Consider the following 72,089-nt stretch of genomic DNA (forward strand, 5'->3'; position numbering starts at 1 on the left):
CATCTGCTCACATTGAATGTTATTTATCACAGGCTCCTGATTTAAATAAAAAAAGCAGGTCACATCTTTACACACCAAACAGCTAAGATAAAAAGTTTAGCACTAAGTAATGTTAAATTTTCTGAACAATAAATAGTTCTTACATTTAATACTTGAATTTTTATGAGGAATAGAAATGTTCAGTCTCTTCCCTGCAAGCATCACTGAAGGATAAACTTCTAAGACATATCAGGACACTACACCTATCCTGCTCAAAACAGAAACAGAAGGAATCCTCTGTCATTCTCAGACTGACTTGCATTTTATAATCAGTCTTCAATCATTATTCCACTAGTTTTTGAGATCTTATCAGTAGGGGCACTAGAATATATTGTTTGCAGGCTTTCATTCACAACGGACTTTAATCTCATTTTGACAGGTTCTGCATGCAGTGTTGGTTAAAATGCCATTGCTTGATTAACACACTTTTGGGTTTTGTAAATGCCAAATGTACTGGGTCTGGCCAGGATGGAGTTCTTAACTATTACTGAACAGTGCTCACACAGTCTCAAGGCTGTTTCTCATTATGCCCCCATAGCAAGTAGGCTGATGGTGGGGAAGAGATTGGGTGAGGACAGAGCTGGGAGGGCTGAGCTGAACTGACCAAAGATATCTCAAAGATCTCACCCAGCAAGAAAACAGAGGGAATGAGGGAGTCGTTTATGGATATTTAGATGTTGACTGGATTGAAACTCGCCATAAAAAGCCTTAATCTTTGCACCATATTACATAGTTCTTCATTTCAGCAGAGATGTTTACTAGAAAGATCTTATCCTTGGGTTACATTATACCCTACCCGAAACTGTGAAATTCTCGATTATGTAGTGGTAGACATATAATTTTTGTGCCTTAGGAACAGAAAAGAAAAGGAAATATACAGGAAGGTGAAATATGCATGGATTAGATACCTAATACTGCCAAAGCGAAATCCTACTATCCTTCAAGTTAATGACAACTTTCAAATGGATCTGAATGAAGCCAATATATCAGCTATGAAATTTCCCATCATTCTTATAATTCTATTCAAATATTATTAGAAGCAGACAAATGGGGGGGGGGGGGGGAAGTCATGTGTACGGATGCTAATTCCTCTATGCTGGAAGAGTAAGAGAAAGTAAATGTCTCAGTTTTCAAGACACATATTAGCCTTGGCAACATTAAGATTTAGGAATATGGTATTGTCCGATGTATGAGAGGACACAGAAAAGTACTGGATCAAGGTATCGGTGGGCAAAGGAGAGCTAACATCAAAAGAAGGACATTTTCATGTTGCATTTAAGTAGCATTTCGTAAGTAGTGTGTAAGGAGGTCCTGGTGGCAGTGGAGAATGCTGTGAAGTATTTTCTTCAGTCAGGGAGGAAGGGCTTAATTCAGCCTGATCATTTTTCCCCATGATTTTTCTGGTTTTACAACTGGAGGTGCACAAATTAATGCGCTCCAAAGGCAGAGAGGGTTACAGGGCAAGACTTCTTTAGTTTATTATTTATAGTTTGCACTGTGGGCCAGGAGAGAGAAGGAAAAAGAGAACTTGCATACTAAAATCAATACAAATAATAATAGCCTCTTACAAGAAAAGCCTCAGGGGCTGAATATCTCTGGGTCCCTTTTTTGACATAAATGATCTCAGTGGATTATTGTTTCAATGTTTTGTGCTGTCAGTCACAGTCAGCTACCAGTTCACTCTTTGTCCCATGGAAATCTTCTCACTTTTCTGTACCAAAATAAAACAAAATTACATAGCAGTAGGTAGCCCATGATAGCTTTCCTGAATGTCTTCAGGAGAACAGTATTACAATAGAAGAAGTAATCCATGCTTTTCATAGGCTTTGTCAGGCACATCCTGTCAGTCAATGCTGAAGTAGCCAAACATGCCCCTACATTATATCAGAACTTTCTCAATCCAGAGAAACTTGGGGCTCTGACTCAGTTATTTGTCTTATTTTCACTTATTTTTAGAAAGTAAAACAGTGAAAACAAAGCAAAACAATAATTTGGGGCACAAGAGCCCTCATATTTAATGACATTACTGCTAATTTAATAGGAAACTGCAATAGGATTCTGCAGGATTCTAAATACCTCGATATTAGGTAAACCAAAGACATCTAGATATATCTGCATTTTTAATGTGCACATAAAATCAGTAGTTAGTGCCTATATTTTTTCATAGTTGCCTTTTTTCCCCCCCTGAGCAACCCACTTCTGTTGTACTACTTACTATTGCACTATGTACAGAAAAGAAATAACAATTTGTCTTTTGGAATCATCATAATAGGTTTTTTCTTATTAGTCATCGTTATCTACATGAATATTCAATGAAAATACAGTCAATTTATTTTCAAATGTTTATATTTTTATAATTGTATAATTATATTCACAGGGTACAAAATCCTGCATAAAATAAATTACATCTCTATTTTAAAAATAAAGTGTCATCATACTGTTTACTGAATTATTCAGTGCTTCTAAAGAACAAATTACAGACTCTGCATTTTTGCATTTTTGTTTTACTATTTTACTAAAACAATAGCATTCTTTTGCAACCAGAGGCATATTTTGATTGAATTCCTTTTGATTTTTATTTTTTTTTTGTTCCCTTTCATACTCAGATAATTCAGAAACACAGGAGGGAAATTAATTAAGACGTTTGCATTTTCTGGTCTTAGAAAGAAGTTGAGCAGTTGGCGTTTTGATTCATTTTTGACAACTGAAAGTGTGTTTTCTCCCCAGGGATCTTTTCATGCTAAATATTCAACTTATTGCAGAAGTTGTGGGTCATATGTTACAGTGGCAGGCTTACAAACCTCAAAAGAAAATGGACAGAAATAATAGAGGTTTCAACCAAAAGCAGAAATGTTGACAGCAAAAAAAACCCAAACCAGTCTTACTGTATCACCCCACCTCTGCATACTCACACAGTGTTGTTTGTTTAAGATTATACTTCCTGGAGAAATGGAGGAATTTACTGTCAGAAGCTACATGGTGAAACGAAAAAGTAGGAATAGACTAATATATCAGAAACATCTGGGTACTTTTGCCTAGTTCCTCAAACCCTTAATGCCTAACTTCTATTGCAAGCAGTACCTTAAAAACAAAACCAAACATCTTAAGACAACAGAGGCCCTTAACATGTTTCATGCACAAAAGGTAGGGAAATGAGAGTTGTAGTGTTAAAAGATCAGTAGGTTGCTTTCTTCCTTACTTAGTTCTAGGAAAAGAAAAAATAAAAAAGAGCTTCTTATTGTTCTGTGACAGACTGTGCTGATTGGTGTTTACCTTAAGTGTCTGCTTCAGCAGAAGTGTACATGACTTTTGAAATACATGATGCTTTTTCTGTCTATAATTATTGTCATAATTACACAGCTATTTTCCCTTGATATTTCATGTCTCTTCCATTCACTGAAATCTTTCTCTTGTGCAGTCTATTCCATGCTATGTTTATAAGTCATGTCAGATTTTCCATATTGTTTATACTAATCACAATTACTATTGCTGACACAAACCTTTTATCTGGAGCAGAGTTTGTACTTCATGGTTATATACTATGCAGAATTATTGATAGCTATATATTTCTTTCCACTGATAAGAAATCGAGTTTATCATGCTCTGTACAATAGTATGTAAGTTGCATGTATGAAGGGGGGGGGGGGAACAAAACCAAAACCAAAACCAAGCCAACCTTGAGCTGCAAGGATAGGATGGTATAGATCATATGAAAACACAGAGTCTTCATCCACTGCAAGGGCAAGTCTCAGCACCTGTATCCCGTGTAACTCTAGCTTTAATTTTACTCATTTCACATGATGAGTCTTTTCATAAAGAGAAATCTTCTCATGAAATCGTCTCATGAAATCCTCTCATAAAAGGCATATCAGCTGACTTTAGTTTATCTTGTATTACTAGTTTTCAAGTATGCTCTTTTCTTGATAAAATTCTGTTTCAAGAAGTATTTAATCTTTGCTTTAAGGATTTAACACAACAAAGAAAACATTCAAACATGCAACAAGCTCCAAAGTAAAAGACAGCAGCTGCCTGTTCAGGATAACAATGTTTCAAATTTTAGAAGGAAAATAAACAAAAAGTACTCAAATGACAAACAACAACATTTTTGTGTAGAGAACACTAATGAGCATAATGCAAAAATATTACACAAGTCAAATACAGCCTAAAAAAAGAAAAAAGGTGATATTTCAAATGTAATATTAATTAGTATTTTATGGTTAGAACCATCCTATTCTTATTAAATGTTTCAAGTACTGTTACGGTAAGAGGCCATGTTGCTTTCAGATGGATAATCAAGCAGAAGCCATCTTTAAAATTTCTTTTGTTCTGATAGCATGCAAGAATAGTAATTCAGAAATGTTAGTTTCTCACTGAAATTTCTTTTCTTGAACCATTGTTTTCTTCCATTTTCCCCTCTTGTTTCCTTGTATTCTATAAGCATCAATTTGTATTTCCTTCAATCAGTTTCTAGTTTGCAGAACAAAAGCTATTGCCAACACCGGACTCTTCCATGCATTGCCCCATTTCTGTCTACTACTTGGATAAGCAAAACAAAGATAAACGGTCCCCATCTCAACACATCTTGAGATATTTGGAAATTAGCTTCTGATCATTTATAAACAACATTCTGTAAACATTCTAAAAATTATAAATGTGGTCAATAAAACTTTACAGGTATTTCAAGAGAAGAGGTGACCCATATGAGCATAAAACTTTAGGAGAAAAGTTGTTGGCAAAGGTAGCACAGAAGCCAAGGAGGACAAAGTGATTTAGTTTGGAGTGATGATAAAAGATTATTTTCTACAGTATTTTTACTAAAAAGTTACTGCATTAAAAGTTTATGGCAACAAAGATTGCTTAGCATATGAGGATATTGTACACCCTTAATACATTCATGGAGGCTACTTGAAGGGCACTCAGTGCATGGACCTGTATACATAATACAGCTTTTTATTGTTGACAGAGTCTAGAGCCCTGTGAGTATTTTTGCAGTACATTATTTTTTAGAACCAATAAATTACTCATTGGAACTATCCAAGTATAAACATGATGACTTTTTGTCAGGCTTGACTATCATACTATTACAATGAATTATGGATTTTAGTGGTTATCTGCTTTTGATGTGGTGCAATAAATCATGATCATTTATGATTGGTTCTGAACTCTGTATCGGTTTTTCATCCAGTCTGCCCTGCATTTGTAAGCTTCCTCAGAGTTATACTTTTAAAGATAATCAGACAATTGCAAGATAGCATTAGACTAATTTAAAATTCTTTGAAAAGCATAAGTAAGATGAATAAAAAGAAGTGTAAACAGATGCAGACCTCATTTGTGTTCTATATACAATTCTAAAATCAACACAAATAAACAGTGAAATCAAAATTCATAAATTTATGTTAAAGAACAGGAAAACAAATTGATTGAAAATAAATAAATATATAGATAAATGGCAGATATGCTTCAGTTACATGGTGTAGCTATTGGCAGATGATTCATCTTTAGGCCATATGTGAGTGCAGCTACACTCCGTATCACAAATATACCCCAGAGGAAAAAAAAAGAATAAGAAAAAAGCTTCTCTTAATCTCACCTTCTTTAAGTCCAGTCTGTCATCTTTTCCTGCATCCTCTGTATTATCCAGAAATGGCATCACTGGATTACAGTAAAGACAGTTCCCCAGCATAACCAAGATTTTACCCTAATTCTCTTTTATCCTGATTAATTATTCTCCTGTACTATTACCTACCTCTGAATTCCCTTTTTTTTTCCTCTCCTGATCTTTTATATTGCTTCTGTTTGGCAGCATGTATCTTTCTCTCTTTTCATTTTGTCTTCCTTATTTGTCTGGCTTCTCCTATACTATATTGCATTGTTTTAAAATTACTGTAATAGTTAAGTATTCATCATACAAAGTGTCAACTGATTTTTAATTTATTTTTTTTCCCAGAACCAAATTAAAAGGATTCTAGCCCTCCCACACCTCTATTGAGAAAGTTCATGTGTGTGTCTGAAGTTATGGAGGATATTTAGGAGTCACTTTTTTTTAGGAAGATATAAGGAGTCTTTTTTTTTTCCTCAGGAAACATTAGTGCAGGGGAAAAAAAGAAGATAGTTACCTCTTTTTCTGTCATCTCAAAATTTGCAAGAAAATTCACCTTTTTAAAGTAGTTTTGATGCCCTTTATTTCAGAGAGTATGAGGTGACTGTCACCATGACAGTCTTGTTGCACGCATCTGTGTACAGCACAGGTAAGTGCCTTGAATGCAGATTAGCAGTTTCTCAATTACAGTTTACCTCTGCTTTAATTCCACTATATATTAGCATAAACTGTCCATGGAAACATGCTACCTACAAGTTCTGCAAAGCAGAATTCATTAAGGAACAAAAATGGTGGGCCTTTTCTAGGCTTCCTTCATTCCTAACTTAGTGAATAAGCCTCTTTCTGATTTCCTTTAGATCATTGCCCAAATAACCATAGATTCAGAGTCTGGAGAATGTCTCCATTGTAGATACGTCTGGATCCTATATCAAAGAGAGAGGAGGGGGGGAACATTTTCCTAAAAATTTCTAAAACACTGCTACTAAGTTTGGTTACACAATTATACACTGGTATCCTTTTAAAATTTAAATCACATTGCAATTTAAAGTTGCATTTCATGCACTTTGTTTCACAGCAATTACAGACCCACATTTTTCACCTCTCTTTAGTCCTTCTGTCTTTCAGTCATTCATTAACCCTTACAAAAGAAGAGTTTCTTTTATTAAAGACCCTCTTTCAACAAGGCATTATATTAAAGTTCACTCCAAGGATTCAACTAGGTCAGAAATAGAATCATAGAATCAATAAGGTTGGAAAAGACCTCAGAGATCAAGGCTAACCTATCACCCAGCGTCTCATGACTAACTAAACCATGGCTTCAAATGCCATGTCCAATCCTTTTTTGAGCACCTCCAGGGACAGTGAATCCACCACCTCCCTGGGCAGCCCATTCCAATGGCAAATTACTCTTTCTGTGAAGAACTCGCTCTTCATCTCAAGCTTAAACTTCCCCTGGTGCAGCTCAAGACTCTGTCCTCTTCTTCTATTGCTGGTTGCCTGGGAGAAAAGACCAACCTCCACCTGTCTACAGCCCCCTGTCAGGTAGTTATAGACAGAAATAAGGTCTCTCTTGAGCGTCCTCTTCTCCAGGCTAAACAACCCAACTCCCTCAGCCTCTCCTCATAGGGCTTGTGCTCCAGACCTCTCACCAGCCTTATGCCCTTCTCTGGACACATTCAAGTGTCTCAACATCTTTCTTAAATTGAGGGGCCCAGAACTGGACAGAGGACTCAAGGTGTGGCCTAACCAGTGTTGAGTACAGGGACACAATGACTTTCCTGCTCGTGCTGGCCACACTATTTCTGATACAGGCCAGGATGCCATTGGCCTTCTTGGCCAACTGGGCACACTGCCGGCTCACGTTCAGCCAGCTGTCAACTAGCACCTCCAACTCCCTTTCTGCCTGGCTGCTCTCCAGCCACTCCGACCCCAGCTTGTAGCACTGCATGGGGTTGTCATGACCACAGAGCAGAACCTGCCACTTGGACTTGTTAAATGCCATCATGTTGTACTCCACCCATGTGTCCAGCCTGTCAAGATCCCTCTGGAGAGCCCTTCTGCCCTCTAACAAACCAACACCTGCTCCCAACTTGGCATCATCTACAAACTTACTAATGGTGGACTCAATCCCCTCATCCTGATCATCAGTAAAGATGAATAGGATTGGGGCCTGGCACTGATCCCTGGGGGACACCACTAGTGACTGGCTGCCAGCTGGATGTGGCACCATTCACCACCACTCTCTGGGCACATCCCTCCAGTCAGTTCCTAACCCAGCACAGAGTGCGGCTGTCCAAGCCACGGGGTTAAAGCCTGGCCAGGAGTTTGATGTAGGGGACAGTGTCAAAGGCCTTGCTGAAGTCCAGGTAGACTACATCCACAGCCTTCCCCACATCTACCAGGCAGTCACCTGATCATACAAGCAGATCAGGTTGGTCAGGCAGGACCTGCCCTTCCTAAATCCATGCTGGCTGGGCCTGATCCCTTGGCCATCCTGCAGGTACGCTGTGATTACACTCAAGATGATCTGCTCCATAATCTTGCCTGGCACTAAGGTCAGGCTGACAGGCCTGTAGTTTGCATGTTCCTTCATCCGGCCCTTTTTGTGGATGGGCAACACATTGGCCAGTTTCCAGTCATCTGGGACCTCTCTGGTGAGACATGGACTTGTGAGTATCCAAGTGGCTCAGCGAGTTGGTGACTCTCCTGAGGGGAACAGAGGGACCTATATGTTGTCCTAACCCATCCCACAGGGAAATCTGCTGCCTACCTGGGGCCAGGGTAAGGGACATCACCAGGAGACTCCCAAAGTTAATCCAGCCTTCTGACAATTACCCATTGCTGGTAATCCAAGCTGGAAGTGATGAGATTGATAAGAAGAGCACCAGGACAATCAAAAAGGAATTCAAGGCCCTCAGACGATTGATTGATGGGGCAGGAGTGCAAGTGGTGTTCTGCTCAGTTCCCTCAGTGGCAGGGGTGTACACTGAAAGGAACAGGAGAACCCATGCCATCAAGAAATGGTTCAAGGGATGGTGCCAGCAGCGGAATTTTGGGTTCTTTGATCAAGGGGCAACTTTTACTGCACCTGATCTGCTAGACCTAGATGGGGTGAATCTGTCTAGAAAGGGCAAGAAGGCTCTAGCACTAGAGTTGGCAGGGCTCATTGGGAGGGCTTTAAACTAAGTTTGAAGGGGGTGGGTGATGAAACCAGCCTATCTGGAGAGGAGAGAGAGGGACATAAACTAGAGTTAGTTGAGAAATCAGCAGCCCAGCTGAAGTGCATGTACACCAATGCACACAGTATGGGGAACAAACAAGAGGAACTGGAAGTCTTAGGGAGCTGGGGTTGCTTAGCCTGGAGAAGAGGAGACTCAGGGGTGACCTTATTACTCTCTACAACTACCTGAAGGGAGGTTGTAGACAGACGGATGTTGGTCTCTTCTCCCAGGCAAGCAGTACCAGAACAAGAGGACACAGTCTCAGGCTGCACCAGGGGAGGTTCAGGCTGGATGTTAGAAAAAAGTTCTATACAGAAAGAGTGATTGCACATTGGAATGGGCTGCCTGGGGAGGTGGTGGAGTCGCCATCACTGGAGGTTTTTAGGAGAAGACTTGACGGGGTGCTTGGTGCCGTGGGTTAGTTTCTTGGGCGGTGTTGGATTGGTTGATGGGTTGGACGCGATGATCTTGAAGGTCTCTTCCAACCTGGTTATTCTATGTATTCTATGTATTCTATGTATTCTATGTCTTGGTTCATCAGGAAAACTATGATGTAGTTGCCATTGCAGAAACATGGTGGGATGATTCACACAGTTGGAGTACTGCACTGGATGGTTACAAGCTCTTTAGGTGAGACAGGCAAGGGAGAAGAGGAGAGGTAGCCCTGTATATTAGGGAATCTCTTGATGCCACAGAATTTGAGGTAGAAGATGGAAGGATTGAGTGCCTGTGGGTTAAAATCAGAGGGAGGGCTAACAAAACTGACATCCTGGTTGGAGTCTGTTATAGACCACCCAATCAGGATGAAGAGGTAGTTGAAATATTCTATAAGCAACTGGAAGCTATCTCAAGATCATCAGACCTTGTCCTTGTGGGTGGCTTTAACCTGCCAGGCATCTGCTAGGAACTTAACTCACAGGGAGGAGGCAGTCCAGAAGGATCTTAGAGTGTATGGAGGACAGCTTCTTGATGCAGCTGTTAAAGTGAGCCTACCAGGGGTCAGGCTCTGCTTGACCTGCTATTCTCAAATAGAGAAGGGGTCACCTCCCTCAACAGGGGAGGTCTGTAAAGCCTGCTCCCACATGTCTAACTCCCTTTTGCATTCCCTTATAGTCCTGAGCCTTGATACTTCATCCTTTAGCTCATCCACCAGATTGAGAAGATAATTCACTTGGTCACACCTCACACAGGTGTTGTCTCCTTCACCCTCCATTCCAAGGGCCAGGCTCCAGCACTCTCTGCAGCTAGTAGCCTGAACACCTGCATGCTTGTGCACCAGCTCTGTTTGGGTAACTACCATTTTCCTAGTAGCCTTTGGCCAAGTCATTACCATGGCTGGATGTCTTCAGGCAGGTGAAATTAAGTTTGGGGGGTTTTATCATTTGTTTTTAAATATATATATTCCACCTGACTACTATATTTTGCCCAAGCTACCACAGAGGCTTCTGCACTCTGTCGGATGACCTGGCAGACACCGCTCACTGCAGTCCAGCCAGAAGGCTTTCTTGTCAAATGGCGTCACGCAGCTCAGCTCTCCCACGTTAAATTTGCTGCGTCTGACATCACCCTCCCTAGCAGGCACACGAGAAGATGACCCTGCCGGTCCTCACTGTCTGCTGAGGTCCTCCTGCCGTGGAAAGCCCCAGAAAGAAACCAAAATAGAGCGCCTCGCAGCTCAAGCACACAGGTCCTGGTGCTGGTCTCAAACAACTCTCTTGCCAAATGGCAGTGGCATGGCTTTGTTCTGCCTCATTAGATGTCAAACAGCAAATGTCTAGTCTCCTCAGTTACACATTAACCCTTATTTGTTAATATTCCACCATGACAGTAAGAATAGTGATACTGATTACTGATTACTGAATAGTCCTCTGTGTTGTCTATTACCTTAACTTTCCTTAATTTTGTAAAGTGGTAGCACTGTTTGACCACTGCCCTCTCTGAAATGAAGCAAAGTACTACTCTTTAAAACAAGGAGAGTAATACCACTGGTACTGCTATGTACCATTCTCAGCCAGGAGATTCACAAGGAGAATAAGCATTTGTAGAGCTCACATACCTTTTAGTGCAAAGTAGCAACTTAAAAGACTGTTTTCTGCCTGGACCCTCTCTCCTGGCAGTATCAAGAATAGGGAAAGCATCAGCACAATTAAGCATATTCCCCATTCTAACCCATTCCACTACTGAATACCTAGCACAAAAGCACTGAGAAAACAAAACAAACTGAAAGGAAAACTCATCCAAGCACACCCCAGTCTCCACAGAAAGCCAGTCAATATGACCGTGGCCTCCAACCTGCAAATGGTGCCCTACTGCACTGTTTGTTAAACTAAACCATCTGGCTGCAAGGAATAATCTCTCCTGAGATATAGTTGAGTCTGAGAGCTTTTGCTTCCTGGTGTTTGCTCCTTCTCAGCTGGAACGTGAGCCTCACTGGAGACCCAGCTGCTGTGTGTCAGACATAGGCTAAGAAGTGAAGTCAAACACTCAGTGGGAGTGAATGGGTCTACTGTAATTATTGGCAATCTATTCAACCTCTCGCCTGTGTAGGCTTGAAGTGTGTTAGCAGTTCAACACCTCCAGGTTCAAGCCGGAGGAATGTAATATTTCTTTTAAAGTAGGAAGTGCCTGAACTGTTATTGAGCAGTTTGGTTGTGGTTTAGATTATTCTACAGTATTTTCTCACACAGAGTCTGCAAATCTTATTTTACTAGCTTGAATGGAACCTAACAGGACCATTCTTTAACTGTTAGCCCTTCGCACTGTTTCCTTAATATGACTTAACTCTATTTATTTTAAGTCTCCAGGATTTAACTGTGCATTGTCAGGCAGATATACCAACTAGATGATTAGAAATGGATGTGATATTTATGAAGCAGGATAAGCACTTTTTTTTATTCTCTTCATGATGCCATCAGACATGGCAGTTTCTTGCAGCAAACATACTTCACAAAATCCTGAAGCTAGAAAGGTACCTGAACTCCAAATTTAATTTTAAAAATCCTGTAAAACAGCTTACAGTGCCACTCTCTCTTTAACCATATACAATAAAAACTGCAACAATCCCCACAAAGCAGCACTAAAACATGTGACTTAATTTGGCTCATGGTTTTATTAGATTAAATATTTAAAGCTGACAATAAGCTACTGTCAATAATTCCTTAGAAAGATGAGATTTTATATGATTGTTTGTATTGCCAGGACCTGTGATTCCCAACCTGAGCCATCCTGATGCATATTGCCAAATACACAGCATCTGTACCTCTAATGGCCTCCAACAAACATTACCATCAAAAATTGCTTGCAGCTTACATCTGAGATCCAGTGCGGTTTAAGAAAAGAGCTGAAAGAGATTTTCTAGCATTCTGTTGGCACTTGCAAAATATAACACATCTAGATCATGATGTTCCCTTTGGAAGAAAACATGTAGGTTACTTCACAGCTTTCAGCAGCTATTGTAATAGCTCAAATTAGAGTTTGGAACCAGAAGAGCTTATGGCCATGGGCATCCTCACTTCACACAGAGCTAAAAGATGTTTACTACCTCCAAAATAAATACAGATAATGAGATTTGTATAATACACAACTTTTGTATGCTGCTCTGAATTTTGTTCTTGTTTGCTAGCAGGTAGCCTAAGGAATGTCAGTGTGCCAAATCTACTTCATCACCAGCTGTTGGATGCTTTTACCAGCTTTTCAGTTTTTCTTTTTCTCTGTAAATTATATTATAAAAAAACCCCAACATATGAGGGTACATGATGATTACCTGGTTATAGCACACATGAAAGGAAATTAAATAATCCATGACTAAATTAGTTATGGGGTCAACACATATTAAAGCTTGTATGGGCCCTCTGTGATGCTACAGACTGCCATTAAGAGCCTGGGACAAGATTGTAGCTCCTTTGTGTGCCTGTAAATCTAATACATGTGTGAAATGTTGTTTTCACTCCCCTTAAAAAACAGCTGATCTTGCTTTTTGAAAAATGTCGAGACCTGAAAGCACACCTAAGCAGAGAAACATAAAAATGAGTCAGAACAGCAGCAGCTGCCTTGCCTTCGAAGGATCTATTAGATGTGAATTTAATTCTGTAATGTGTGGCCAGCTCTTCAATGGGCCTTGCTGATTTCAGATATGTGTATACATTCAGAATCATGCCTGATGTGGAAAGTTAATTTTTTCTGACTGCTGCCTGAAGTTAAACTCATTTTGTGTGTCATAAGAAGCTTATATCAGACACACCCTGGAAATCATAAGATGGAAATTAAGCAATGTGATACAGATAATATAATCTACTATTTCATATTTCTTTTATAGATACAAGAAAAGCATAAGTGATGTTATTTTTATATATACATATGCACATGCATAAAAGCTTAACAAATAAACAAGTTCTAAACAATATGTAAGAACTGTAGATATAACAAACAAACTTTATTAAAATTCTATCAGGTGCTCCAAAGAAGTTTGAAAACTCAAATAGATTGGAGAATACATTAATGTAAGTTGTCAAAGTCATAGCCATGAGTTCCCTGGCAAAGTCTTTCCAACTCACTAGTCAACACCTGTCACTATACAGACAAACAGCTTCTTGATGCTAAATTCAGCAGTGCTAAAGCTAAGAATAGAGAGACAATGTTTTTTTTTAAGCCATCAGTGCTGAGAGGTTCTTGCTCAGTTTGTACTTATCACATTTCATAGTGGCTTTCATGGAAATTAGTTCAAAGCAGGGTGAGTTGTTGGTAACGATTTCAGAATAATTAACATCTCTTAATACTGAATGTTAATGATACATTATGAACAAGAGGACATGCTCTTTGTCCATGAGTCCTTCAGGGACCTAAGAAATAGAAAATGCCTTGAAAATGCGCAGAGAAAAAGAAGCGGCGCAAACAGAGGTTGCAATATGAAACAACTACTGAATTAGAGAGTTAGGGACAGGTTGCAGCATGCCACCAGCACAGCAAGTGAAGTTACAGTAATTCTGCTTATTTTATGTTACCAATACCATGTTCTATCAGAACAAGATTCCACTTCCAAGCTATTCTTCAAAAAACATTACAAGACTTTTAATGTCACCAGTGAGGGCCAGAATCCTCAAGATATTGGGGACTGAACTCTCAGGGGTCACGTTATTTGCCTGTCTAGGAATTTCCTACCTTCCATACTATGCATCCAAGGTCATACAAGCAAAAAATAATTCCAAATTAGTTCAGCCTGAAAAGCAGAAAATTGGGGGGGGGGGGGGATGGGGGGGGGGGGGGGTGGAAACCTGTTGGAAGCTGTCTTGTAATACTGAAAGGGATCTTACAGGAAGGCTGAAGAGGGACTTCTCATAAGGGTGTCTAGAGACACGACATGGGGAATGGTTTTAAACTGAGGGAGAGTAGGTTCAGACTAGATTTTAGGAAGAAGTTCTTCAGCACAAGGGTAGTAGAACTCTGGAATAGGTTGCCCAGAGAAGCTGTGGATGCCCCCTCCCTGGGGGTGTTCAAGGCAAGGTTGGATGAGGCCTTGAGCAACCAAATCCAGTTGAGAGGCTCCCCTTCCCATGGCAGGGTGCTTGGAGCAGATTATCTCTAAGGTCTCTTCCAGACTAAGCCATTCTATGACTCTGTGATGAAATTCATGGCCATTTTCCTGCATTTTAGATATATATATATATATATATATATATATATATATATATATAAATAAATCTGTTAATTTGTTTATTTTTAATCTCATGGAATAAGTAGGCAAATAAGATAGTACACTAACCACCAGGCATTTGATGGATTTTTTTTTTTCAAACTTCTCTTTTGCTTCCATACCACAAATCCACGGTGTGCTGATAACCATATATTTTAGCTGACAGCTGTTATATTTAGTAAAACTTGGTTGATGATTCATTATTCATGTTCTCAGACACCCTCAGAGATAAATCCCAATAAAGCTCAACGATTCACCTGAATGGCTGCTGAAATGACATTTGATAGTATAGGAGCGTGCTGAACATGTCTAGATAAATCTGAGGTTATGTTATTATAATGCTCTTACAACACTTGTATGATATTCTAATGCTAGTAAGATGTATGTTATGCAAGACTGTCATCAAACATAATTATCTTCAGAGGAAAAGTTAAAGGCCAAAGTATGACAAAGCAAACTGATTTGTTGCAAAATCTGGCTAAAAATTATTACCCATAGAGGGCTTGCAAGATGTTCTAGAGCCCAAAGTCACAGGAAGATGCCTTACCAATCAGAATTAGTACATGATAGGGAGGGAAGCAATTCACAGGAAACAAAATAAGCCATTTATATTCAGTGCTTACATTGCGAAGTGGTGTGAAAAAGTTAATGCAATTTGTTTTTTTGGTTTGTATTTTTCAAGGCTTTTCACTCTTTCTATGAAATGTTTGTCTCTAAGTAGTAACTTCTACAGGTAGGTTCTGTAAGAATGTCATAAATGCACAGAGTAGTATCTAACCTTTCTGTCAATGGAAGCCTTTAGAGGAGTATAATTGTGTTCACGATTCCATGTTTATCATACTTACAGGGCAGGAATTTAATCTCTTTAAAGGACTGCAGAAATTTTTTCAACATTTGTAGGCCTCAGGTTTATAAAATATCCAGTGATTTCTTCAGTACCCAGGATGAAGTCTGCATGTGGTATTCTTCCAAATATGCATGTCTAACCTTCATTATACCTATAAAGGCCTTGTTTTCTGTCACCATAAATATGGAAAAGCATATGACTCAGTCAAATCTTTGGACAAATATTCTCATTATTACTTCCTGCATCTGTGGATGAATCATGGCCCTTGCTAGTCCTTCCATAGAACAGTGAAGATGGGAATAGCTTTTAGCACAGTTAATGGTCTAAGAATATGGAAAGAAGACAGAACATCTGCAGAATCATGGATTTCTTCCTAACAGAATATAATTGCCTTTTTCTGATGAGAGTAATGTGTCTTTTAATCTTTGCATGAAACTCAGTCTAAGCATGAGATTACAAACCTAGTTGCATCTGATTTATTGTGTAGATGAAGTTTAAGGAATTATAATGTCTTACATAAATGCCCAGATGGGAAAATTTAAACATAGGCAGAAGTCTTCAGAGGTAGTAGATTTTGGGCAGGGCCTTTTTATGTTCTTGAGAAGTTCTTGAGGTAAAAAACAGTTTTCTAAAAGTCAGGCTGAAAAGGCCAAGATATATTCCATTAAGAATATAAAATTAAAATATAGTTTCAAAATGGGATAACCCCTGACCCTGTCCCATAAAATGCTGTTTCAATTAATTGAATCTCAATGTAAAAATTCTGGTCAGTTACCACAAAATAGAGAATGAACTGTAAAACTTAAAACACAACTTGCCTCTAGGGCATTTTCTTAGAAAATATATTTGGATTTACTTTGAACTTACATTTCAGTCACCAATAATAGAAGCAAAAAGTAATGGTAACCACATGACTTATTCCAGAAGGGGAATGATCTCTCTTGTTCTGAAAATGCTGTTGCCTAAATGAGATCTGTTGTTCAGGGAATCACAGAACGGTTGATGCTGGGAAGGAATCTCATCCAACATCCTCATTCAAGCAGAGCTGCCTAGAACTTCTTGCTCAGGAACATGTCCAGAGGCTTTTTTATCTCCAAGGATGGAGACTACACAATTCCTCTGGCATCTCTCCAAATCAGTTACTTCAGAAATGTACCTCTGGAAGATAATTATAGAAAGATTTTCAGCTTCTTTGCCATTAGTTTTTATTGTTGTTTACTCCTAAAGAAAATCACACAAAATCACAAAATGATGAGGTCAGAAGTGCCCTCTGGAGATCGTCTAGTCCAATTCCCCTACGTGTTCAACCAGAGCAGGTTCCACAGGACAGCGTCCAGATGGAGACTTCACCACCTCTCTGGGCAGCTCATTCCAGTGTTGCACCACCCTCAATAGAGAGAAGTTCTTCCTTATAGATTTTCTCAGAGTTCCTTAACTTAAAGAATTGTGTCATCTGCAGTGAACTATAAGACATACTCTTGTTCACTCAATTTCCTTTGTGAATCTAGTTTCACTCTATTAGACTCTTCATATACTTTCTTTCTTACCATCCTAGCAGCATTTATTGCAATATGAACTCATCTTTCTTGAACATCAGTGATCACAATTTGTACAGAATTTGATATTGTAATTATCAGAAAGAGATAGGCCTTAAACTAGAATGCTTGAATAAGAAATCCTGAATTAAGCTTTTAATGTAGATACACGAATGTATTAATTATTCTGAAGAAAAAATCTGAAGCTTTACAGCCAGTGGATTGCATTAGTAGTTGCTCTCTCTTCAGCTATAGACAGCACATGGAGAAACTAAGACCTTAGCAATTAGTGAGAGACAAGTTAGATGGCAGAATGTTATCAAAGAAAGATTATGGCTGCAATAAAATCACCTTCCATAGGTTTAATAGTGCATAAATGCATCACATGATGATAAGAATGGTGGGGGCATTGGCAAAGGATGACACAAAATCCGTCAATAGCCCTAATGAGCTCAGCACAGGTGCCGTTAAGTTGCATATTGTTAAATTTTAAAAAAAGATAGTTAAAACTATTTAACTTCTTGACATTCAAGCTGTTAAAGATGATTAAATGTAATGTAACAGTAGCTATAGGGCATGTAAAGATGATAAAAAGATGAAAGATACATGGCATGATAACCCAACAGTGCATCAGCAGTAATGGCAGAACGGTAATAGTCTACATATTCTTCATACAGCTCCCATGCTGCTCAAAACCCTTTCTGTCATGGGCTAGATTAATGAAACTGAGAAGAACTTTACAAAGGTAGCACTTCGCTGCTAAAAAAACGTTAACTACCTAATCTTTCCTTGACACTAATGCTCCCTTTTTACACTGTAAATTATTTCCTAGAAGAATTCTTCATTTTCTGTGTGCCTAGAGACCTTGATTGTTACAAATTACTTGTGCTGTATACCTGGTAATTTTGTTTAATCCTGGGTACTTATTCATCTGTCAGTTGAGATGAAGGAAAAAAACCCACAAAACACCCCAAAACCAAACCAAAAGAAAACCGTGCAAAGGAAAAGACACACACATCTGGCTTCTGACAGCGTTTCCCTCTCCAGTCAGAAAGCTGCAGCCTGTTTCTGTGAACTCATTTGAATTTTCTGAGTATCTATTTCTTCTTTAGTATCTATATTTAAATGAAAACAATATATTCCTTTTGGATTCCTTTACAATAGTCCTGATCCCCTGCTGCCCCATATTTTTTTCAAAAACTTTGCTAGAAGATAATTTGTTCACAAAAGTTTAGTGAATAGTGTATATGAATTTCATAGATTTGTCAAAAAATTATCAGATCTTCTTTAAACATTATTAATTCTAATATGCCACTGTGGTACACAAGAAACATTTTATGATCTGTAAAAAGTCATGTAGTACTTCCTCAAAATCTATACATTGTTACAGAGACTCTGATGTGTGGTCCTGTCAAGAACAGTGGAATTGCTAACTAGTATAAAGATGCTCAAGAATACAAGGTTTGCAGTACCAGACTTAGGTTCTTGTACTATTAAATCTCACTGAAAGCAGACAACCAGCATTGTCTGCCATGAAGAACCTGAATTTTCACCTTTTGTTTTCACTCAATTTGCTCGTGGAATCAGCATCTTCTCTGCTATATCTGTTAGAAGCTTCTTCAACTCATACACTCTGTGCAACCTTCTCTACCCCAGTATTTGACTTTTCCATAAGTGTGCATACTTATTATTTTCTCAGGGAAGTAAGTCTTTTGGTTCCTTGTTAGGACTCAGCTGTATTGTAAGTCATTGCCAGCTTCATCAAGACGTACAGAAAACACTGTGACTCAGAGAGGTGAACTACTGAAGTCCTGAAGGGACTGCAGTCTTCCACTGACTTGTCTGGAGCCCTTGCCACATCGATTCTCCTCCATAAATTATTTTTTCATCATCTAATGGTGCTATCCATGAAAGTGCTTTATTTTATCCAGTAAGTCTAAGCACTTCACTACATCAGTGCTATTGGAGCAAGAGAGACTGTCTTGTAGTTTCCAAGTTATCGTTCTATACAGCTTAGCATAGTAAACATAAATTATTGAATGTTTCATTCACTTTTCAGATACAATAAATATTTTAAGTTCAGAAATACATAGTAAGTACATTCCCAAAACGTTCTCAGAATTTCTTCTCAAAGGCAAGGGCCGCTAAGACAAATTCTTCGCTGCAGCAAATAGCAGACACTCTGAAGAATAATGTGTTGCAACTTAATTTGAAAATCAAGATTTGTCAAGCTGTCAATTGTACCGATTAACCAAATGACTGCACCATATCACTTTTTAACTTTCCTTTTGTAGAAATTATTTTAAGTAGCATTTTAAACCAACACTCAATGTTAAAGAGAGTTCACTGATGCAAATGGAAAAAAAAAACCACAAGCAAAACAACAAACCACAACCAAACAAAACAGCCCAGATATTATTAAAGATCTATTTAAATTTATTTCTTGATATTATTGTTATTTTTCTTCAGCATTAAGAACTGTTTCCATTTGCACTTAAACTGCAGAAAGTACACTCAGGCTGGCATACTGCACAATTTAATTATGAGATATAGGAAAATACAGAAAGTTGGTGTTTTAAAAATGGAAAACAAATAATGCAGAGCTTATTTATACTAAGTAGTTAGGCTTCTTACTACCTTTTCTCTTTGGTGTGAGTTTGGCTCTTACTCCACGGAGAATATAGTTAAGCACTGTAATTTCAGAATTGCTAGTTTGTCAGCAGGCTTAATGTCAACATACATAGAGTCTGAGCAAGGAGTGCTATAATTCGGTGCTCAATAAATGAAATATTTTATCCCCATTAGACCTCAACACATTTATGCAAAAAAAGTAGCTCTCTATTCCATTTCTGTGGTTCCTGTCAGTTACCTCAGTGTTTAAGACTGTAGGAAAATTACACTTGCAATGAGCCAGCGGCTACCCAGAAGCTGACAGATATGTTAATGCCTGTACTAACTAGTCATTCCACAGACCCAGCTTAGTGCCCTTTTTAAGAATTTCTAATACCTATTTTTAGAGACATAGCAGCGACAGACAATATAGGTCATTTCAGAATCCAAGTCTAAAGTCATCTTGCTAGCATTTTAAAATTTGGTCACCTCAAAGGTGATGGATCTTTCTGAACTAAACTCGGCCCTTCTTTTCCTTCTGGCCTTGCTTTTGCGCTGATACACAGACACATCTCCTGCAGGCTGGGAAATCTGCTCTGATACAAATCTTATAAATCTGTATTTGGGGTCATCACAATTGTTACAGCTGTACTGCGCAGCCACCCTTTGGTACCTCACACAAACACACACAGCCTGTCAATTACAGCAGTAATTATAAAAATAAACAGAAAGGATTCACCTTCCTAAAGCCTCAGAAGTTTTTCCTTCCAGTGTCATCAAATGGCTTAAAACCAGGAAATGTTCCATAAAATAGAAACTCCAGGTCAGAAGCATCTAACTAGTACACAGGCATATGACCAGGATGATTTTCTAATTGAATCAGTTGCCTGCTGTATTTTACAAGTAAATGTGAAAATTAGTTTCTTACTGTTGTAAGCTACTCGATCTATGCTAGTTTATGAAGAGCGACTCTTGAGAGGCACGTAAGAGCTGTGGATGTGGAGAAATGAGAATTAAAACAATTTTAGTCAGCTCCAGTTTACCCCATCTCAAACTTATTCAAAGTTTTAAGAATACATTCTTATCAAGCACACCTAGAGAAGAAAACAATCATATAATTACTTAGAAGATTACAGCTTTAAGGAGACTCTCAGCCTCAAGGCCCTTTTGTGTCAGAGGCAACAGAATGCTTTCTAGTAAATATTTTACTAGCACACTATGTGCAGTGTCTTTTTTTTTATCATGAAAAAAAACACAACTGTAATTTCTCAAAAGGAATCATAATTCTCTTGTTTACATTTCTGTCACTCAAAGAAAAAAGTTTTGTCTTCCTGCTCTATTTTGTATAAAGAACAAATTATAATAACAAATACAATTCCCCACTGATTTTTTCCCTTGCTGGTTTCTCAATTCTTTCTTGCTTAAAATGCCTGTCAGTACTTTTAACAGTTCCTTGTATCTCCAACAAGACTGGCCTTAGGCTGTAGCTTGACAAAGACACCCAGGATACCTCCATCACTTCATAGGTGGCAGCTGTCACCTTCCCAGTACTCCTTTTGTTAGGAAATGTGTGTTGCTACTTGGTCTTCCTCTAGCTGTTGTAAAGTTGTATAACCAGGATGCTTCAACATGGTAGTATTAAGTGATGCAGCTTTTTCACAGCTTAGTAATAACATCAAGAGTTGGTCTTACAAATACACCAACTTTATTACTGAGGATTCTGGTACTTTTAATAAAAAGGCTGCATTTTAACTGTGCAATCATTAACATGGCATAAGGTATAAAATAAGATATAAAATAAAGCAGAGTTTAAAAGGAAATGGGAAATGCCATTTATACCAATACAACCTCATTTTGCTCAAAGCCACTCTTACATGTAAATCTACATTGTTGGAATGATTCAGTATGTCATCAAACTTAAAACAAAACCAAAAACTTGCAAGGATTGCTTGAAGATAACTTAGTCTAGCCACTTAATCCAGCATTATAAATTGAAAAAAAATCCATCCTAAATTCTGGAAATTTCTCTATCTGAAGCAAAGGTCAGTAATATCCCATCAATGTTTTAAGCAAGGAGCCTCAAAAAAGTAAAAAATTATAGAAAATAGAATTATCCTTTGTAAAACATTTATCCAGACCAAAATGAGGGAAATAATCGGGAAGAAAGACAGCACTGATAAACCTTCGATTTTATTCATGCCCCATTGTATCAGATCAGATCAAATCAACAAGTTTGTCATTATGCTTACCTGGATATTCAGGCACAAGACACAGTAGCTGCCGTCACTGTTTCTTTGTTCAGTTACATGAGATACTACTCAAGAGTCAATAAAATCCACAACAAGAAATCCATATTTGTCCATCTGTGCATTTGGTAAGCATAATGACAAACTTGTTAATTTGATACAATGGGGCATGAGTAAAATCAAAGATTTGCCAGTGCTGTCTTTTGTACATAACAGATTATACTAATTATCTTGTAGGTTCAGATTTAAATTCTAAGTATTGACGCTTTCTCATCCCAAATGGGAAAGATAAAATCTTTCTATAAAGAAAAAAAGATTGGGTAGGTTCCAGAGAGAAGTGCTGGATTTGTAACAATTAGTATATGCTTACAGCTCTGCATCCTCAAAGGGCTGGTGTCTTCATGTAACTGAAAAAATTGTTCAGTGCCATCACTCTATAGGTAGTGCTTTTCAATAGACATGCTGTACTTCTGTGGAGGTTGTTATGGTATGATGCCATCAATACTGTGTGTAGCTGTGAAACCATCCCCTTGGTTGTAATAAAAGCCTTAGAGAGCCACTATCTAGCACAGATTCAGGGTCTTTTTCTTTCCCCCTTTTCAAACCATAATGAGTTATATGATACATGCAGGCTAAAAAATTTAATTTCTCTTATTCTAGGGGCATAGAGTCTCTCCCACTGTATGGGAACACTTGAGGAACCTGAACATACGTAAATCTATAGGGCCTGATTAGATGCATCCCAGAGTCCTGAAGGAATTGGCTGATGTAGACACAAAGCCATTCTCCATGATGTCTGAAAAGTCCTAGCAGTCAGGTGAAGTCCTTGGTGAGTGGAAGAAGGGAAACAGTGTGCCCATTTTTAAAAAGGGTAGAAAAGAGAACCCTGGAAATTACCAACCTATCAGTCTCACCTCTGTGCCCAGGAAGATCATGGAACAGATCCTCCTAGAAGCTGTGCTAAAGCACATTGAGGACAGGGACATGATTCAAGACAGCCAGCATGGCTTCACCAAGGGCAAGTTCTGCCTCATCAACCTAATGACTTTCGACAATGGAGTGACTACATCAGCGGACAAGAGAAAACCAACAGATCCCTTCCAACTTGGCATTCTATGATTCTGTCTGGACTTCTGTAAAGCCCTTGACACAGTCCCCCACAACATCCTTCTCTCTAAACTGAAGAGATATGGATCTGATATACAGACTGTTCAGCGAATGGTGAATGGATTGTATACAAAGGGTAGTGGTCAATGGCTCAATGTCCAGATGGATACAAGTGACAAGTGGTATCCCTTAAGGGTCCGTAATGGGACCACTGCTGCTCAATATCTTCATCACTGATATAGACAGAGAGATTGAGATCAGTAACTTTGCTGATGATACCAAACTTGAGTGGTGTGATTGATAAGACTGAGGGACAAGATGCCATCCAGAAGGACCTGGACAGGGTGGAGAAATGGGCTCAGGAGAAAATCATGAGGTTCAATAAGGCAAAGCGCAAGACCCTGCACCTGGGTTGGGACAGTCCTCATTATCAATACAGGCTGGGGGATGCTGAGATTATGAGCAGTCCTGCAGAAAAGGATTTGGGGGTACTAGTGGATGAGAAGCTGGACATGAGCCAACAATGTACACTTCAGCCCAGAAGGAAATGCACCCTGGGCCGCATCAAAAGAAGTGTGGCCAGCAGACTAAGAGAGGTGATTCTGCCTCTCTGCTGGTGAGACCTCACTGGAGTACTATGACCAGTTATGGGGCCCACAACACAAGAAGGACATGGACCCGCTTGAGGAGGGCCACAAAGATGATCAGAATGCTGGAGCACCTCTCCTTGAAAGAAAGGATGTGAGATGTGGGGTGTGGTTGTTCAGCCTGGAGAAGAAAAGGCTCTGGGGAGACCTTATAGCAGCATTTCAATATCTGAATCAGAGTATCTTTGGTTGGAGGAGACCTTCAAGAGCATCTAGTCCAACCTTCAGCCTAGCACTGCATGGTCACCACTAAACCATGCCCTTAAGCACCAGGTCCACACACTATTTAAATAGTTCCAGGGATGGTGACTTCACCACTGCCCTGGGCAGACCATTCCAATGTTTGATAACCCTTTCAGTGAAGAAGTATTTCCAAATATCCAGCCTAAACCTCCCCTGAGGCAACTTGCATCCATTTCCTCTAGTCCTGTTGCTGTCCTCCTCCTTGCTCCAATGTCCTTTCAGATAGTTGTGGAGAGTGATGATGTCTCCCCCCTAATCTCCTTTTCTCCAGACTGAACAACCCCAGCTCCCTCAGCCAATCCTCACAGGACTTGCACTCTACCGCAGGACTTGTGCTCTAAAGGGCAACCTACAGGAAGGCTGAGGAGGGGACTGTTTAGAAGGGCACATAGTGACAGGATGAGGGACAATGTTTTAAACTAGAGCAAGGTACATATAGGTTAGACATAAGGAAGAAGTTCTTGACAATGAGGGTAGCAAAATTCTGCAGCAAGTTGCCCACTGATGCAGTTGAGGTACCTGATCTAGTTGGAGATGTTCCTGCTCACTGAAAGGTAGTTGCACAAAATGACCTTTCAGGGCCACTTCCAACCTGATGCATTCTACGATTCCAAAAAACATAAGGCCTGAGCTACCATGCTACTAGGATTTACATACATAAATCAGCAGAAGATAGCAAGCACAATCTCTGGACCAGATCTTTGGCCTTCAGCTATACAGGAGAGTTATTAAACTCACAGCAGTTTAGAGCAGCTCACACTTTGGCTCTTTGCCATTTTCACAGTCAGAAGACAAAACATTATGCCTTGTGGCTTCTGTCTTCTTTCTCCAGATCCTGTGTTTGCCAAAGACTTGGATCATTTTAATTTACTATCTTGTTTCTGTGAGCTTCTTTAAGCCTTTGCCTTGGTTTAGGCCAGAACAAAGTTAGTTTTCTTCCCTGCAGCAGGCACAATGCTGAGTTTTTGATTTAGGATGAGAATAATGTTGATAACACAGGGATGTTTCAGTTGTAGCTAGGCTGTGTTTATACTGTCAAGGACTTTGCAGCTTCTCCTGTGGCTCTGCCAGCAGAGGCCAGGAGTGCACAAAAAGCTGGGAGGGGACACAGCAAGGACAGTGGATACAAATGAGTCAAAACGGGTGCTCCATACCAAGCGACATCGAGCCCAGTACATAAAGCGTGGGGAGTGTGCCAGGAGGGGTGGATCATTGTTTGAGGATGGTCTGGGCATTGATAGGCAAGTGATGAGCAATAGCTTTGTATTTTCTTGGGTTTTATTTCTCTCTTTTTGCTATATTCAATTGCATCACTAAGTTACTGCATTTTATTTGACAGATCCATAGACATTTCCATGGATGCTATCACACAAGTCATCCATGACTGTGACACTGTCATTATACTGTTCTTATCTCAACCCACATTTCTTAAAATTATTTTTTATTTTTATTTTTTAATTCTTTTCCCCACCCTTCTGCAGGGGGAGGAATGAGCAAGTAGCTGCATGGTGCTTAGTTGTTGGCTGGGATTAAACCATGACACCTTTCAATTGTTTTTGGTCTTGAAATTTTGAAAAGCTCTTTAAAATCTGTTGGGTGAGCCCTCTTTTTAGGTGTTTGGTGGAAAAAAAGGGGAAAAAAAGAAGAAAGGCTTAGTTTGGTAGGCTCACAAAGTGGCCTGAGGGAGTGAATGTAGCTTTGTTTGCGGCAATACCTGTAGAACGGATAGAAAAAAAGAGAACAAGGAGAGCAAGAAAAAGGAGGTTAAGAAATCAAGAGGAAAGACAACAATGAAGACAATGTTATAGTTATAAGGATGAAGAATTTTACAGCATGTGGAAAAAGGGGACCAGCAATATTGCACATCTATACACTCATTTACAAAACTACTCCTTTCAGCTGGCTTTGCTGACATGCCCTATGGCTTTCATTTCACTTGCCATCTGTATACTTTAATATCTTTAATTAGATACATGGAGGCCAAGGGCTTAGGCTTTTAAAGGATTAGAAATTTATACAGACAGTGGTAACAACTGTAGTTGCATTAGGTAAGATTAAACACTTTCTAAAGAGCATAAGCTTCATATTGTATGGAGAAAGAGAAGTTAAACTGACAGAAGGAAGAAAATTTCCCAAAAGGCAAATTATTTCATAATTGTTCACTAAGGAATTCCTGTCCCTTCTTTTAAGTATAATGTTAGACTGTATCACAGATAAAAGATCAGACTCTGAGGATCCATCTAAGTGCTTGATCCTATATTCCAAACATGAACAAGGACTATTTTAAATAACACTACGTTATTTCAGTACTTGATCTCTCAAAACTTTATGACTTTTTTTTTTCTGCACTACAGCTAATTAAGGCTGTAAGATCCATTGCCTGAAGCCTATTACTAGTTCATTGCCTAACAGTGTTATGCTGGCTGCAATAATTAAAGAGTATAATGATGATATTAAAGCCAATAGATGGCAATACTACCTATAAACACAGGTGTATAATTTCAGTTTTAAAATATATTTAGTGCAATAAAAGGTATTAGTAGTAATTGTAGCACATTTACAGTGGGATTAATGTCGATGTTAACTGTGTTAGTCATGTTGATTTTTGAAGAAAAAGGAAAGGTCACTTCACATTTCTCCTTTCACCTCCTCTTGAAAACTTCCTTTTGCCAGTGTGTCAGCTGCTAGGTAGTTACTGCATTGTTTGGATTTTGTTGTTAAATAGTACTCACCCTTGTGGTTTTCTCCAATAATATGCTTGGGCTGGATTGATATTATAAAGCATAGAAGGAGAAAAAAAGGGTTTATGGATCTGTAATCTGTATTCATCACAGTCTCAGTACAGATTTTTCTTCAAAATCTCAATTACATGATCATAAAAATGAGGTAAAGTGATACTAGGATCTGCATTTGAACTGAGAAGCCACTTTGCATGCAAGGAAAATTGTGCATTTCTTATCTTCAACAAAGGCAAATACATACATGTCAACAAGTAAGCAAGCACTGGTTAACTGGACTATTCAATTTCTTTTTATTTTGAAAAGTTCTGAATTCAAGGAAGAAAATATATCTTGATGGAAATTTTTTGCTTTCCAGAAAGACAGCTGTAGGAGGTTTCATCATCCTTAAAAGACCAGTTTAGCAAAATTTATGTGGAAATATGCTCACTGATAACATGTTACATTGGGTTCATCATGCATTTTCTTGTACCATATTGTCTACATTTAGCCTGTATCTGGGACTAAGCTATAGCCATTGATCTATCACCTAGTGATCCCCCTCCAGCAGAGAAGGATGAGGAACAGTGGTGTGCTTTGAAATGAAAACAGATTTAATGAAATAACAAAACTGATACCAATGTCAATACAAAGTACATGTATTTATACTCAGCCTAGCACAGGTACAGCAGTAGCACTAAATGGAAAAGTATACTCAAGAGCAGGGGAAGGAAGAGAAGCATAAGCAGACACCCAAGAAGGAACAGGAAGCCAGACACAGAAAAATACCTCAGCAAACTTCTCCATTTATACTGAGCATGATATTTGTGTTCTGGGATACGTCTGTGAGGCAACTCAGTAAGGTGCACTGCCTGACTCAAAACTTCTAATGGTCTGCAGTTCATGGCTGGCCCAGGAGTCTGTCCTAGTGAAATCTGGACATGTTACATTCTGGAGCAGACCTAGTGCTCAGGGAGGTCTAAGGATGGAAAAGATCTCTCTAAGTTTTATTCAAGGGGTGCAGCTGAGTTTAATTACTGATGATAGGAGGGTAGCCCTTTTTTTCACACAGGCCTAAGAGAGAGGGAGCACTATAAGGATATCTGGGCTTTCACAAGATTGACTATTTTAAAAGAATAGATTTAAATCAAGGTCTATAGGAATATGGTTGTTTTCAGCTTAATTACAGTATAACTGTGTTATCTTAATTATATATATTAATCATTTGTTGGCAAGAGGAGCATGATGATGTTATTGGTTTCTTCCCCCAGATATTGGAATAATTATTGCACATTTTCTAACAGGCAGTGTACCTTACTGTTTCTTCAGTGGTTTCTTCAGCTGTTTCTTCAGCTGCAGGTGTTGGAGGACCTGTTACAATGTCCTGTTACTTCTTCACTAGCCTTCAAGTCATGGTTTCCTGATAACATAGCTAGTGCTTAAATACCACATCACATCCACACGTACATCCTCGTTTGTCATGGGTTAAGTTGAATATTTGCTGCTATTCATGCTATTCATACCATGCTGCTCTCATGTCAGCTTCAAAATGAAAGCAATAGCTGGAGCGAAGTACTATAAGGTTTGAAGTTCAGATTGTAACATGAGAGGCTTCCTGTTTTGCTTGCTGGTTCTGGGTTTCGAATGTTGGCTTTTTTCCCCCTTTTTTTGTTGTTTGTTTTTTTTCTGAGATGGCAGCAGGACAGCAAGGGATAGGCGAGTAGCTCCCTGGCTCTGGTTTTAGCTTGCTTGCTTCTGCTTGCCACTGCTTTGTGCTGTGTCTATTCTGCAAATGGGGTAAGGTAATTGTGCATTTGTATTATTATTACCTCATTTATTTGGTAAACTCTTATTTCACTCTGTCTCAAACCAGAGGGTTTTTCTGTGTGTTGCTTTTCCCTCAATTCTGTGTTGGGGAAAACAGACAGATTAAGCCATTGGTTCCCTTCAACCTGTTACATTGTTCTAGGTCATTTAAATGTCAATCTACAAACCAAATAATCTGTCAAGGCAACATCTAGTCACCAGTATGTAGTAGCTAAGAAACCACTTTGAAGAAGCACAAAAATCTCAGTGTCAGGGCCCTGACAACACTTCTGAATTACTGGGTAAGTTTGGCTGGCAAATCTCAGGCCCAACATGGAGACAGCACAGCTGGTACCCTTTGAAGAAGCTTCAGTGAAGGCTCCTCGTGAACTCTGCTAACATCTGCTTTTAGCTTAGGCTTTTTTGCTTGCTACTTGCCTGAATGATATTGCACAGCAACCATGCCTGTGCCTGGCCATTTATTTACCCTGTTGATTCAAACCCTGACCCAACCCTTGCACTTGATTCCCCAGATTGACCACAGACTTGCCTTAACACTATGAACTTACCCAGAAATCTGGTCTTTTGGCTGAGCTTGATTACTGTATCTTGCATCTGTTCTTCTTGTTTTGCTCACCTTTCCTAGTAAAGTCACTGCCTCTGCCTACCTTGTTATGCTCAGCTTTCAGTGCCCTTTCCCTTTGGAGTAGTCTGTCCTTACTGCACCTTGGCAGCTAAGTGAAAAAAAAAAAATAAATACACAAGATTGAGTAGTCTGAGGTGGTTTTGGCACCTACTTAATAAAGGAAATTGCAGATTCTTCTCCCAGCCTGAGATAATGCTTAACCTAAAACTGGCAAACCTTAACAGAAGAAGGAATAAAAGATAGGTTCCCTTGCTATGCAACTGCACTTCCCATAGGCTAGCAAGAAAGTTTAGCTTTCCCCCCCCTTTTCTTTTTAATTATTCTCTGTAAAGTAAAAAGGTTTCAGTGAGCAAGGTTAAGAAAGTCCTATAACCTTGTTATTATAGAATTGGCATACAAGATAGCATTGGTATATTCAGATCACTTCAGGCAAGTATAAGAAGCTACAAGTGAATTATCTAACTACTTTTAGCTAAAATGGGAAGGCTTTTATTCCATCTCTTGGGATTAGTCTATTAGATGTTCTTTTGAGTTTGCAGTAAGAAGCCCAAAGCTCTACTTCTACCTTCTTATATTCCTAGTAAGATGTATTTTAATAAAGACAGACAATGTGTCAGGCTTACATAGTTATAGGCATGCATAGGGCCAGCATTTCCCTGGTTGGGCAATTTTATCAGTGAAAAAAATATACAATAATGGTCTTATAGCATCCCCAGGGTTAGATAGTAACTGAAGAGGAAGATATTTCAGATGCAGACATTTCTAGGTGTTATGGTTTTGACTTAGTCAGCAGATGAGTTCCAAAACAGCTGGTTTCACAAACTCCCATACACCCCTCCCCGGTGGAACAGGAAGGAGGATAGGAAGCAAAAGAGGCAGGGGGGAAACCAAAACCAAAACCAAACCAAACCAAACCCCAAACAAACGGAAAACAAACCAAAACAAAACAACAACAACACAATAAAACCCTGTAGGGTGAGGTTTAATGGACTAATACACAACACACTGGAATTTTTGAGAGAGACACAGAGAGAGCAAGCAAGCCAGCCAGCAAGTAATAGGGCAAGCAGAAAGAAGGGGGCAAAGCCTGGAAGCAGAAGAGCAAAAAAGCACTGGAAACAAGACGTCTCACAAAGTCACAGTCCAAACTCAAGTCCCATTCTCCTTTGTCCTGGCCAGCCCTTCCTGTATACAGTAGGCATGATGTCAGCATGTCATTGAATAGCTATTAGTTGGTTCAGTTGGCTCTCTTAGTTGGTGATACCTCCCCAGCCAAAACCTGGACACGTCTGTTTCTGATACATTTAATGAAATTCCACAGGTGACTGCTGAGACTTAAGAGACATCTGCACAAAGTAACTTTTTATCTTTAGAACTATGTCAGGGTTTACAAATTTTCATGCTGTTACCAACCATTGATACAATATCAAGTGATGTCCCCAAAATCCCAAGTTTAAATTAATATAGTCAAATACATATTTGTATTATGGTATACATATATACATATATATATATGTATACCATACCATACCATTAACTATTATAATGATAATTCCTTTATTTCTTTTCTACTGCCTTAAAACTTTTCTGTGCATTCTGGACAAAAATTCACTTAAAAAAAATGAAATAACATTTTAAGAAGTAGCAAACTAACAATGCAAAAGTTCTGATTTGAAAAATAACCCAAAGGGCTGGAGACACAAAACTACTCATAAAAAATTAATCTCATTTCTAAAATGGAGGATGTAAAATTATTTGGTTTTGGTGACTAAGATGAGAGGTAACACTACTGACAGAAATTGCCAGGAGATGTTTTATATAGTGAAAATGCTATTATTGAAGTTGAGGTTTTGCCAATTAAGCATATTTAGTGCTAGTGCAACTGCTAGTTGCATAATGCAGCATGGCTTCTTATTCAATTATGTTGCAATACAGAACCCTACTTGTTCCTGCCAGAAAATTTCTGGTCCTGCAGAGCACGTGCTTCAAACAGCACAAACTAGGTGTTTTCATTCACAGTGGGAAAAAGAAGTTCTACGATTTTCTTAACAAAAGAAAAATAGAAGGATCTCTCTACATATGCCCTTTCCAGCCCATGAGAACTCTGTAGTGCTTTGAAAGGTTGAGTTTTTTGTTTGCATAGTATATTATTCCTACCCCTTTTCCCTTTCTTGTGGCCTATAATCCTTCATACTCAGGCCAGCAAGAAACATAGGCTAACTAGTAATGTCGAGTTTCTATTAGGAAGCGAAATTGCGCTGAGGAGGAAGGTGCTTAACTGCATTGAGTTTTGCTGAACACTGGGCTTGCTTCAGCGCAAATGGCTAGGCTTGAAGTTTGAAGAGATTACATACAATCAATCTCAAATTAAGGCCATAAGGGTACCAGGCAGTGAGCTGGAAGAAAGATTGGCAGGCTGAATGAAAGAGGGAATTAAATCTGCTTCTCAGTAAAAGTGAATTGATACATTGTGTTGAATAGTTAAGTAAAATAAAAGTGTGAAAGGAGAAAAGAAAAAGGTGAGTCCAGAGTTCAAAGATCATCCAGAGCTAGGGTCTCTCTTTCTCTCAGCGGATAGAAATACATTGTCTCTGGTAAGTAGACTTCAGGCTCCTACTGGTCATGAATACAGTCAGAATTGGGAAACAAAAGTTGACTTTTCTCACAGGGGAAAGATCACGGCTCTATGAGAGACAGGTCTCCTATTTTCTAAAGAACTGTCTTCCCCAGAAGATTAAGTAAAGGGAGACTAGAAATTGAAAACAACATATCAGATTCCCAGGCAAATAATTTTAATCCCTTCCTGCTCCATACCATACAATATCCTACAGTTTCCCTGTGAAAAGAGGAGCTGCTCATGCTTTACACTTCTCCCAGCACAAATCTTTTTATGCTCAATACAATATTTTTATGATTATACTTCTGCCTTTCATAGTGTTCACAACACAGTAAATAGAGAACAAGTTTCCACTGGCAACATCACATAAACACAGAGACACATCTTTTGTGGCAGGATCCAGCCTGTCCTTCAAAAACATTGATAAAGCCAAATTTCAGAGGAGTCTAATGTCTCTAAGTGTCTGTTTAGAATTTAATGCAAATCCAAAGCTTTTAGCAAGTCTTTGCATGTTGGTCTATCAAGGGACCTGGTTTACAGTACTTTCAGAATGATTTGCATCTATCAAGTCAGTAGCATTTTCTTCAGCTGCAAGAAGTGCCTCAGAGGTTCCCTATCCAACTAGCAATCAGATCTGCATATTCAGTATGCTTGAAATGGCAAAGTAGTTCATATCAGCAAACAGTTCTACTCTCTTAACTAACAGATAACCAATTTTAGCTAACCAACTTTTTACAGTCTACCTTTCTGAAGCTAGATACTGTGTGATCAGTCATCCTCTATTGACTGACTACAAGCAATGCTCCATTTTATTTACGGAAGCTCACTGAAGAAAACTGAGTTGCACAGAGGTAAATAGGGAAGTCTTTACAGATAAGTGTGGATTCCAGAATGACTTTATAGTTGAAACAGTGGGAAAAAATGAGGGTGAACAAAAACAGCAACCCACAGATCATAACTTTTCAAGTCATATTTGACAGACAGTCTTCAATAAATGCTATGTATGCACATTAGAAACACAAGGGTACTGCACTGGTGCTAAATTCAGTGTTACAATTAGCTGCAGGTGAGTGTTTGGCTGTGATACATTTATTTTTAAATATCTGCAGACACATATACAAAACCAATAAATGTAAATAAAAATGAGACGGAATCCTCTTTTAATCACTTACTGGAGAAAAGGAAAAAAATCTAACTCTGTTTTAGTATTTATTGAAACAATTGTGCCTTTTAATTTCCATCTGCTTTTCAAAAGTGAGATCTGTCTTGAAAAAAAAAAAAACCACAAAAAACACAACAAACAAGATTTCTGCTTTTTACATGAACTCGCCAAAATACCTAACAAATTAAGATCAGTGCTATTCAAAGGTGACTGCAATAATGAATTTCAATCTTAAAAATCAGGAGTAATACTCATAAAATTCTGCATTTTATTTCAGTCTGTCTTTGAATTTGTGTGCACTGGCGAGTTACTAAGGTGGTGCTGTGAGAGACCCTACTGTTTAAGGAAACCTTTCTGAGATGAACACAGAGGATTCAATTGTCTTTTACATAACATACATATTAATACATTCAGAAAAGAACAATTGTGACAAAATAATAGGAACTCTGGAGAGTCAATTCACAGTATTTATGCAGCATCAGAATACAGCTTTTGGTTGAAGCCATGTTTATTCCTACTCCACGTATGCAGTGTGATAGGGTTTTATGTTCACACATGGGCTATTCTGAACTTTCACAGTGATTGTGGGATATGAACCCCAGATAGAAACACAGCAACATGACATAGCCTATATGTAACCATATTTGTGTGGGGTTTTTTCCCCCACAGTGTAATTTGAGTCATTGCAGGCACTTTTTTTTCCACCCTGCTCTTTCCCTTGTTTTCCCTTGTCTTACTTATTTTAATACCTAGGTCATGTATAACCTGTCCTTTACTGTTCTAAGTGTTGCCTTCACCCTCTCCTCCTGTCATGCCCACATTTTTGCCCTACTTGTTTTTCTCTTTTAGCCATCTATACTCTTAGTTTCCACTCCTCACCACCCCCATTTCACCTAGCAGGAAAGGCTTTATAAATACAACTTGAATCATCCACCTTATTTTGTTCTCAATGTTGGTGATGAAACGGTATCCCAGAAGCCAGCAGGAGTGTTGTTTGCCTCTTTCCTTTTCTGTTCTCTGCTCCTTCCATATATTTCATACAGAGAGAATCCTAATTGAATTTGGCGTGTCAGAGTCCTATGACTCTTTTTTGATGCACTGAGATTGAGGCAAGGCCATGTTTTCACAAGGGTTGGCAAAAGACACCAAATATGATTCAAAACTTGTAAATAATGGATATGGCAAAGTTTCATGACAAAACAGTCTTCAGATTTCATTACTCCTTGATATCTAGTCAAAGCAATATTTCCCTTTGGACTCTGAAAGCATGAGTTATTTTGGCAAATGAGGGTGGTCTGTATAGATGACTTTCCACGTAATTTCACCTTCACAGACTTTGGTTTTCACCTTCTGAATGTTTCAGATTAAATGTGTCAGGTGTTGCAGAGAAACAACAAACTGAAAACGTATTCTTATAAGGGTACATCAACAAACAACCTTGAAAGTAATCAATAACACTTCCTCAGTCACCTTTAGTATCCCCCATGTGCAGAGAATTGCCATGCAGAAGACAGCCTGGACTCTCTCTCCTGATCTCCTTCTCTAATCCGTCATAACTTTGACACTTATGTATAGTTTACAATATTAATTTCACACCAATAAAATCTGTAGACCACATCATAAAGCTTTATTTTCTGTGTATCAATACAGAGACTGACAGCAATTGGCAGGCTCAAGCATTTTCACTACAACAATCCTTATTTTAGTCATAAACTTTTTACAGGTTTTTTTCATCCACTTGTCCCTGTGTAAACTAATAATGCTGAACAATTCTCTCTACTTTATACTATTCATGAAAGAAGCTGAAATAGCACGTCCCTTCACCCCAGAGGAAATCAACTGTCATCACCATGCAGAAGACCACCAAACGAGACTTCATCTTGAAAAAAATATATTTTTCTGCTTAGATAAAAACAGCTACATCTGTAAACAGAAGAGCTGAAATAAAAGTAATGTTTAATTGTAACCAGACAACAACTGACCTTACACAGTATTTGATCTTCAGAATAATAATAAAACCTGACCTTACACAGTATTTGATCTTCAGAATAATAATAAAAAGCAACTCTTCAATAGCAGAGAAAATATCTATTAAAACCCCCATATATTGAAAACTGCTTGCCTGAACAACATTTTCAAATTCCTACTGATAGAATAAAAAGCTAACCTAATTACTATATTACTCACTTTGATCACATACTTCCACATTTTTGGGTAGTAATCTTCACTTTCACAGCTACTAGAACAATGCAAGAACAAAGAAAACCAAAAATAAATTATATATATATATATATATAAATCAACTAGAAGTCTTATTCTTTATGTTTAACTCTCAGTATTTGTCCAATAATGAATCAATTAAATGTTATGCAGTAGGGATTTTCATATTGATTGGTACATTCTACATAAATCCTTGAAGTAAGACTTCACTGGTAGTACTGGAAACAGTCTTCAGAAGTCAATGGCAAAACTTTTGTTGATTTTGATGGGAGCAGAACTGATACTTAGCAACTTGCATCAGAAAATTATCAAGATTGTACCACAACACTGCTACCTTGTGGCATGACATAGAGCAAAATGATTATTGCTTTTGTGACATGCTTCTTACTTCAGTAACAGGGGTGCCATATGTCACAAAATGCTAACGCCTCCACTTATACTTGCAAGTATGATTCCCTTTCCATTTTAAGTGTTTACACGATAATTAATGGAAAGCTATGACCATTTTAGTTATGTTGAAACTACAGATTTTTAAAAGATTATGTTAAATTACATCTGCACTATAGTTCCAATTTGTAATGTATTCATTCTTAAAAATGCTAATTATCTTGCAAAATTCTGTAATGCTGATGTTAGGAAAATGGATATAGTTTTCCATTAATGACTTGAACAAGTTTGGAACTAGTTTGTATATTACAGATAAAAATACCCTTTCCTACTCCACTATATTTATGTCTCATTAGTTTATGGACCTAAAGCCCTCCAGGGATTGTCACTCACAAATCCACCTAAGGTTTATGAGCTCTAGATTTTGCATTTGGATCTCTAATTTAGCCAACAGATATGGAAAATCATAAAGATAGAAAACTCCCTAGTGACTACAAAGCTCTAGGTTTTAATAGAGAGGGCAGAAATAGTATAAGCATAATGTGTAATATAAGCATAATGCTTAGCACATTAGTGGTAAGCTAAGTGTATCACCTAGGAGGAAAGACATTCACTGTATTTCAGATAAGTGTAATACTATTCATTCCAGGACTGTTTGCTTCCAATGAGACAGAGTTTAATATGGTTATGTGTTAATGCCATCCAGTTCCTGTTGAAGAAGGGGTTTAATTGGAACATTTTTAACACAAGCAAGTGAGGATCAGCTATTTTCTTAACCGGTAGGCTTAAATATTGGTGACCAGTGGGCCACTTTCATTTCCCCAAACTCTCATAGGCCACCACACATTCTGTACCAATCCTTGTAATTTATAAACCCTACACAAACAGCCCTACAACAAATGTACAGTAATGGCAGGAGTCATGCACATTTTTCCAAAATTCAAAGCTGCATAGGAGAATGAAAATGCTGAATAGTTATTACTATTCTATTATCTGAAATTTCTATTAAACATATATAAATCTAACTGTTCTTTCAGTTTTTCATCGAATAACATATGGTGGAATTGATAGATCCAAACACACAGAGAATTGTTCTAGTAGACATATAGCAGCAAAGCAACTATTGAGGTATCTATGAAGCAAATTATAAAATGGATGTTTTGATCCAAGAAGAGAGCCATGTCCTAAGAGAATGTACATAGCTACAACATAAAGTTTGGGAAACTGAACAAAGATATATGGTATTTTCCTAAAAGAAAAGATTTAGGAATGGATGAGAAGGTATAAGCAAGATATAAGATATTTAACAAGACTTTTCAAAAAGGTGGATTGTCATCAGGAGTGTCTTAACAGGGAATGCTAAATAAAAACTCCCAATAGACACTACAATTCTGAAATATGGCTAAACTAATGATGCAGTTTTATACTTAAATCAACCTGTCCTGGCCAGAGGATTTAGTGATGTATTACTGTCTCTATCTCCTGATTAGTTTGGCATTAACTGTATAAGAAACTTTTTTCATATCAAACAGAAAAATAAAAATAAATGGGGGGACATAATAAAAACTTTTTTTTTTTACTGTTTTGTACTATAATGGTGATATGTGTTATGTATGTATTCAGTAGTATGTAAAGATATTTTCTCAGCTAAAACCTCCTTTACATTTAAGACCATAATGTTTTATTACACTCTCTTTAGCCCCAAGATATAACTGAATACATATTTCCTGGATGATTAAAGTTCATTTTTTCACAGGGACTGAGTTTTTACAAGGATTATTTTATTCACCTAGAAATTTTGAGGTGAAAATGATATGTATGGTAAACTGCAATGTATCACTTATACTCTCAGTTCAGCCCTGTGAACCAGAAGATAGATACTTACATTATTGTTCTGCCTGCTCTGTGTTAAGATGAATTCAAATACAACATTACTGCCCTGACAAATATATTCTGAGTTGCATAATATACACATCTATACCATAATTCTTTGAACTAATACCAAAGGTAGTGGATTAGGTATTTTATGAAAGTAATATTTGTAATAAAACTTGCCGGCACTAGCAACCTAACAGCAGATGGGGTTTTACAGAGTGCATAATGATGATTCATTGCAGGAAGTACACATGGATCCCTCAGATCTTCTTTCAGTTTAGTTCTCTCTTTGTGATTACCTGGCTACATAATTATTTCAAAAAGTAAGCAAAAGCGATGTCAGCCATCTGCTAAATTATTAGTAGACATAAGCAAGCTTTATCTTTCAGAAATAGGTTCTTTCCTGTAATGCCACTTACTGATGTGAAATTAAATACCCATAGTTAAAACGGTTCACTTGATATGCTCTCTGTTGCTAAGTCCACAAGTGATCCTTGACTGATAATATACATGTAAGAAATGAATCAGTAAGGAAGACAGGAAGATGATTTAATGATTAAAATACTAAACTGAGTTCGAAAAATCTGAGACTGGTATTCAAAAATTCCCCGTGTGTCTCTAAGCGTGCATCTTTCTGTCTCTGTTGTTCTTACACAGAAATAAGGGCCATACTTCTCAATGTCACAGAAGTACTGCTAAGGGAAAAAAAAATAAATCTCAAAATAGATAATTTAACCTTCATAAAGTTATACTTTAGTATGTTGGTCCACTCTATAAATAAGTAAACTGGTTCCCTCTAACTGTCATTACTTATGCAGAAGGGAACTTTTTGAGTATTTGAAAGCTTTACTCTAAGATCTGATATGAGTTCCACATCCAGATGCCCCAATTCTTGAGACTTGCTTTTAACTTCGAAGGAATGGACAGTTTCTGTTGACCTTCTGCTCTATCGGTTCTGCTATGGATGCTCTTCCAGCCTGCTCCTCATTCTGCTGGCCTACAGGACTAAAAGTAAAAAAGTAAATGGAATGAAGGACAGCATAGGGAATGTATGATATAAAGAATACAGTCCTGAGTTTTAACTACTTCAGTGTTGATCAGTTTTCAGCTCAGTAATTCTGGCATTTTACCAAAGTGGCTTATACATCCCCAACATAAAAGTGGAAGTCACCCCTACATGGCAAGCTACAAAGGAAAGAAATATCTGAAGCATAAACTGATAACTTTTGTTTTTTTCTGAAAGAAGTAGAATATTCTAAATGTGGGGGTTTGCAGCTGTTTGTTTCACTTCAACACAGATTTGTCTTCTCTAGTGGGATAGCATTCATGTTGTCTGTTCCAAGAAGGAAAGAATTCATGAGCCTTTTTTTTTTTTCCAGATTAAACAGCAATAAATTATTTCCCTACTTTGTTTTTGCGAGCAATTTTAAAAACAGGCTTTAATTTATTAGACAGATCTTCACAACTGAGCTTGTTTCCTGTGTGAAAATACACAATGACAAGTATGAATATCACTTACCATTTTTCAGATTTTATACACAAGGCATTAATCAAATTAAATGAATAGCATTAAACTCACTGCTATCTTAATAACAGAAAGTTTGCACCCACATTACCAGAGTGGTATAATTCTCTGTTTCTGATTGATTTCCTGTATTTCAGTCTATTTATCTCAATGTAGGAGCATATCACTGAATTAGAAGTTAAGTCAATCACAGATGAGAGATTTTATCTGAAGATACAAAGGATGCTTGACTTTGCTGTGAGAGTAATGTGTAAGGAGGAATACATCTATACTAAGTCAAATGCAAGAGGTTTACATAACTTTGCACAAAATCATGATAGACATCATCCATATAATATTATTGAAGTTACAAATTAATATCTGACTAGGGAAAGATTTTTAGGAATTATATTTTAACATCAAAGAAGTGTAATAAGCTTGGGAAATAATATTTTATTAATAACAAGCATCCTGTACAGGTCAATAGGACCATCCATCTGAGGCATATGAAGCAACAGATAGGACAACTGGAGTTGTATCAGGTGTGATGGTTTAACATGCTATTTTTATCATTTAATTATTTTAAATCTGCAGAAACTCACACATAAAAATAATTAAATATCTTTTACTGCTATGATATCTCAAAAAGGTTTTGAAACACAACTCAAATCCCTTGTAGGGAAGTTCTTATTAAGAAGCAAGATTGTGAAAAAAAGCATATTAAAATTCTATCTATGCCAACAGTTCCTTTCCAAGTATTCTAGCTACAGCTGGTAGCATTTCTGATTTTGAATCATATTTTTGCATCCTGGCTGATAAACAAACACATTGTGATCACTTGCTCCTGTTACCAAAGCTTTTGCTACAAAAATTGCACCAATACCCCTACTTCATTTAATCCTTGACCTCAAAATATATCCCCTATTATTATAGCATAATGAGCCCACTTTAACTGGAAGTCTTGACAACTTTCCAAAGTGAAATAATCAAAGATCTGCACATAATATCTACGCTAAATTACTTGAAATTGGATACACAGGATGCCTATAAAGTAATGCAGCACAAATACCAACTAAAAGACTGTTCCTTTGCACATAGTAACTTCACAATCAAAACCACACATAAAGCTAAGATAAAAACAAAGTTTGTGAAGTTTCATCATGATGGCTGAATCATCATGATAACACCATATTAAAATATTTGTATGCTTGGTTTTGCATGAGTCCGTTTCAGGAGGAACAGGAAAAAAAGTTAAGCAGAGGAGGGATGAGAATAAATAATGAAGGTAGAGGACAAAACTGAAGTCAGTTTTCTGTGTGGAGTGGAACTGAAGGCAATGGCTGTGAGAAAGCAACATCAAGTGACACAACGCATAGAAAAATCTACTTAAAGCTGTTAAGAACTCTGAGTGAATCCTTCACAGTGTCCTCAGAGATACTGCCTCCAGCTGACAGTCCAGTTTCTGTTCAGAAGACTAAGTAATGGCTGGCTCTAAAGCTCTTAAAGCTTTTCTGATATATCTCTGGATCTATGAAGACTGTGAATACAAAAGCTGTGGTATATACAGAATATCAGAACTATTAGCTGCTGGTCACTGCAGCAAGTCTTAGACACAGTTCTTCATAATCATCTCTTGCTTACCTACCAGTATGGAGAAAATCTGGTACTATGACTTAACTTGTATAGGAAAAATACAGAGTTAAATGTTAATTCTATAAATAAAGAGACAAAATGCCAAAATAGCACTAAACTAAAAGGGTGCAACTGGTGCTCCACATTAGAAAAAAAGAAGAATATCAACCAAGCTTGATTAACATGCACAATAATCTTCCAGAGTCAGCTTTAAAACTCCTCTGCCTCATGGACTGAGTATTAGGCCACATGAGGCTAAAAAAATATACAGCCATACTGCCAGAATGCCAAGTATTCAAACAACTAAAATTCTGACAATTACTTTAAAAATTGTTGGAATTAGCTGTTTTTGTGGAATGGGATTTATTTTACCATTTTATTAAAGAAGTATCTCACCTTCCTGAAAAAAAGTCACACTAACTTTATTAGTTGATTGATTTAAATATCTCGCAGCCTCAAGGCCACAGAAAACTCAGTGAAAGAGCAGGAGTTCCATTCTTCCATGGATACAAACCAACTCCTACATAGGGTTGTGAGTAGTTGTCTATAAAAAGTGTTTCCTTTTTGTCATTAAAACATGCATAAATTAATTTTTCTTCCACATAAAGGATCATAGAATCATACATTGATACAGGTTGGAAAAAATCTCCTGAGGTCATCAATTCCAACCCACTTGCCAAAGCAGGATGACCTAGGGCAGGCCAGACAAAGGAATTTCCACCGGGTTTCCAACGTTTCTAGCAGAGGAGTCTCTACAACCTCTCTGGGCAGCCTGTCCCAGTGCTCCATCACCCTTACAGTAATGAAGTTTTTCCTCATGTTGAGGTAGAACTTCCTACGTTCCAGTTTGTGTCCACTGAATGGGTAAAATTTCTTGTAAATCAAAGCAAAAGGTTTAATATTTTCAAATTCTCCAGGGGGATTTGGAACAAAGCACATTTATGCTTCCTGAAATTGCTATGACTCCCATAACATAGCTTGCAGATGATGCCTATTACATTGTTTTTATCTTCACTGTCCTTGAACTAGAAGTTTTGCTAAAACTAAGCTCTCATTCTAACAAAGTTTAATTTACAAAACATGAAATAAGATTTAAAAAAATGTACCTATGGACAATAAGAAGCAAAGGGATTTCCCCATAAATGCACGGTATCAACTTTGTAACTAGTGTGCAAATACGTTTGTTTCAGCAACTCAGTATGTGCCAGCAAAATAATGGCTAATGATTCAAAGTCTGCGTCACACCAACTGAATGCATATTTAAAGTTATATCTTGTAAAGTTTGGCTTTGTTGTGTGTGGGCTTCATGCTGTGTTTTCCTGTAAGGTATTTCTATGAGGTAAGCCTACGACAGTCTAGCTGTACTCTACTATTTGTAGGAGCATTCCATTATACCTTTTATCCTAGAAAAAGATAAGCTTAGACTTTATGGAATTTTATAATGAAATAATAAACCCACACATTTCTTTAATATTACAAATATGCATAATTGCTTTTTATCAATCACTGGTTTATTTCCAGACTAAGAATACAAAATGTAGTGTACACAACATTTAATTTAATTAAAATAATAAAAACTACCGAAACTACTTCAAGATTCTGCTTTCAGAGGAATGTCTCTTTTGCAGTAATAAATTTAAACCCCCTCTTTGTTGAGGTGGCTTTGACTGTTTTTAGTAGTTGTCTTTTGTATTTACTAACAAGAAAATTTCTATAAAAAGCACCAGTAGAGCTGATCCCAATGAAACACAGATGAAAAGCTGTACATTTAGGTATTTCAGGGTGCAGTAACACCTTCTTTAAAACTTTCTCTGTATTCGGAAGTGATAAAAATGCTTCCATTTCCAGTTCTGCTGTGCTTCATGGTATGAAACTGGTGATACATTCTCATTCATGTGTACTAAGCACAATGCATCCTTGCAGAGGTCTACAAGAGCTTTTATATCCCTTTCATATACTGGATTCTGTTCTCTACCAATTGCATTACTCTGCTTGGCTAATAGAGATGTGTTCTCTGTGGTACATAACAGCCAAATTTAGAAATTGAAATATGAAATTTCAGTTTATGAGGAGATACGTTACAATTTCAGGAAGAAAATTCAGCAGTAGCAAAAAGATACCATCCTACTTCTAAAGATTGTAGCTATGGTGCATAGAAGTCCACTAGAATGTTTGATTTCTCCTTTTTTCTTTTCCCTTTTGAGAGATGCAATTCCCACCACGAAAATGATCACCTAAAGAGATGGAGATTAATCCAGTGATTCAGGAACATTTAGGAAATGTCTTGTGCAATGGGAGTAATTCACATAGATAGGTCCTTAAGGAAAAATCCTTAGAAACATCCATATGTTTAGAAAGACATTACAAACACCTGTTATAAATATAGCTGGAAATACAGGATTGTAATTTTTTTTCAAGTTACAATTTATTTTGTCACTCCTGTCGTCTATTGCCACATGTTTAATGTTCACTCTTGGCCAGGCTATATAAATAGGGAAATCTCTTTCTGCAGTTAAAAGAGAAAGCCTGATCTCCACAGAAGGGAATACTAGTGCACATGAGTTTGGTGCTGTCCTCCCTCCATCTTAATTTGTACCTTAGTTCCAGTTCATTAAGCTGTGAGGCATTCTAGATCATTCCCCTTGTGAATATAGATGCACCATTGTACATTTTTCAAAGCATTAGTAGCTGAGATATAGAAGTGAGAAATATAGTATCTACTTGCATGGAGCCTATCATTCAGGAGGAGTCTAACTCCCACAGAGACCAATAAAAGTGAAGAATTTAAGTACCTTTGCCTGAAGTCCTAAGAGTTAAATCACTACTTCTGTGAAATCTTAGTGAATTTCACCAAAATTCTACTCCATCTAAATAAAAGATAACCACTAAATTATCCACTAAAAGATAACTATCTCTGTTCTCAACTGCAGTAGCTTTTCTTCCTAGAGTCATTCTATATTGTTTTTTTTTTAGTATCTGATTTTAAACAGAACATGAAATCAGAAATCAGTTATACAGCTGAAGTGGGCACGCAGATGTTTCTTCAGCACACTATGATTTTAACTTTTATTCTTATTTTGCTCTTATTCTGTTAAGGAAGTACTAGAGTACACTGTAAAGCACAGAGAATTTCAAGCACTGTATTTAAAAAGAAAACAAAACAAAACAACAGGTAAGGCAAACATCTGCCAGGGACAAATCAAGTTACTGGTTAAGCCACACCTTGAGTACTGTGTCCAGTTCTGGGCCCCTCAGTTTAGGAAGGATGTTGACTTGCTGGAACGAGTCCAGAGAAGGGCAACAAAGTTGGTGAGGGGTTTGGAACACAAGCACTATGAGGAGAGGCTGAGGGAGCTGGGGTTGTTTAGCCTGGAGAAGAGGAGACTCAGGGGTGACCTTATTGCTCTCTGCAACTACCTGAAGGGAGGTTGTAGACAGGCAGAGGTTGGTCTCTTCTCCCAGGCAGCCAGCACCAGAACAAGAGGACACAGTCTCAGGCTGCGCCAGGGGAGGTTTAGGCTGGATGTTAGAAAGAAGTTCTACACAGAGAGAGTGATTGCCCTTTGGAATGGGCTGCCTGGGGAGGTGGTGGAGTCACCATCATTTGGAGGTGTTCAGGAGGAGACTTGATGGGGTGCTTGGTGCCATGGTTTAGTTGTTTAAGTGGGTTGGATTGGTTGATAGGTTGGACGTGATGATCTTGAAGGTCTCTTCCAACCTGGTCTATTCTATTCTATTCTATTCTATTCTAAGTATGAGTCACCTTGATTTGGAGAAGGATGAGATGAATTGGCTAATAGCTACTTGCTGTCTCTACTCACTGTGGTTTTTTTATAATTTCTATGAGAAAGAAAAAAAGTTAAGCAAAATTAAAGCAACTGTTTGCAGTCATAGTAATACTTCTCTACATCTTCTGAAAAGCAGCTGTTCTAGTATTTGAATTGCCATCATAAGGCACATGTTTTCAAGAAAAGGTAATTAAAAAGTCATGAAAAGTCACCCATAACACAAACGTATTCTCTGGGAAAACCTGTTCCCATTACTTTAGATATATTACTCTTTAATGTGTGTATATTAAGGTGTTTATATTCACCGAATGTGAAATCTTTTCTAATTCTGTGCCCAAAATACATTAAGAGAATGCTAAGATTGCTAATACAGCACAAACCTTGCTTTCTTGAATAGTTGCACACAAATATAGGACAAACTTTGAATTTCTTATAAAGGGACATTCTAATTTCCACAGAGGAGGCCACTCAAGAAGAGGCAACAGTTGTTGCATCCTTTATTATATGCCATGTAGGGATGAATAAAGGAATAGATAACTACCTATTATCTCTTGAAATATTTTTAATGATTATTCCCTTATAACAGCTTACTCACTGGAATGCTCTGTTCTGTTTAAATAAGATATTAATAATGTGATTAATCCCATTATAGAATGAGTTTTCTTAACCAAAACCAAAATTAAGCAGTCAGTGGTAGCTTTGTTGGACTGAAAGGTTGTGTTTGAAAAGTACTACTAATGTTGGACTGCTATATTCAAAGATCTTTACCTAGTAGTGAGGGATATTCAGCTGTTGAAATCAGTATTAGCTTTTCCAGCCACTCCATTGATGGAGGTAGGTAGCGTAGAAGTTGACATAAAATTCCAGTAAATGCTCAGAATTCCTACAGAACAGAGGCTCTTTGGAGGAAATAACCTGTGTTCACAGTACCAATTTGTGTCTCTAGGTGATTCATAGGAAATAAAGGAGAAAGTTCTCACCAGTTTTGCTCCATGTCCCAACAACTCTCCATGTAGAGTTAAATGGTAAGAAAATCCACTTTCTCTCTGATTTCAAACTTTTTCTTTTTTTTTTCCAGAATTCATAGTTGCCTGAGAGGATCTCAAAATAGAAAATCGGATGGCATAGAGGACAGGTAGGCACAACAGGGAAAAGGGAAGGAGGAAGCAGGAAAAGAGAAGGGGGAAGGGTGAAATGTTACCAACCAGTTCTGTTAATTGTACTTCATGATTCTTCTTCCAAGGCCCTTGACATTTCAGACCTTCTGTTCATTCCAGTGACTCTTAAATACTCAATATGCTTCTAAGCAGGCACAAAAGCAAACTCTGCAGATCTCTAGACAAGTTTTTGTTACCACTACCCTTTAAGATCATATAAAAATAATAAGGCTGAGATCTCTCGACAGACATTTATATCACTCTGTGAACATCATTAGTAATTTTCGTTACAGCTTAAGTTAAATGTGCAATTAGAAAATAATTGCCTGCTTTTAGTACACAGAGTGTAACTTTTGGTACCTTACAAAAGCATTAAAAACTTAGTGAGGCTTACTATCTCACACATACCAGCCTTCTACTTGATGTTCTTTTTAATAATAATAATAACAACAACAACAACAACATAAACAAAAAACCACAAACAAAACCCAAAAAGCTGTGTCACACAGTGAAAATTCTTTTCCTTCACTTAAATGGAGCTGGAAAATGTCTGAATGTTGTTATGGGAAATGAAACCATGTGAAATGACACCAGGACAACAAACATCTTAATTTCTGACTAATTGTGAGACATAACCAAAAATATTCCAGATACTGAAAAACGTGAGTACAACCCGAAACTTCAAAGTATGCTCTCTAGCAATGGTATGTTTTCAAATCTAATTTACAGTACACCATTTTAATTACATACTACATTTTTGCTGAATGAAATTAGGCACTGCAGAGTACTGCATTACAGTGAAAGTGATATACTTTATATATGTTATATGAATGGAGATCTGGTTTTGTAAGAAAGAATGAGCTCCGTTCAGTTATGTAATATTTCAGGCTAATCTTTAGAAGCAGTGATTAAGTAATTGCATTGTAAAAGAACCCATGTTCTGCTTCTGATGCTAAATGAAATTTTCTTCCTAGAATGACAGAAAGTTTTTCCAAGACCCTGAAACCTCTCCTAATGATTTTTTTTTTTTTTTTCCTTAGAGGTCACTTGAAAAGTTTTTGTCCTTGAAAAGTAACTAAGCCAATATATTAAAAGGAAAAAATTAAATTGATTGTGCTCTCCAGCACTTTAGCTATCAGTGATTTTTGCGTCACGTTAAGAGGCTCTCGTGGAAGTTCTAGTCCACCCAGTAAAATATCACATACAAATCGTGTATAATCTATTATTTTCTGCCAAAGGGTATTTTCATTTTACTGAATGATGATGGTAGTAGTCTTTTAAACATTTAGCATCTTTCTGGATATATTTTGCCACAAAGCGTAGATGACAATTATAGATAGACTTAAAAAGAGCACATAAAGAAATTGGCAAAAAACCCCCGACATTAAATTCCGTGTATGATTTTGAGGATAATGGGGAAAGCTAAAAGCTAGAGCAGCGTTCACATTTTTCATACAGCAACAGGAAATGGCATAAAGTCACACAGCCTCACTGGCGATTCAGAATAAAAGTGTCAAAATGGGGAGAAAGAAAAAAGAGGAAATAATTTTGAAAGGCAAAACACTCTGGATAACAATCATAGTAAAGTCAGACAAGTGCGAACCCCAGTTTCAGGTGTTAAAATAGCTGCAACCAACTATTGTTGCACCTGCAATAAAGGCACTTCCATATACAGGCTCTTGATGCTTAATGGCTATTATTAGGATGGTAGGTAGAGGAAGAGAAAAAAAGTCATCAGTCCTTCAGCTACCTGACCCTTAACAAGCAACAGGTTCTTCAGTGTGCTGAGAATTGGAATGACATTGCAGGGAGATATTCCAACACAACAGAGCAGTTCACAAGAATAAAAGTAATCAGAAACTGATTTCACTCAATTTTTCCCTGACGTTACTTCAAACCACTGGCTTTTTCAAAAGAACTCCATACACTATAAATGCATGTTCCTTCAGTCAAGTGAATGCAGCCTACTTGCAGAAAAATTTTCAAAGGCTTAACTCAAAAACAACAAAGTGCAAACCTCATACCAAAATAGTAGAGTTTTGCTTTACCACAACAGAATTTTAGATTACTTCCTCTTTCTAGATCAAAGCATAAGATGTGGGAAGGGGAGGGAGGCAAACCAGCAGGTTTACAAATGGTGTAATGAAAGTAACATGAATTCTCTAAACCCAGACTAGAACCTTCAATAATCTAACTAGGCACTAACTAGGAACTAATACTGGAGCAAGAGTAATTTTTCAGATACTAGATGTAAGTTACAGTGCTTCAATTTGGGATAGACAGAACACTCGCTCACATGTGAGCTAATGCCTTAGTGTCAACTGAGATATTATGAAGTGCTATATGTTTACTGGAAGTTAACCCCGGTGCTATAATTCTGTGTGGGAAACAATCAATCCAAGCACTGTCAGATACTGCTAATGTTTTGCAATATATCAAAAGTCTTCGGCTTTATTTACAAAATATAAACAAAAGCCAGTGCAATAAGAAAGCAGCATGGCTTATCACAGGATATTAAATACATACAACAAACCATAAAGGCAGTTCCAGGTATTTCCCAAGACAAGGAAGGAAAGAGTTCTTTTAGATAAACAGATAAAATACTCAACATTTTTCAGGATTGTCCCATATATCTTAAAAAGCTTAAATATATTTGTTAATACTTTATTAACTTGGTTATATATTTAAAGCATATTTCTTTTTCTCTGCAAAATACAAATGTAAACATCTACACCTTTGTATGTGAACACATATAAATGCATATGTATATATGTATAGCAATTTGACTGTACATATTTATATACAACTTCAGTGTGAATCCTCTGATTTTTTTAACAGGTTTTTGCTCCTTATTTCCTCTTAGACTTAATTCTTCCTTAATTTTAAAACTAGTTTAACCACTTCTGAAGGGTAGTGGTTGGAGAATTTGAAACTGAAGATTTTTCCATTAATGAGTGATCTGCTCACAATGAATACGGAATGAAGTCAAAAGCAATGCATTAGTATGAAATACATATGCAAACACTGTAATTTTTTAAAATGATGAATCAAACCTCATTTAAAATCACTGACATATATCAGGATATTGTTCTGAATAAAAATTATTTAATACAACGTTCAACCTAAGACAGGAAAATGCTTGTGTGGTCATAATCACCATCATACAGGAAATCACTCATAAAGCAGTGACCATAAATAATATGAACATATTAAAAAAAAAATCTTGTCATTCTCTGTATTTATGAACATAAAAGATTCTAACAGATCTACTATAAAAAATATTCTGCATACAGCATACACATCGTGTGGGGAAATATATTCAAGCTATTTACAAAAATTAGAGATTGATTTAGGCCATTGTGATTTACTGATGAAAATGTCTTCATTTAAATAGATATATGAATAGTAGATTGCACAACTGAATAATTCAGTCAAGTATTAATATTCAGAGACAAATTCAGAGCTCTCTCAATGGTCTATACTTTCTGCTGGCTGCTGGTTCTTTATGTTTCCCATCCACAAGGCAACTTTGCTTTTTAAAGTTAAATAATTTGTTAAACTTATGGGTATTAAACTTTTAAAATATTTTTTAAAGACTCTTTATTCTACAATATACCATGGAAAGATAAATTTTTAATACAATATACATTAAAACAAAACAAAAAACCAAAGACACTACATTTTTCTATAATCTTCCAGGCAATTTAAGGAGTTTTCCAAATGCTACAAATAGACGTAATAAATATTTAGCTTCTGTCTTGCACTTCCCTTGTAAAGTTCTAAGCAGAAAACATTTGAATGATGGTGTCCTGTTTTCAGCTGGAACAGAGTTAATTTTATTCCTAGTACCCAGTACAGTGTTTCACCTGCTGCTTTTCCTAAATCAAGGATTTTTCAGTTTCTCATGCTCTGCCAGCAGGCAGGTGCACAAGAAGCTGGAAAAGAGCATGACCAGGACAGATGACCCAAACAGGCCAAAGGAATATTCCATACTGTAGAACATCATGCTCAGTATAGAAGCTGGAGGAAACTGGCCAGCAGGTGCAGATCACTGTTTGGGACCTGTCGGGGTATTAGTCAGTAGGTGCTGAGCAATTGCATTGTGCATCACGTATGGTTTCTCAGGGTTTTATTTCTTGCTCTCTCTTTGTTAAGTTCCTTCTCATTGCTACTATTATTGTTGTTGTTGTTAATATTTTAATTTATGTTAGTTTTTAAACTGTTGTTATCTCAACCTACGTGGTTTACTTTTTTTCCCCCTGTGATTCTCCTTAGCCCACTCATGGTGCAGGGAGAGGGCCAGGGAGTGATCTTTAGGATTTTATGAAATCCAGTTATAGTGAATTACTCATACCGATCTTTGCTGTCTTTTACAAGAGGATGATCTTTCCCTTCATCAGCCTTTGCAGGCAAATCATCCGAGGCTGACCTGAGAGGTGTGCCAGCTCAGGGAGAGGTTCTGAGAGAGTGCGCTGCAATCCTGAATCCTGCTGGAGAGCTCCAAGGAGCCCCACTTAGAATCAGTATTTACAGAGTTGCAAGATGATTGATTTCAGTCAGTACTTTTCCATTGTGGCTTTTTTGTTTTTAGTCAGGCAATTTTGGCAGTCTTCAAAGCGAGCTATAATCCTGGCAGGAGGATTTGCGGGTGCATTTCCCAGGCAACAGGAGCTTCAGGTGTGGTTAACAAGTGCCTAGTTGTTCCAGCTCATAGTACTTGTACACAGGATGAGACAAACCACTGTATTTTATAATTAAACATTACAGCTGGTGCTGACACTGTAATGCAGCCTAGGGGTGGTCTGCACCACCACATGTATCTTTAGGGGGATGGGGAATTAAAAAATGACTAAGCAAGTGTGATAAATAAGTCTTACTCTTTTCTTGACTGAAAAAATAGAAAAAAAAAAAAAATCCTTTCCCAGCCCTTTACTACATGTGAGCATGCTTAGGGATTTTAGTCACAGTTGAAAAATTTACTTTATTTTATTTTCAAGACCTCTCTCTTGGGGCAGACAAACTGTGTAGCCTCTTTACTTTCTCAAGGTATGGTAGTCTAGGCTTGAAATAGTTAACCCTGTCAAACGATAAGCTTGCCACTCCTTGTCAGGTAGCTATAATATTATGGTAGCTATAATGTCATGGCTAGATACTAAAATAAATGTTTCATCTTTCTGTGTTTATTTAAAAGTAATGCTGATTTTAATTCCATTTTCAGAACTTAGGTTACTAGTAAGAGAAAATTTATTTTATGGCTCTGCCCAAAGTTATTCTTAATGATTTGGTTTTGATCTTTACTCCTAAGAACTGCCATGCGTGAGTTGTATTTAACAGTCTGGTTCCTTGTTGATCAATTCCCTCCACTATGAATTATTTTCTGCCTCTTCTGAGTGTTTTCACCACTCAGAACCATTTACAATCCAAGGTTTTACTGTGGTCTGGTTGGTTAACTATTCATCATTCTTGGTTTGTGACTGGTCATGTAAGGTGTAGGGATTTTATCTCCTTTCAGAATGAGTGAAGGAGACTAATGAAAAGGAAATTAAAAAAATCAAATGTTCACATTTACATGGGCATATTCTACTTTAAGATCACTTGGTTGTATAAGAAAAGAAATGTCACTGGTACCAAAGGTCACCAGAAAGCTCAGTATCAATACGTTTTTCTTACCCTCATATTTTCCCCTAGACACTGTCAGAAACAAGAGCCTGGACTGAATGGGTTTGTATTTTCACATTACATGTATTTATGTGAACAAACATCTATGAGATAAAATCTCTAAGAATTTTTGGATGGCAAGAAATGAGCCAACATAGTACAACTGAGTAACAGTTAAAAAAATGAGTAATTAATACCATTCAGCAAAATATGTCAATGATCTTAAATAGTTTTATCTCCTCCTTTGAATTCAAATTATTGAGGTCCAAATGAAATAATAATATAATAAACCAAACCCTGGAATCTTCATATTTCAAGGAGTTTTATCTTCTAGTTAGATAAAAATGCAACTTATTATACTCTAGGTGGTATTTCTGTAGCTTTTGTTTTGATATTAAGGTTATTCAGCTTGCTTTTCTGTTCTCATTACCAGAATATTTTATGGATAAATCCACTTAAGGAAGCTATTGTGCTTCCTGATCAAAGTGGAAAATGAAGCTAGGTTATAATAAGCAATTTAATTTTTAATGATCTGATTGAAGCCCAAGGTCATAACAAAGGGCACAACTTCCCCCCTGCCCCACACCCCAAATTATGAGCAACAAAATTTCTAGCACAGAACACTGCACCCTACATGTGACCTGTGCAAAATAGTATTTGTCAGAGTATATCTAAAAGCTATCCCAGTTGTGGGTTTTATTTTCCTTCAAAACTCTGACCATGTCTAAGTAAGGTGTAGCATATTAAATAATACAGAAGCACATAAAAATTCATGAGACTTGTTTTCTGAAAAGAACTTAGCTAGGATGTTTATTGAATTTAAATTTCCCAAGCTCAAGTTTAAATGCTACAACCACAAGCTGAGTGTTTAACCCTCTAATATTTTTTATAAGAGCTTAGAAGATAGTTAACTACTATTCTGGAGTGTAATTCTGCCAGAATCATGCATGTCACTTCCACTGAAGTCCTGGGGATCTAGCCTTTCAGTCTTCAGAAATAAATCATATGTAAGTAGAATCTTAACATAAACATGGTGCCCTTGCTTTCTTTGCAGTTTGGAAATTAAGGCATCAAACTTTATTATTTTTGAATGCAGACATGTTTAAGATCTTATTTAGCATATTCTTCAATTTTTAGTGGTGGACTTTCTTATAGCTTTCTCTAGTAGTAGAAATATTTATCTCCGTAAGCCCTCTAGGAAGCGCTTTATGTCCAAGACACACATCATTTTACCCTGCCAAAACTGCTACACGTATTGCAAGTAATGTCCTCATGAAACACACTCTGTCTCATTAAAGGAATATAAAATTTAAAATTAAATTAGATATACCTATACATCTAGCAGAATATAAGCAATAGAGAAGATGCTAATGAGTTCTACAGATTCTACAGGTAGTCCATGGATCAAGTCCAGTCCACAGCAATTGCTTTACTAGCTTTTCACTAGAGAACAGAAGCAACTGTTGGAGCATCTAATTGCTACTGGCACAACTAAACACTTCGTCATGGTACTGTCACTGCTCTCCCAATGAGAGCAGAGAGGAAAGAAGGAGAGGACAGACACATCTTTTTTGTTCTGCCAATCAAAAATGGTTGGCAGAACAGAAAGGTGCCTCCATTCAAAGAGAAGGAGCTCCAAAACAACTATTCCTCTTAAGCGACAGCAACATGAAACACAGAAGTAGGCATATGCCTATGGTAGCAGCACCCAGTAGAACCACGAACTGTAACTTTCATGACAAAGAGTCTGAGGTAAAACCTGAAGTCCAGTGGCTATGCTTGCTGTGGTTACACTGACTCTCCTTAGAAAGTTTACACACTTCCTCAAAACACTTTTTTCTTAATAAAAAATCCCTCCTTTTCTTCCTATTACTCACAATGGATGTCAACGCACTACCGCCAAGAGTCGGAAAATGTGACAAATCCTGGTATCCTGCTATAAGGAATAGCATTCTGTGATTCTATGATCAGCAATAGTGTGACCAGCAGGACCAGGGTAGTGACTGTTCCCCTATACAAAGCACTGGTGAGGCCACACTTTGAGTACTGTGTTCAGTTTTGGGGCCCTCGCTACAAGAAAAAGTTTGAAAACCACTAAATTCTGTGATCACTTATCAGTCATTTAAACATATTCTAATATGAGAAGCATCAGAATGAATGTCACATCCTGTTTGTTGTTATGTCATCATCCATTTCAGGTGTGCTGCAGAAGTGTAATCCTACTTATTAGCTATACAGAAACTACATGTGGTCCTTATCTCTCCTGATAAGAACAGCTTGTCATAATGTGTATACTCTGAATTTTATCAAAGGACGCTGGTTTCTATTCCTTTGGAAACCTTTTTTCCCAGTTTCCTTTAAAAAAGCTTTCAGGTCAGTGTTTCTATGAATTTGTCTATAGAATTTTTGTTTTACACTAAAAGGTAAGGAGAAGGAGAAAGAGAAGGAGGAGAGAGAAGGAGGAGGAGGAGAAGGAGGAGGAGGAGAAGGAAGAAGAGAAGGGAGAAAGGAGAAAGAGAAGAAGAGGGACATTTTCTCAGTGAGGATGTTTGGTTTGTAGAAAAAAAGTCTTAGAGAATGGGGTAGTGGAAATGATGGAAAATATAAAGAGTAGGCAACAGAGTAATACAACTGAGGACTCAAGAGCATCTAGAGATAGTAACATTTTAACCCGTGCCTTTAATTCATTGTTTCAATAAAAAAAGGATATTGTGCAAAGAGGTGTTAGGATATTATTTAAACATGACACACATACCTAGGTCAAGGCAATCCCAAGCACAAATACAGGCTGAGTGATATGTGCGTTCAGAGCAGCCCAATGGATGTCTTGCAGATTTTTGTGGATGAAAAACTGAATATGAACCAGGAATATGTGCTTCACAACCCAGAAAGACAATTGTGTCTTGGGCTGCATCAAGGTAAGTGTGGCCAGCAGGTTGAGGGAGGTGATTCTTCCCCTCTACGCTTCTCAGGTGAGACCCCACCCGGAATACTGCATTTTGCTCTGGGAGCCCTCAGCATAAGACAAACATGGACCTGCTCAAGCTGGCCCAGAGGAGGGCTGTGAACATGATCAGAGGGCTGGAGCACCTCACTTATAAGGACATGCTAAGAGAGTTGGCATTCAGTCTGATGAAGAGAAACATTATAGCAGCCTTCATGTACTTAAACAGGGCCTGTAGAACAGGAATGGTCTTTTCATCAGGGACCATAGCAATGAGGGGTAACAGTTTTAAACTAAAAGAGCGTAGATTTAGATTAGATATTAGGAAGAAATTATTTACTGTGAGAATGGTGAGACACTAGTATAGGTTGCCCAGAGAAGTGGTAGATGCCTCCTCCCTGGAAGTGCTCAAGGATGGGTTAGCCAGGGCTTGATTGAGCAATCTGACCTAGTGGAAAGTGTCTCTGGCCATTGCAGTGGGGGTTGAAATTAGATGATCTTTATGGTCCCTTTCAACAAGAACCACTCTATGATACTAAGACTGCTTCAATTTCCTACTGAAGGTACAAAGATGGACACATTGCTTTGCACATTTTTGAGGAAAACAACACAGATCAGACAACTGACATATTGCATAAATGCATTTGTTCTTGATAAACTGCTCTTAGTAAAGTTTTACAAAAGCTTTTCAATTGCTGTTGTAAAAGCTTTAAGGAAACTTGGAGAAAAATCACTTAGTTTTGAATTGATTGATACTGCATTCAGCATAAATGGATGAGACATATTTTTATTTACTTTTAAGGTACACTAGATATACTCTTGATCTTTTATTTGTTTCAGGCTGAATTACAATTAAATTTTGCTTCATTTTGGGCGACTTCAGCAGAACTCTCTGAATTTGTTCAGATACTTATGTTATTGCAGTAAATATCCCATACTGTCTCATCAGTCTAAAAAGCAGTACACTGCTTGTGTTACCTTTCCCTCTAATTCAATTCTTCTAACTTATCCCAAGCTCTGTCAACTTTCAGGAGCTATACCTGTGTCTTCAAGCCTTGTCATGAATTTTGGATCATCAGCTGAAACGGAAAAACAGCAGCTGCATACCCAAGGCAGTACTGGACATGATGGAAGCAGGTGTCCATTAGCCTTGAATGTAGGGACAAACATGGTATAAACACACTTTAAATTAACATAAAACCAACATCACTCCTGAAAGAACTCTGAAGAAATCAATACCATTTACTAGAGAAAAGAAGCTCCAAAATCAGCCTGTACTTGTCATAAGTCTACTCACAGTATCACAGTATCAACAAGGTTGGAAGAGACCTCAAAGATCATCAAGTCCAACCTGTCACCACAGACCTCATGACTAGACCATGGCACCAAGTGCCATGTCCAATCCCCTCTTGAACACCTCCAGGGATGGTGACTCCACTACCTCCCCAGGCAGCCCATTCCAATGACGAATGACTCTCTCTGTGAAGAACTTTCTCCTCACCTCAAGCCTAAACTTCCTCTGGTGCAGCCTGAGACTGTGTCCCCTTGTTCTGGTGCTGGTTGCCTGGGAGAGGAGACCAACCCCTTCCTGGCTACAACCACCTTTCAGGTAGTTGTAGAAGGCAATGAAGTCACCCCTGAGCCTCCTCTTCTCCAGGCTAAGCAACCCCAGCTCCCTCAGCCTCTCCTCATAGAGCTTGTGCTCAAGGCCTCTCACCAGCCTCATTGCCCTTCTCTGGACACGTTCAAGTGTCTCGATGTCCTTCCTAAACTGAGGGGCCCAGAACTGGACACAGTACTCAAGGTGTGGCCCAACCAATGCAGAGTACAGGGGCACAATGACTTCCCTGCTCCTCAATGCAATCTCTGTACCAGTATTATATACTTATTGCATAGGCAAGAGAGGGACAGTGTGCAGACTTCTCCACCTATTATAGCACGTAAACACAATAAACGCAATACAAGAATTTGACAAGAGAAGTGCAGAGAAAAAAATCTCTAAGTCACAGGAGTGACAGAAATTTGTCAGCCTGAAATTTCTAGTATCCCATGTTCAAAGTGCAAAAATGACTTGTTTAAGTTTTCTATCTAGAATGTTCATTCTTTCAAAGTCTTCGCATTGAACCAGTGCACTCAGTGATGTACTGCTTTTGTAGAATAAAGATATGGAAAAGACCTGATGTAAAATTACATTTTAAAAGCAACACAAAGACCATGTGTTTTTTTTCACTTTGTCTCAAAGCAAAAGTCAATTTTACAGCAATTCAAAGACACCAATAATATCTATTTAAAATAACCATGATTCAAACTGTGATAATTATTATAGCATTTCTCTTCCCTGATGCTGAGAAATTCTGTCATACCTAAACTCAGCTCAGCTTCTGTTTTGTGTAATCTGTCTTCCTAAAATTTCAGCGTGGAGTTATTAAGAAAGTAACACTACACACATGACCCTTTGCAAATAGTATTAAGTCAAATTACAGTTTTTACTTGCTGATCATTGACATAAGTGAAGATTTTGACAATGTAAATTATAAGGGACTCTTGAAGCTTTTGCAGACCTATGAATGCTCTGCAAATTTTATTTCTGCTATATTTAAGTCTTCTGTAATAAGATGATGGTTAGAGAGGAGGAAAATGGCAAAATCTCTTTAATATTATGGTTTCAATTCTCTTTTCCATCCTGTCTCTGTTGTGCCGATGGAAGCACTTCGTGCCATGAGCACAGCTATATTTATTCAGTTTCTTACTGATCCAAGTGTTCAGTCTGCAGACACATGTGGCTGATTTCCTCATTAGTGAGCTTCTTTTTGCTGATGACTGTTAGTTGGCAGCTCACTCAGTCAATAACATTCAATGTACTATTGATGACTTTCCTTGTGCACACTATCCCTTTACTTTTTTTGTGAACTTAAGACAAAAGAAGCACCAAACTAACCAACAATAGTGACATGAGCACATGCACTCACATTGTCACATGTAGCAAGCCCATGGAAAGCTTTTCTGAAAAGTTAGACATTATTCAGACACAGACACATTGCAAAACCACTTCTGTATTGCCAGTTTTAACTCTTAAGTATTAGCATACTGACCATGTAGCCATGAGGTCAGTTCCCAAACTTGTACTGGGCACTTGTCCACAGAACATTCCATTATGTTCATGAGACATAGAAAATTTATTCTCTCTCTCTCTGGAAAACTTGGTTTCATAGGCAGAGCCTCTAGCATATCTGGAAAACTGAACGACTATATGCTTCTAACAGCAGACTATTTAAGTAACGATAAATACGGAAACTGATATCCTGATCCCCCAAACTTGGCTATGATGATTAGACAACATGGTCCAACTCTCAGATAGTTGTAGTTATCTATTAGGGTTATGAGTAGTAATACAATGAGAGGGAAAGCCTTTAAGCTTGGGGAGGGTAGATTTAGACTAGATATTGGGAAGAAACTCTTTACAGTGAGAGTGGTGAGACACCAGAACAGGTTGCCCAGGTAGGTCATGGGTGATCCCCCCAAGAGGTGCTGAAGACCAGGTTGGATGAAGCCTTGAGCAACCTGGTCTAATGGAAGGTTGGAACGAGATAATCTTCAAGATCCCTTCCAACCTAAACTATTCTATGAATCCATGAGTCCTGTGGATCTATCAGTCAATGCAAACTGCAATATCCTTTGAAACATAATGAGAGTATTCTATACACATTTGAGTATAAGAATGCAGTTTACAGAGCATCAGATTCAGTATAATCCATCTGATTCTAATTATCTTAAAATGCCTTTCTAAAGTTTCATAATAATACTTTGCAATTCCATAGGTTTTCCTTTTCCTCAAATGGAACTGAATGTTTTCTGCACTCACTGACGTAACCAGATCAAGAAAAAACTACTGGCCTTTCAAGAAGCCTGCAGTAAAGTCCAGCAGTTCTTCCAGAGGAAAAGAACTGCACAGAAACCTGGACTGTGCCCTATGCCTGCAAGTACTGTCTTCTGCTACAAAATCTTCCTGTGATGTCAAGGTGACTTACTAAGAGCTAGGAATTTTGTTGAACCTGATAGAATAACCCAAGGGCTCCTAGTGACCACCAGCTACATGCCAAATCATATGTGAAAGAAGCTCCAAGCCATACAGAAGTATCACAGTATCACAGTATCACCAAGGTTGGAAGAGACCTCAAAGATCATCAAGTCCAACCTGTCTCCACAGACCTCATGACTAGACCATGACACCAAGTGCCACATCCAATCCCCTCTTGAACACCTCCAGGGATGGTGACTTCACCACCTCCCTGGGCAGCCCATTCCAATGACGAATGACTCTCCATGAAGAACTTTCTCCTCACCTCGAGTCTAAACCTCCCCTGGCACAGCTTGAGACTGTGTCCCCTTGTTCTGGTGCTGGTTGCCTGGGAGAAGAGACCAATCCCTTCCTGGCTACAACCACCTTTCAGGTAGTTGTAGAGAGCAATGAGGTCACCCCTGAGCTTCCTCTTCTCCAGGCTAGTAATGATCCTTCCGCAGGATATAACACTATGTTTAGCAATTTTCTTACAACTTTTCTCTCTCCAAAGTTCAGACCCTAAGTAACAAACTGTTCTGCTGTGGACAACAGAGCTAGTAAGCTTTGCTACACCACACATCCATGAGGTAGTCCAAAACTACTTCCCCTGCCTCATTACATTAGTGGCTACAAGGTAAGAAGGAAGACGATAATAATGTAAAAAGTTAAAGATTTAATTTCCCCTGGATTAATTCAGTTAAAATCCATACACAGTCTTCTGAGATCAGTAAGAAAACTTGCAGAGTCTAAAGAAGTAATTCTTTTCTAAGATTAGACAACTCTCACCTCATGACAAAGATTTTTATCCAAGCTTATTTTCTAACTTTGTTGGAGTGATGCAACAATATCCATGTCTAATGGCTCTCCTTTTAAAAATTGTAATCTATTTCCATTTTATTGTATGAGTTGTAACACCCATTTTGTGACTAAATGAAAACATAGTTTTTTCTTGCAAGGAATCAAAGTTCGCATAGCAGTACTTTAACTATAATTTGACACGTTATTTTCAGTGGAGTCAAACCACTCAGGAAAGCAGTATTCCTATATATGCAAAATGTCAGGTGCCTGAGAAATTCTGAACATTAATATTGCTACATTTAGTCATCAATACCTATTTGTTCAGGCTTTGAGATCCAGTACTTGCTGAATATTTCTTAAGAGTCATCATGATGCCCTTAAGTATTATTTTACAGCACTTGACAATTTGCAAAACATTACATAAAAGGAAATACAATAGGTGACAGAAGTTTTACAAGTCCTCCAGCTTTCAAAAGTTAGGGTGACTACAGCTTTCATCTCACAGTCAACATAACCAAGTGAGGAACACGTAAGGAGCAGCACTGCATTCATTACAGAATAGAAGCATTATTCATGCAAAAACATTCAGGAAGTCAGTAGAAAATCCAGAAACAGAATTCTTATTTCCTACCTTCAAGTCAGTGTAAAACATATTTTTGCAATATTTTGTATAAAAGAAATTTGTTCTGTTCATTAGTCTGTATTGACTAGAGTTGACTAGCCGAAGCAGTGGATCATGAAAACCTGTCAACTGATGAAAAAACCATTTATAAACATGTTTTGTGCTATTAAGTAATTCTTAAATTACACAATGAAGATATGTCATTTAAGTTGCAATTTATGACACTTATTGTTTTAGGAAATAAATTTTGCATTTTATTATCTCAGACTGGTGAATAATTCTTGCCTGATCAGATTTATGACAGATCTTACTGAAAAGCACCAATTCGAGAGTGTATTGTTTGTGATGTGATTTGTAAGACTAGGAAGTTATTTGGAAGTATATAAAATAATACATATTTAGTTATTTCCTGATTTTAAAAGGAGATACTATTCTGACTACAAATCTAGGGAGAAAATGCTTTCTAAATTGGAAGCTACGCTTTGTGAAAAATTACCTTTTTTAAGTTGAAAGTGCTGGGTTTTAACTATAAGTGATCATCAGAGGCAACTTTGTATTGTTGGTTTTTTTTTCTATACTAGCATCACACAAAGACAATGCATGTTTGTAAAATATTTACCAAAAAGGAGACCTCTAAGGAGATGTTTTAGAAAAAGTTTTGGAAATAGCTTTAACTTTTTTCAGTTCTACTGTAATAAATGATTCCTGCATCTTTTCAAAAGCAAACCCTAATGTTTTCTCTACTCTTTCAGAATACATTCCCACCTGGAAACAGAGGGAATTCCTTACTATGATATCATTTCATAAACAGACATTAAAATCAGCAAGAGACTCTTAAAAATTCTTCAGTTTGAGCTCAGACACACAGTAGATGAAAACTCTAAATTCAAACAGATTTCACAGTATCACAGTATCACTAAGGTTGGAAGAGATCATCGAGTCCAACCTGTCTCCACAGACCTCATGACTAGACCATGGCACCAAGTGCCACGTCCAATCCCTTCTTGAACACCTCCAGGGATGGTGACTCCACCACCTCCCTGGGCAGCCCATTCCAATGACGAATGACTCTCCATGAAGAACTTTCTCCTCACCTCGAGCCTAAACTTCCCCTGGCGCAGCTTGAGACTGTGTCCCCTTGTTCTGGTGCTGGTTGCCTGGGAGAAGAGACCAACCCCTTCCTGGCTACAACCACCTTTCAGGTAGTTGTAGAGAACAATGAGGTCACCCCTGATCCTTCTCTTCTCCAGGCTAACCAATCCCAGCTCCCTCAGCCTCTCCTCATAGGGCTTGTGCTCAAGGCCTCTCACCAGCCTTGTTGCCCTTCTCTGGACATGTTCCAGCAAGTCAACATCTTTCCTGTACTGAGGGGCCCAGAACTGGACACAGTACTCAAGGTGCAGCCTAACCAATGCAGAGTACAGGGGCACAATGACCTCCCTGCTCCTGCTAGCCACACTTTTCCTAATGCAGCCCAGGATGCTGTTGGCCTTCTTGGCCACCTGGGCACACTGCCGGCTCATGTTTAGGTGGCTGTCAATCAGCAGTCGCCTAAACATTTATTTCAAAAATATATCTTTTGTTTGGAATTGGGATTGGAGGAAATATTTTCTTTTGCAAAAACACTTGATTTTTTTCTAATTATTCTTGCAGTCAAAAGGCAATACTTTACTAAAGGAAGAATCGGATGGAAAAAATAAATAAATAATGGGAAATCAGGGAAGAACCCATCCCAAAGGTAAGTTTCCTTGTGCCCTTTAACATTATTAACAGCAGTTTCATTACAGTGGAACAGGCAATAGATGTTTCTTTCTGGAAGTTTACTAGCAGCAGCCAGATTCTCTGGACATTTTTGAGATTTCATTTAAGTTAACAGCTGTCTGTAAATTTCTGTGAAGATCTCTTTTTATAAGGTAAGAAAGGAGGTGTGGGTTAAGAAAACTCAAGTTCAACAGGTAGTGTTTGGGAATGTTGTGCTGCTACCTAGGGATGTTAGGAGAAAAAAACAACCAACATTCTTCTGATTCTTTAACATTTTCTAATAAGGAAGAAAGAGAATTAAATTGCCAGTGCAAGGGAGTTTTAAAAGAGGAGTTTGATACCTAGGGACTAACAGACCCCATGACATAAAAAACCCAACCAAACAAGAAAACATTAAAAAAGAGCAGTACTAAACCAGAAAAATAGAATCTAATACAATCTTCTTATAATCTGCAAAGCAATGACATCAGGAAGCAGATAAGCAATTAAACAGAATCCTCCACATTGTGAAGTAATGATCTAAACTGAACAGAGGGTCTACAAATATCTGCCTCTAAAGATACCTGCTTCTAAAATATATACAAATATAATTACTTCATCTTTAAAATCTTTCAAATCTAAGTATGATGGTCTATTATGTTTTCTTTTCCAAGCTACTCTACAACCTCTTTAATATTCTTCTTTACTTTCTCTAGGTGCACCAAAATCTTACCCAGAAATGTTAAATGAGGCTTCTAAATTCTTGAATGTTCTTAATAAGAAGAAAAATAAGTGCTGCAAAATTTGGTCTAAAATCTTATTCTAAAGTAAATCTAAAGGGTTTCAGTCACTAGAACATTATATATTGATTTTTATTTTTATATGACTCTGCCCTTTAGCAACTTTTAAAGTGGAAAATATAATATGTAAAATATATACACTGGTTTTGACATAAAGATAAATTATCTAATTTCTGTAATCTATCTCAGCCTTGGACAGACGCAGGAAAATTCCTGGGAGGCAGACACTGGGTCTTTGAGGCAGCATGCAACATTTTGAAAGTCAGAACACAAATAACCTTGATATGAGAAACAATAATGGTCTCTGCCAATTTATTAAATTGCTTCTCTTTTCTAGTCACATAACTTCTTTGGTCTGGGTTAAGCTTGAAGAGGCTCTTCCCTCAAGTGCTCATTTCTTTAGAACACTTAGTCAACTAGTGACAGCTTTGTCTCTTCTTTACAAGAAACACAGAGTTGGGTATCAATATTCAGATTTAACATGAACACCTTTTTTTTTTTTTGGTATCTCAGAGATGTCTAACACCTATTTTGAACTGGAAAGCAGACAGGTTCAATCAACACATGGCAGGTTTTGAAAGGACTCACACATCCTTAATAGTATCTTTAAAACAAACAAACACACATAAACAAACACACAAATAAACACAAAAACAAACACACAAACAAACACACAAACAAAGAGCAGATAATAAAAAGGCATATGAAATATACTGAAAAGTATTCCGTTGAAGATCAGTGTGTAGGACCATAACCAACAGCTACTGAATGTGGTAGCCTGAAAATATATATACACATGATGATTTGGAAAAAAAATAGGGTAAGCAAGTTTGTTTCATTATTTTGCATGATTATCTTAATAGTACATTGCTTTTTAACTTTTGATTTTTAATACGTTTAAGAATTGGCTTAACAATATGCCATACAGTACTCAGCACTGCAATGCACCCATTGACTCAGAATACATCTAAACCTTTCAATTTTAATGTTTTGTTCCTTTCATTCATGACAAATTTTTTTCAGACTCTTAACGCATTGGAAAGGTCACAAGGACAAAAGGGGATAAAAGCAATTAACTTACTGAAATAAAACAATCAACTTAACACCAAACAGCAAGGGGCTTCTTATGCAGCTGCATCATTAAAAGTACATGTAATGGTGATTCTGAGTGAGACTTATCTGTTGCCACATCACCAAAATACTGATTGTGTTAATGATGTATCCCAGAGGCCTTGCACTCCACTGACACAAAGCAGTCACATGGAACAGCAGTGTACAGCATCTGAGACACCTGAAATGAAATCCTAATGTTGTAATAGTACTAGGTGTAGACCAATCACAGCCATCATAACTATTCCTAAATCTGAACCAGCTCTTTTATTTCCACTATTACTCTGATTTCTTTATAACCTCTCTCACCACACTATACATAGTAAGTATTACCACAGATCCTGCTTCTGCAAAACAACGGAACTGGCAGGAGTATCTCTCTGCAACTTTCAACTAGTTTATCTCGATAGCTTCAAAAGAATATATTAGGTCCTATATATTTCTTAAGGTCTATCCAGGCATAATCCTTAAGTATGGACTGTAATAAGTTGATATTTTCGTAATAATTTTAATCTAACTGGTAGACATTATTAGGTTTTGTTCTTCTGAAGACATCCACAATTTTTTAAATGGCAGTCCATGTGATCTATGGACAATTGTGGAAGGATCAGATTTGCATACAGGCTCTTAAAGTGCCTTACAAATTTTAGCATAATAGTATTATATGGATAATACTATGTTCTTAATGCAAGTAAAGATGAATTTACAATACTTTTATACTTCTCCCTGGAGGTGAATCTCAAATTTGTAACAAAAATTCCTGTGATGTCATCTGGAAAAGTTGTATTAAGAAGGATGTTCCTCAGTCAGATCCCCTCCTGCCCACACTTAATGTACAGTTCAGAAAATTATTGAATTTTTGGTAAGAATGCCTTAGTACAAAGCATCAATGAATATATATACACTGATCCATATGCCATAAGGTATAAATATACTATTTTCCCCTGTCAGTGGCAGATACACTCTACCTTTTGTATTATTCAATCCTTCTTTTCTAGAAAAGAGTAAAGTTTCTGTCAGGTTAAAAATGTAAGATGTAAATTAGAACAACTCCAAAGTAGACCATGAAGAGTAAGCAATCAAAGACATAAACAATTCTTGAAAGCATAAATAAAGGAGGAAGGAAAGTTAAGAAAGAATTTATGGTATGACAGGATTTTAAAAGACAATAACACTACAAAAAAAGCAACAATATGCTTTATTTTGTCACTTTACTCCAGCAGATGTACAGAGTTTCTGAACGTTAGGGGTAAGAAAATATTGGAACAAACAGATAAATTGAAAAGCTGTACTTCATTAGGCCTAGATACAGATATTCACAACTTCTGCTAGAGCCTTGGAGTCATCTGGCTGAACTGTGAACTCTAAGGCAGTAGTTAATGGAAAATGAAAAGGCTGCTGGGTAGCAAATCTACTTATCCTACGCTAGCTATGACTCCAAAATCATGGATACTAGCAGTTAAAAATGATTTCTCTAAAAGGCCTTGGTTAATTGGAAAGAGACAGAAAAGAGAAACTAAATCATAAGTTATCATTAACTGCAGTGGTTAGTGAATTAACAAGTTATGATACTGAAATTTGTGCAGGACTTAGCATTGCATAAGCTGTAATGTCAAAGTGGTAGGTTAGTGGAGAAAACAAATGAATATTCATGTTAAGGTATGAACTAATATATAATAGGAGCAGTATTTTAAGTAGTTCACAATGGATGCTAATAAGGTTTATAATTATCTGTAGGAACTCAACAGGGAAAAAAAAATAAAGTTACATTTCTTGCTACCAGTATGCAAAGCTTTGCAACGTCCTGCAGCATTAAAACACCAAAAAAAACCCCAAAACAAACAAAAAACCCAACACAAAACAAACCCCAAAGAACAAAAGAACAAATATCTCTAGAGAAGTAATGTCATCTATATAGACACATACATATAAATATATGCAGGAAACCCCCCAACAACTTACCAGGTTTTTCAATGTAATTTCTCCCCCAGTATGTGGACTTCAGTACTGATCATCCCATCTCGAAAGAGACAGTACACAAACAGGGCGGAATTAGAGCCAAAGGTTTCACACTGAAGCATTTTTATTTAAGGGTACACAATAACAATTGTGAGTTCCAGGGCACACAATGAAATCGTACAGAAATCAGGTATCACACAGGCAGAGCAGCACTTCCACATAGCCCTATGTGACTTTTACCTTTTAAGTCTAATTTTCAACTGCAAGGGGAATTTTAAATGCAAGATTTAAGACATCTAATTTCCTTTAGGTCTTCTGTCAAATTATACAAAAGAAATCAGGTGTTCTTTTCTGGAAAGAACATAGGTAGACTCATTGATACTGAAAAGCAACAAAATGAAAACATCAGAACATTTATAGAACTATTTCTACATTTACATATGTGTATGTCTAATCAAAATGCATAATTGACTTAGGTAATTCAGTACATTAACATTTTGCAGCAGAAGAGTAGGAACACACAAAAGAACAGGATAAACCCAGTAACTATGGATAATGACATTTATTGCAATTACTGTAAAAAAGGAAAAAATGTTGTGTGTCAACCTCATAATCTATTTAGCAGTGAGTTTGCACAAAAAATCCTCTGGCAAGTCACACAGGCAGAAACTCTGCAGATGACAAAATTGTGTATATTCAGAGAAGGAAAAGCACCCTCCTTCTTCCTCAGTGAACCAGCTTGTTTTCCCTCAGAAGTCACTACAAGTTCCTTCTCCCAACTGATCCATTATTTCACTTGGAACAAACTGGTTAAGACGCATGTTATCATGTGGCCATCACTATATAACATTAAACTTGAGGATTTCTTTTTGGTAGCAAGATGTGAATTAGTAAGACTCATGGAAAATACAACTAGAAAATTAATGTTTAAGGCTTTGAAATGGATTGATTGATTGATTGATTATGTTAGATTAGAAAATAAAATGCAAAAATCTGAAACCTTACAAATTAGCCATAAGGGCTGGATGTCAGAGCTCATTCAGCTTAGGCTAGAAGTCTGTGTAGGTAGAAACCTGGATTTCACTGCTTATCTCACACTGAATATGACAGGTACACTGTTCAGTTGGGTTGTACAGAGAATAGAAATTCAGAAAATGAAGGGCAAAGATAACTTGATAAGAATAAGAAAGAAATACAAATCAGGTAAAGCAAAACATGATTTTACATGTGGCTATTTGGCACCCTTGGCTTTTTATTAGAGAGGGTGGAGTATCAACAGAATAAATGCCATTCATTATGGGAATCTTCTTATTCAGCATGATACTTCATAGTGATGGAAAATGAGAGTGGAAAAAATTGTATGATTTTGATCTTACCTAATACCATCATTTTACTTTCATATTTTTAATAGGGAAATTGTTACTCTCTTCCTATACATTTTCAAAATGTACTAACACATCTCTGAATTTAAAACTTTAACATGTCTATAAAATAATTTATTATCTATTCTAGCATAGTATGAGAATATTTAGTACCTATTTTAATATATTAGAATATTTAGTGCCTATTTTAGTGTAGTATTAGAATATAAGGACATAAACTATGACCAGTTTTATACATATCAAAGGTTTATAATCTACTACAAACTTTAACAACTAGTTAAGGGAATATTAGATGGTAAAAGGGGAGCATGAGGGGGAAAATACTAGTGTCATGCATATCAGTACAGGAAAAGTGTGTTATATGACAATTTGGTGTTAAAAAATATGTTAATGTTTCCCACAAACCCAGCTCACCCAGACTTATTTTAAAACAATTGACATTGTATACTAAAAAAACACATAAATCAGAGCACTCAAGGACCCTATTTGCTTCAGATTTAAATGTAAATGTTTTATTTGGTTAATACATAGCTTGCACCTGATTAAAAGACAGATTCAGATTTTATTTAAGTACCTAAAGGAATGCAGAATATTTCATTGTTTTGGGAAGTTTGTTCTTATCGTTGATCTTACCATGAAAAAATACATACTGTTATTTGCATTAAAAGAGTTCTGGTGGCAATCTGAACAGATTATGAAGTCTTTCTCCATTAGACTGAAAATTTCACTAGTATCTGGTATTTTCCTTGGTATTAGACATTTCCACCAGTTTCCAAGCCCTTAGGGCTCTTTTCTGTAAGTTTTCTACTTTTCAGCTCCATCTTGCTGTCTTCTGGGCATTAGGTGTTGACACAACATTCTTCTCTATATATTATTTATGTAAACAATCTCTATTCTCCTAACCACCACTTATTTATCTATGTAACAAACAAAGAGAAAAACTCTTTTAAGATGCAACATGGTATAGTCTGTGTGTGCATATGATAGTGACTATTTTCAGGATAATTATTTTCAAGAGTAGAATCCCAATTTTGAAAGTGTCACATATGTATCTAATTTCAAAGCATACAACTGACCAGGCAGTTGTAAAGAATCTCTTGCTTTTATCAGACAAACTTTTAACATTCTCAAAGGAAAAATTCACATACATTTGACAATACTTTATCTTCCAAAAAACTTCTGCCTGGAATTCTAGTAATAATGTTCTATACTGAAAGCTTTTGAAGCGTTCCGTATAGAAACCCACCTCACCATTCTATTAACTTGTCTTTAACAGCATGGGTCACATTGCTTGGCTTTCTGGTTTTGGTTTGGTTTGGTTTGGTTTTGAGCTTTAGTATAACATTCACTGATTACAGCAGTTTCTAGAGTATTCCAAGATTCCTCTAAAATGAGTACAACATTTATCTACTTCTGAATCCAGTTCACCTGAATAGGCTGCCTTCACATATTCATCATAAAAACACTGCCTAATGCTGTCCTTAGAAACTAATTGCTTGGGAAATACTTCACCTCATTATGGAATATGAGTGCACTCTCCTACTTCTTTCCAGAAACAGAAAAGAAATAGATACTGAACACTTTCATTTCTTCTGTCATTACTAGCAATTAGATTTTCTTGAACATTAAATGGTATAATTTATATATATCTAAGGAGATATTCCTTTCTTCCCCTATATAACACAACATATATTCTATTGTCCTTAGCTAATCCAAGGACTATTCCTTACTCTCATTTCCACTATACTCACAGAATCACAGAACATTAGGGGTTGGAAGGGACCTTGTAAGATCATCTAGTCCAAGTCCCCTGCCAGAGCAGGATCACCTAAAGCAGATCACACAGGAACGCATCCAGCTGAGTTTTGAATGTTTCGAGCAAAGCAGACTCCACAACTTCTCTGGGCAGCCTGCTCCAGTGTTCTGTCACCCTCACAGTGAAAAAATCTTTTCCTTACGTTTAGGTGGAACCTCCTATGCTCCAGCTTGCACCCATTGTTCCTTGTCCTATTATTGGACATCACTGAGAAGAACCTGGCTCAGTCCTCCTGACATTTGCCTTTCACATATGTACAAACAATAATGAGGACACCTCTCGGTCTCCTCCAAGCTGAGGAGACCCAGCCCCCTCAGCCTTTCCTCACGAGGGAGATGTTCCAATGCCTCCATCACCTTTGCGGTTCTGCACTGGACTCTTTCAAGCAGTTCCCTATACTCCAACCTATACTGGTACCTAGGGTTCTAATTCATATCAAATTATATTTGCCTTCCCACTTTTTACACTGTGGTATTATATACATATTTTTGTCTAATTGATGGTCTCATGCTGTCACCAAACAAATTTGAGTTTTTAAAGGTTGCTTTTCTCAATCATGATACACTGGCTATTTAGGAAGCTACTAAGCTTCCTCTTTTTTAATTCATCTTTCAGCCGCAATCTCATATCTACTTACACTTTTAGCTCCAAAGACCATCACTCAGAACATGTTTAACTTTGAGAAATTTGTCTCATTGAAATACCAGTTCTTCTCATTATTGCTAATGACTTTCGTCTGTTTACTAACAGTAAGTATGAGCAACTTAAAACCACCAGTCCCTAGACAACTGTAAACTTCCATTACAATGATTAATTCATCTTTATCTAGCCCAGTGAATTCCAAAGCTGAACAAGTGCATGCAGGGTATCCAGCTATACATCTCCTAAACTGAATTCCTAAATAGTAGTTCCATGTTTCTCAACAAGGAAAGATATTAAGGAAAAACAAAAGAAAACAATCCATCTATTTTATGTTTTCTCATAGCTACAAACAAATTGTCCAAATACCAAATTTCAGGGTAAAAAATTGAGCATGTGTATGTATGCTTGCAGACTAGAAAGCGCATGAGCAAGGAGAGGATTACCAGGAATTGAAAACCAAAGTGTTTTTTTAAAGATCAACATTATGAAGATTACAGAGTGTAGTTCCTCTCTGTGGCAATCTAGTTTTTAAAATTTCTCTATATACATGGGTCATATATATATATAATTCTACAAACAATTAATTTTAGCACCTATTTGGCAGCATACACTGGAACAACACAGACCACAAGCTTGCAAAATGTATTCAGTTTCAGATCAAGAGTGCAGAATATTAAAAAGTATAACAAGTAGTTTGATTCCTTGCTAGGAAGCCAATGGTAAACCATTGGCAAGTCAGAAGGTAAGCCAAAACAAACTTATATGAATATCATAGCATACTCAGACAAGTAATTCTAACAGTTAAGCTCTCTTTAAGACATCTCTATTACATATGAGCTTTCATCTTTAAATTTCACTTGCTGACATCAGTTCTAACTATTACAGTGACAGATAGTTTTCATTGCAACTTTTTGACTCCATAAGTTCATAATCTTGTGAAACCTTTCTCTAAATGTGGTTTCCTTCTTAAGTGTGTATACTGTTATAAAACACTCAGTAGGAACGTTACAATGAATCTCATAATTTATTCCAATATGAGTTTTAGAAGAGGTTCCAAAATGATGTAACAGCAGACAGAGTGAACCAAATCAAAGACCCCTCTCACCCAATGCCCCTCCTTATTAAAAAGCTATTTGCCTTGTAAGGGGATATCTAGGCATAGACAAGTATACAGTGATGACTTCCTTGAAAACTCTCCCAATATCTGGCACTACACAACTCAAAACAGAGCTTGAGCCAGAGGTGTTGTCTATGTTTTTATACCCTTCACTGTATTCTTCTTCCTGAGAACATTTAAATACAACAGTCAGCATTCACCATGTCTTATTGTATTGTGTTGATTAAGCTGGAAATTTTAGTAAATACCTCTCACTTTTGGTTATTTACCTATTCCAAGGAATTAGAAAGGTTATCTACATATTCTTTTAGAACTTTTTATCAACAAATCTTTCCAGGTACAAGATGTGCCTTGCTTAACGATGTGTATACCTCTATGCCAATATTTACATGACCAGCAGGATGTATGCTAGTGCCTAATAAAAAGAACAATTAAGAGAAGATTATGGACACTTATAGTACCAAATATTTTTAAAAGACAACCTATGGCGGGAAAGGCTGAAGTGGCAGGAAACACAATAAATATCTGCCCATTATGCATGACTGCCCAGTCAGAGGCATATCACAACAGAAACTGCTTAATACTCAGGGAGACTCAGGGGGAGACCAGGGGGAGACCATATTGCTCTCTACAACTACCTGAAGGGAGGTTGTAGACAGGTGGAGGTTGGTCTCTTCTCCCAGGCAACCAGCACCAGAGCAAGCGGGCACAGTCTCAGGCTGCACCAGGGGAGGTTTAGGCTGGAGGTTAGGAAGAAATTCTACACAGAGAGAGTGATTGTCCATTGGAATGTGCTGCCTGGGGAGGTGGTGGAGTCACCATCATTGGAGGTGTTTAGGAGGAGACTTGATAGGGTGCTTGGTTGCATGGTTTAGTTGATTAGGTGGTGTTGGATAATAGGTTGGATGCAATGATCTTGAAGGTCTCTTCCAACCTGGTTTATTCTATTCTATTCTATTCTATTCTATTCTATTCTATTCTATTCTATTCTATTCTATTCTATTCTATTCTATTCTATTCTATTCTATTCTATTCCTACCCAAATGTGTCTCTAAAAGCCAGCCAAACAAAACCAAAACCAACCAACCACACCAAACCAAAAACAAACAAGAGAAAAAAACACCATGTTCTATTATATAGAGGATTATCATCACTGATTCACTCCAAATCAGGAAAAGAATGCTGCTCAGGGTCAGCAGAACTTTTCTAGTCCACCTCAGATGAGTTTCAGTCAGCAATTCAGACACATTTTACAGCAGCAGACCACCTACCAACATGCTTATTAACACATCACTTTGGAAGCTTTCTGATATACCTCTACACTTCTGATCAGTGCAGGGCTTTTCTCTGGACAAATGCCAGAGAATCATGACATTTGCAAAATATCACCACAGTGAATAGTATTCAATCATCCCCAAAATATACCAGATGTAGGAAGAAGGTTTGACACAGATGAAGGAGCCCTTTCTGGCTGCTGAGGGCAACAGGTGACGTGACCATATGCAAATGTTATATAGTTACAGTAATGATAGTGGACCATGAGACAACCTTATCTTTCATAGAAGAGTATCATAGAATATCTAAGTTAGAAGGGACCCAAAAGGATCATCAAGTTCAACTCCTTTCTCCTTGCAGGACTACCTAAAGCTAAATCATACAAGTATGAGCATTGTCCATATGCTCCTTGAACTCTGACAAATTTGGTGCTCTGACCACTTCCTAGGGGAGCCTATTCCAGTGGCCGACCCCCCTGTGTGAAGAACATTTTCCTAACATCCAAACTGAACTTTCCCTGATGCCACTTCATTCCATTTCCTCATATCACCAGAGTGCTATCAGCACCTCCCGCTCTGCTGCCCCTCATTACTAAGTTTTAGACTGTGATGCGGTCAGAAGATGTAGATCTTCTTAGTTACCAGAATAGATGGTGACTTCCACTAATGTAGACAAGTGCTCATTCTCTTTTATCCAGAACCTCATCTGTGGTTGTATGTTGTATGCTTCCTTAGAAGAAACTAATTTCGCCTAACCAAAGAGGAAAAGTAAGCAGTGCTCAGACCCAGAACTTATTCAAATGTGTTCATATCACCTCAACTTGAAGATTTAATTTATATGGAAGAAAATAATCTTCCTCCAACACAATAGCC

The sequence above is a fragment of the Dryobates pubescens genome, chromosome 1 (genome assembly GCF_014839835.1).
Source record: "Dryobates pubescens isolate bDryPub1 chromosome 1, bDryPub1.pri, whole genome shotgun sequence".
Lineage (NCBI taxonomy): Eukaryota > Metazoa > Chordata > Aves > Piciformes > Picidae > Dryobates > Dryobates pubescens.